A 63,578-nucleotide genomic window follows, 5' to 3' on the forward strand; every position below is an offset into this window, starting at 1 on the left:
TTACAGGACACCGGGAGGGACCTTACCTGCCTCTTCGGTGTCTGCTCCGTGCCGGGATCCCCTGCATGGCCGGCGCTCTCCTTCGTCGTCATCACGTCATCGCGCGGCGTGCGTAGCGTCGACGGAGAGCGAGGATACCCGGCAGCAGAGACGTTGTGGAGTGACGGGGACACCCTGGGGACGCGACAACAGTGATGGAGGGGGACATCCAGGGCAGCGGTGACGGGTCCGGAGCGGCGGGGACACGTGAGTATTATCTCCTATACCAGTGGTCTTCAACCTGCAAACCTCTTTCTGGCACCCCTGTGGTGGTGGGTACCGAGGTAATAATTAGGAGTTAGTGCTAGCTGATTTTGGGGTTAACGCTAAGCCCCGGGTTAGTAATGGATTCCGTCTATAAGACAGCTTCCACTACTAACCCTGAAAATTCAATTAAAAAAAACACGACACATTGAAAAAAAAAATGTATGGATGGGGGGAGCAGGGGTCATGATCTACTGCAATGGCCTAGGGGCCATAGCAGCAGGTCCCGGGACCGGAGGAGCGGTGGTCGGAGCACTGAAGATGACGTGTAGGTAACTTACCATGTGTGCATCCTCGTTGCTCCGCTCCTATGGGCGCACGCACAGGACGTCAGTGATATCCCTGCGTGCGCTACCTCCCTGCGTTTTTAAAGTTATTGCGGGGCCACAGAAAGGTAACTGGGACATCCTTGTGTCCCGATAAATTATTTCAGGACACAGGTATGTCCTGCTGAATGTGAGGGGGGGGGGAGGGGGAATTACAGGATTTATCTGCGTATAACACACACTGGCATATAACACGTACCCTCATTTTAACAGGAAAATTTGAGGGGAAAAAATAAATGTAAAATAAATGACTATAGCTCTGAACTAAATGCCTCATCATCCCCCCAACTTTGATTCCCCTTGATCCTCAGTTTGCCCCCCCTCCTTCCTCCCCCTTTTATCAGCCCCTGTGCCCCGTCTACTTTCCCGTGTTTTCCCCTGCTCACCATTCTCCCCCCCTCCTGCTCATCATCCCCCCCTGCTCATCATTCTCCCCCCTGCTCATCATTCTCCCCCTGCTCATCATTACCCCCCGCTCATCATTACCCCCCCTGCTCATCATCCCCCCCCTGCTCATCATCCCCCCTGCTCATCATTAACCCCCCTGCTCATCATTAACCCCCTGCTCATCATTAACCCCCCCTCTGCTCATCATTAACCCCCCCCTCTGCTCACCCCTCCCCTCTGCTCATCATTAACCCCCCCTCTGCTCATCATTAACCCCCCCCTCTGTTCATCATTAACCCCCCCTCTGCTCTTCATTAACCCCCCCCTCTGCTCTTCATTAACCCCCCCTCTGCTCATCATTAACCCCCCCTCTGCTCATCATTACCCCCCCTGCTCATCATTAACCCCTCCTGCTCTTCATTAACCCCCCATCATTGCTCCCCCCCTCTTCCTCCTTTTTCAGTTTTTCATTTCCTTACCTGGCCTCGCTCGGCAGGCTCAGGTTATGCGTCGGGTCTTGTGGGCTGTGAGAGTGACGTCTCCTGCGGCTCCTCTGCACAGCGTCAGGGACATCACTCGTCATTTCCTGCAGCGCTGGGGTGTAATGAAGAAAACTGTGCCCTGCAGGAAATGAGTGATGCCCCCGACGCTGTGCAGAGGAGCCGCAGGAGACGTCACTCTCACAGCCCACATGACCCGACACATCACCTGAGCCTGCCGAGTGCGGCCAGGTAAGGAAATATGAAATATAGAAAAAGCAGGAGGAGTCCGGGGCGGGCCCACAGGAGCCTCCGCTGGTCACTGTTTTAAAGTGGCCGTGGCCGGGCTATCGGGGGGCCCCGATCCGCTACTGAGCAGCCCGCAGGGATGTCTTGAATGTGACGGGCACGGGATCCGGAGCAGGTGCTCCATGAGCACCAATGATGATGCGGCCCTGATTAGGTGACCTCATTTGGGATAGACCCTACACTATGGGCCTCATTTCCTAAGAGTTTCGGGTTTTTACTAGTGGGAAAAGTTGTTTCAGACATACAGGATTCCTCTCTATTTACTATTGGGAAAAGTCGGGAACATTTTCTGACCAGCTTTTTCTAGGTCGATATTTCCAGCCATTTACCCAGCCATTTACAGCCATTTTCTGTGAATTCCATAGTAAATCGGTCGGGTTGTGAAACCACGCACCTTTTTGGGCGGGCTGCCACGCCATTTTTGACAGACCACGCCCCTTTTCGGGTTTGTCGGATTTTTCAGGCGCACACTGTCGCACACTGGCGCAGACATGTCTTAGACAAAATAACCAGTTAAAAACTGGTCGGTTTCAGCTTAGTAAATGAGGCCCAATATATATGTACCTCTCTTTGCTAGCACTAAGCCAAAAAATTCTGGTCATTTAAGATCCAGCTATTCCCTACTTAAAAACACTTAGTGTAATGGGTGGAGTGCACGAACCAACATGGAGGCAGCCACTCCCTCCACATATGTAACATGAAAAGCACAAATTGGTCAGCATATCCTAGACCAATTTAAGCTTTTTATGCTAAATATGTTGAGAGAGTGGCTGCCTCAATCTTGGTTTGTGCACTCCATCAATTCCACTAAGTGTTTTTAAGTAGGGAATAGCTGGATCTTACATACCCAGAAATTGTAGGCTTAGTGCTAGCCAAGGGAGGTATATATATATATATATATATATATATATATATATTCATCCCCTATGTATATAAGAATGTTGTATGTGTCTTGTATGTTTGTATCTTTAAGAAATGTTAACATGTGATCACCAGTTGTCATGTGATTGTTACCCAGGAGGTATCAGTGACCAGGTGACTTAAGGGTGACCAATGGAACCCTACCAGAGTCTCCCCCATAAAAGCCATGGGAGGAGCCTCTTCTCTCTCTTAGTTCCTGAGTCTTTGCTGAGGTGCAGTTGAGCCTAAGAGTGTGTCTGGAGTCATAGGAGGCCTCAAGTCAAGTCTGCAGCCACAAGCACAAGTCTACAAGTAAGCTAAAGTCACAGCTTAGTCTGTCTCCAGTCAAGTCAAGGCAGTAACTGTCATCTATTGCCAAGTCAACGTGGCCTGCACTAAATTGTCCAAAACCACTGTAAGTCTCAACAAGCCCTTAAGGTCTCTGAAGTCACTGGTCACCCCCGTGGGCCTGGCTACACTGTATAGAGTGTGCCATCTGTCACTCAGTAAAGCTACCATTGTCCGTAACTTGGCGTCAGAGATATTATTGCCCCCTTGCCTAGCCCAGGATCCAGCAGTACACCTTCAGGTGGTATTGAGGATAAATCACGCCCTGGTGTCATGAATACAAGAGGCCCCTAGGGTAATTCCATCTGCACTGCATCACACCCAATACCACAGTAGTTTTCCAGAAAATGCCAGAAAAAAACTCTTTACTAATAAGTTTTCCCTTCTCTAAGCTCTCCCCTCTACAGTCCAGGTAGCCAGGTATCAGGGACCAACCAGGGGACAGGGAGAGTGAGCCCTAAACTGAGGTCACAAACCAGAAACATAACAGGAACATAGAACTCTATAGTATAAAGTTCAGAGGACACAGATCAGAGAGTTAATACAGAGGACACTATGTCAGCAGACATGAACAAAGGACACTATAGATAAGCGGTCATGAACAGAACTCCAAAGATCTGAATAAAGAACTAATAAACATATAGAGATCAAAACACCAGACAGGAAAACAAATAAGTCTGAACATACTCCAGAAACAAAACAGGAATAAGCTGAATCCCCCAAAAAATCTCCGGTAGACACAGGAACAACAATACCCCACGGACAGGTAAACGGGATCTATTGCTAAACAGAAATATTCATAATCCCACATAAAACCTCCAGTAGACACGAAATCCCCATGGACAGGTAACAGTGATGCTTAGATACAAAGGATATATTTATAGAACACTGTTCACACTGAACACAAGACAGGAATAGCAATCCCTCCGAACACCTCCAGTAGACACGAAGTCCCCATGGAGCAGTAACAGGGATCTAACATAGGACATTGTTCACACTGGACACACAAACTGGACACTCCACTCCACTAATAAAGTAGCAGTTAATAATAAATCCAAATAGACTATTGCCCAGCGGCACACTCACCAGTGTGGACAGGATGCCAGCCCAGTAGGAAAACAGAAATATAAAATACAGAACTTCATAAGAATGGATACAAGAGAAAACACAGTGTGAACAGACTCATAGCAAAAAGGATATACAAATCCTAAAACCAACTATACAAACACAGATTAAAATTCACTATAAGCATGCCACCTAACCATGGCTAAAACCAGAAAATACAAAGTGCATGCTAAGACATATATAGTAGATTAAAAGCTCAAATAAAGAGTGTGTCACCAAGAGGTCCCAGCAGCATGTCCAGCATGTTAGCAAGTCAGGATGTAATGAAGTCAATCACCAGCCCAGAGGCTAGACTGGGATGACTTTAAATAGACACATCCTAGGAGCTATTGGCTGAAAAAGCCAGAAGCTTTTAACTATTCACTGACCAAGGAAGACTGTTCACACACAACCAAACCAATAGCTGTGTGTGAACACAGGCCAATACAGACATGACACCAGGCTCATCTTTCCATCTGCTACACTGCTGCCTTCCCCCTAAGTTCAGTATACAATTTACACTTCTCACTCTCACCCAAAATGCTCTCCACAGTGCTGCACCTTCCTTCATCTCCTCCCTCTTCTCTGTCTACCACCCAAAGGCTCAGTTTTCACGAATTTTTTCTTTTTCAAAAACACCAATAAAAACGCCCATTCTGCCGCATGGTGTTTTTTTAAATTTATTTTTTTGAAAAAATGCTGTGGCCAGATGCTATCTGCAAGTCAATAGGGAACTGCAAAATGCCATATCCACCTGGTGTTTTTCAGTTTGGCATTTTTTAAAAAATCCTTTTGGCGTTTTTCATCTATTTTTTTAGTTTTTCAAAAACAACCTCTTGTTGAGATGTTTTTTTTCAGGAAAATCTTGGCATTTTCCTCCCATAGAAGTCTATGGTAGTGAAAAAACACCATGACAAACACCATGTGGGTTTTAAATTTGTTGTTTTTGCATGCGGTTTTCATTCTTTTTTTGGACTTTAGCGATCCAAAAAAGGGATAAAGATACCTTTTTTTAAATTAAAATTTCAGAGGGTACCATTAAAAAAAAAAAAAAGATACAGAAGTGATGGAATTGTTTTTTATTTATGTGAAACTTATATTTTTTTATAACTACATTTTTATACATTTTTCAACAGGGATCAATATATGTGGGCAAGCAGGGAACAAAAATTTTGCCGACAATAAAAATTTAGACAGGGGCCATTTAAATGTAAAAATAATATATTTTTTAAAATTAATTTTGTTAAACTTTTTATTAGTAATGTATTTTAATGATGTGTTTAATAAAGTGTGTGTGTTTTTAACTTTTTCAATTTTTTTCTTTATTTTTTACATTTGTACTACTACTACTACTCCCAGCATGGAAAAGACTACTCCATGCTGGGAGTAGTAGTACCATACTACTAGTACTAATAGACAGATCGCCTCGGGTGTCACTTCTGACACCCGTTGCGATACTCCTATATAATGTACATAATGCATAATGTATATAATGCAAGGCCGCATTTCTCTGCTATCCTGTACTATGTTGTGCAATGTGAAGTTCTTCTCATCACAGATTCATGTTTCCTGCAGAGAGCTGTGATTGGTCAGATGGTTCCAGCCGATCACAACTCTCTGTGGGAAATATGAATAATAGGTATATATGCCATATACTTCACTACAGAACATAGTGCAGTGGTAGCAGAGAAGAGCGGCCGCCCGCATCTATACATTATACAGGACTATCACAGCGGGTGTCAGGAGTGACACCCACTGTGATATGTCCTTAACTCCAGGTACTACTGCTCCCAACATGGAGCACACTATGCTCCATGCTGGGAGCTGTAGTACCTGCATTAAAAGACAGAAGTGACACCCGTTGTGATCTGTCTACTAATGCAGGTACTACAGCTCCTAGCATGGAGCAGAGTGTGCTCCATGTGGGGAGCAGTAGTACCTGTAGTTAAGGACAGATCACAGCGGGTGTTACTCCTGAAACCCAATTCGATCATCTTATCTTACTCCTGAAACCCAATGAGATCATCTTATCTATTGATCTTATCAGAGATGCGAGCGCAGGAGAAAGACGCTCCGCATCTCTGCACTATATGCTGGCCAGTGATGTAAATATAAATTGTATTCACATCACTGGCCGGCCAGAGTACAGTGCAGAGATGCGAGTGCATGAGAAAGCCGCTCCGCATCTCTGTAAAAGATAGGATGATTGCATCGGGTGTCAGAAGTGACACCTGGGGCGATCTGTGTATTAGTACAGGTACTACTGCTCCCATCATGGAACAGTCTGTTCCAAGCTGGGAGTATAGTACTACCGAATTTTTTTTTTTAAAGAGAGAAAATAAAGTGAAACACACACACACACTATTAAACACATTATTAAAATGCATTATTAATAGAAATTAAAAAAATGTATTATGAAAAATACATAATTTTAACATTTAAATGGCCCCTTTCTACATTTTTATTATTGTCGGCTACATTTTCAGGTCCCTGTCTGCCCACATAAATTGGTCCCTGTTTAAAGGGGTACTCCGGTGAAAACCTTTTTTCTTTTAAATCAACTGGTGGCAGAAAGTTAAACATATTTGTAAGTTACTTCTATTAAAAAATCTTAATCCTTCCTGTACTTATTAGCTGTTGAATATTACAGAGGAAATTCTTTTCTTTTTGGAATGTTCTCTGATGACATCACGAGCACAGTTCTCTCTGCTGACGTAATTATAATAATAATAACGCTTTCTTCAATGTTGTCCTTAGTGGGATTTGAACCCAAGTCCCCAGTCATCAGTGTTCCAAAAAGAAAGGAATTTCCTCTGTAGCATTCAGCAGCTAATAAGTACTGGAAGGATTAAGATTTTTTAATAGAAGTAATTTACAAATATGTTTAACTTTCTGCCACCAGTTGATTGAAAAGAAAAAAGGTTTTCACCGGAGTACCCCTTTAACCCCTTAACGACGCAGGACGTATATTTACGTCCTGCGCCGGCTCCCGCGATATGAAGTGGGATCGCGCCGCGATCCCACATCATATCGCGTCGGTCCCGGCGCTAATCAACGCTCGGGACCCGCGGCTAATACCGCCGCTTCTAAAGTGAAACTGAAAGTGACCCGGCTGCTCAGTCGGGCTGTTCGGGACCGCCGCGGTGAAATCGCGGCGTCCCGAACAGCTGACCGGACACCGGGAGGGCCCTTACCTGCCTCCCCGGTGTCCGATCGGCGAATGACTGCTTCGTGCCTGAGATCCAGGCAGGAGCAGTCATGCGCTGATAACACTGATCACAGGCGTGTTAATACACGCCTGTGATCTGTGTAAGAAATCAGTGTGTGCAGTGTTATAGGTCCCTATGGGACCTATAACACTGCAAAGAAAAAGTTAAAAAAAAGTGTTAATAAAGGTCATTTAACCCCTTCCCTAATAAAAGTTTGAATCACCCCCCTTTTCCCATAAAAAAAATAAAACAGTGTAAAAAAAATAAATAAATAAACATATGTGGTATCGCCGCGTGCGTAAATGTCCGAACTATAAAAATATATCATTAATTAAGCTGTACGGTCAATGGCGTACGCGCAAAAAAATTCCAAAGTCCAAAAAAGCGTATTTTGGTCACTTTTTATACCATTAAAAAATGAATAAAAAGTGATCAAAAAGTCCGATCAAAACAAAAATCCGATAAAAACTTCAGATCACGGCGCAAAAAATGAGTCCTCATACCGCCCCGTACGTGGAAAAATAAAAAGTTATAGGGGTCAGAAGATGACATTTTTAAACGTATAAATTTTCCTGCATGTAGTTATGATTTTTTCCAGAAGTGCGACAAAATCAAACCTATATAAGTAGGGTATCATTTTAACCGTATGGACCTACAGAATAATGATAAGGTGTAATTTTTACCGAAATATGCACTGCGTAGAAACGGAAGCCCCCAAAAGTTACAAAATGGCATTTTTTTTCGATTTTGTCGCACAATGATTTTTTTTCCGTTTCGCCGTGCATTTTTGGGTAAAATGACTAATGTCACTGCAAAGTAGAATTGGCGATGCAAAAAATAAGCCATAATATGGATTTTTAGGTGGAAAATTTAAAGGGTTATGATTTTTAAAAGGTAAGGAGGAAAAAACGAAAGTGCAAAAACGGAAAAACCCTGATTCCTTAAGGGGTTAAAAATGTATAAATTTTTTGTTATAAACACAAAAAATTTCATTAAATACTTATTTTTCCATCCCTACTGCATCCTTTTTTTTGGTACCCAACAATTTTTGAAAAAAAAACAAAAAATGTCAAAGGGGCAAAAAATGCAATTTCCACTCAAAGGCAAAAAAGCCTGAAAAAAACACAAAAACGCAGGGAAAATCTGTGACAGTTTTTCTTGCGTTTAAAAAAAATAAAAATAAAAAATAAAAAAGGCCATAAAAAGAAACTTTATGGAAACCTAGCCTAACTGTGCATAAATGAAGTGACATTCCACTTCTCCAAACAGCTCAGCGCTTAAAGGGGTACTCCACCCCTAGACATCTTATTCCGGGCATCCCGCCGTTGGGGACCCCTGTGATCTCGGCTACAGCACCCTGCTGTCATCTCTGCCAGAGCAAACTCACTCTGTGTGTAATGACAGGCGATACAGGGGCCAGAGCATCGTGATGCCACGGCTCCACCCCCTCGTGACCTCCTATCACCCGTCATTACGCACAGAGTGAGTTAACTCTGTGCAGTGATTACAGCGGGGCACCGCAGCTTAGATCATGGGGGTTCCCAGTGGTGGGACTCCTGCGATCAGACATCTTATCCCCTATCCTTTGGATAGGGGATAAGATGTCTAGGGGCGGAATACCCCTTTAAGCACCCACTGAGCTTAATGGAGATTTTGGATCCCTCCCCTGCATGGCCTAAGAGATCCACAGTGCAGCGCTGCACAAGAGCCTGTAGTATGAAGGAGCTGGAGAAAGAGGCAGATAGATTTTTATTTATGCTATAAGAGGATGCCTTCTAGTGGGGCTACAAAAACATTAAACTTCAGGAAAGCCAATTTTCATCAACTAAGGAAAGACCTTAGTGACATAGATTGAGACACAAGCTAAATTGGACATTTTATTTGCATCCTGATTAGATCTGGTGAATGATACATACCTTACAATAAACATGAAAGAAATAGTAAATAAACAATGTAGTTAGCCAAAACAGTTATGAGGGTGAAAAATGATATGCGAAAAGCATTTAGACTACTTAAAGGGTTGTCCAGGAATAGAAAAACAAAGCTAATTTCTTTCAAAAACAGCTCCACATCTGTCCCCAGGTTGTGTGTGGTATTGCAACTTGATTCACTTCAATGGAACTGAGTTGCAGAACCACACCCAACCTGCAGACAGATGAGGAGTGTTTTTTTTGAAAGAAATTAGTTCTGTTTTTCTATTGCTAGATAACCCCTTTAAGCAAGAAGGTAGTGGGGTGACATTAAAAGAAGAATAAGCCCTGTAAAATAAAATAAAAATTTGCAAAAAATTACAACAGAGAGAAGAGTGTCATTGAAAGAAAAAAACATCCAAAAAATATTCTTCACCTACAAAAATAATAAGAAACTTAAAATTGATAATATTGGCCCCCTATAAAATAATCTGGGGGTAATGGTGGAGGAGGATGAGAAAAAGGCCAATCTACTAAATGCCGCCATCGCTACTTTATTTACACTGGAAAATCCTATGTCAGATGACATGAGAAGGGATAATGTAAATTCTCCAGCAATTCCCATTTGTTTAACGTAACAAAATGCAGTGCTCCTTATTAATATTAAAACACACAAATCACAGGGCCCAGATGACATCCATACCAGGGTTTTGCAGGAATTAAGCTAGGCAGACCCTTATTCCTTGGTGTAATGGTGGAGGAGGATGAGGAGAAGTTCAATTTACTTGATGCCTTCTACTCTACAGTGTTTATACAGGAAAATCCTATGCCAGATGACATGAGAAGGGATAATGTAAATTCTCCAGCAAATCTCACCTGTTTAACTTAACAAAAAAATACAGTGCTCCTTATTAACATTAAAATACACAAATCACATGCTCAAGTGACATCTATCCCAGAATTTTACAGAAATTAAGCTATACCGACCCTTAATCCTTATATTCAAAAATGTTATAATGAAAGGGATTTTTCCACAGGACTGTCACTTAGCAAATGTAGTGCCAATATTAAAAAAAAAGGTGTAAAAGGGATCCTGGAAACATCTGTTTTGAGTAAACGTTTTTGAGATATGTTATTCTCGAGTATCTTTATGGAAATAACCTTCTAACACAGCACCAACATGGTTTATGCAGGATCGGTCCTGTCAGACTAATCTGATCAGCTATTATGAGGAAGTCAGTTACAAATTTGACCAGGGGAAAGTTGTAGATGTTGTACATTTGAAACTGTGCCACACAAATGTTAGTATGTAAAAAGAGGATGCTGGGACTATGGAAGAATATATAAATGAGTTAGCAAATGGCTAGTAATGAGTAATAGGAAGCAGAGGGCAGGTATCAATTGAACTTACTCTGGTTGGGTTATTACAAGTGGGGTACCACAGGGGGCATTATTGGGTCTATTTCTTTTCATTATGTTTATTAAAGGGGTACTCCGGTGAAAAACTTTTTTTTTTTTTTTTAAATCAACTGGTGCCAGAAAGTTAAACAGATTTATAAATTACTTCTATTAAAAAATCTTAATCCTTCATGTACTTATTAGCTGCTGAATACTACAATGGAAATTATTTTCCGTTTGAAACACAGAGCTGTCTGCTGACATCATGAGCACAGTGCTCTTTGCTGACATCTCTGTCCATTTTAGGTACTGTCCAATACTAGGAGAAAATCCCTATAGCAAACATATGCTGCCCTGGACACTTCCTAAAATGGACAGAGATTTCAGCAGAGAGTACTGTGCTCATGATGTCAGCAGATAGCTCTGTGTTTCAAAAAGAAAAGAATTCCTGCGTAGTATTCAGCAGCTAATAAGTACAGGAAGGATTAAGATTTTTTAATAGAAGTAATTTACAAATCTGTTCAACTTTCTGGCACCAGTTGATTAAAAAAAAAAAAAAAGTTTTTCACCGGAGTACCCCTTCAATTACCTTGTAGAGGGATTACAGAGGAGAATTTCAATATTTGCAGATGACACTAAACTGGGTAAAGTTATCACCACAGAGGAGAATAATATAATATTACAGAGCGATCTGGGGAAGATTGATAATTGGACACAGACATGGCAAATTAAGTTTATATGCATAAATGTAAGGTTATGCACTTGGGCTGTAATAACAAACTGTACAATCATGTGCTTAATAATAAAACATTAGGTAAAACTACTACCGAAAAAGACTTGGGGGTACTGGTAAGCTCAGAGGCTGCTTATACACTGCAATAAATCATCCAAACTACTCTTCTATGTCACGAAAGACGTGTGAGACTACTGATTTTAAGGCAAGACAAGACGCTTCGTATTATGCTTAAAACTTCTTTTACTGAAACTCAGCAGCAAATAGATATTGTATGTAATCAAGAAAAAATGTAACATATAAGGTGTATATGAACGTGCAACCTAGCATGTAACCTAGTATGATGTCCCATAGTCTTAGCCAATCAGGTAGCATCAGAGATGATATACCGTATATCCCGGCGTATAAGACGACTTTTTAACCCCGAATTTTCTTCTGGATAGTCGGGGGTCGTCTTATACGCCGGGTATTGAGGCCGGGGGTAGGAAAACTTCTGATCTGCCCAGGCCGGCTCCTGTGTGTGGCTGCAGGCGGGGGCCGGCCAGAGCAAGTAAAAACTAATACTGTATACTAACAACCAGGGGGCCTCCAGCTGTTGTGGCTGTCCAGGCATGCTGGGAGTTGTAGTTTTACAACAGCTAGAGGCCCCCTGGTTTTTAGTATACAGTATTAGTTTTTACCTGCTCTGGCCGGCCCCCACCTGCAGCCACACACGGGAGCCGGCCCGGGCATATAATCATAGGTATCCCTATGCCGGACATCCCTGTGTCCTGAAAAATCTTTTCGGGACATACGGATGTCCGCCGGTCACTTACCATTCCCCGGCGGCGCGTGTCCTCCTGCGATCCTCCTTCGGTCCTCCTGCGATCCGGTCCTCCGTCTCTATGGTTGTACACACGGGACGTCAGTAAGGTCACGTGCCTACAACCATAGAGGCAGAGGAGCGCAGGACCAGGAGGACCGCAGGAGGACGCGCGCCGACCGGGGCCTGGTGAGTGACTGGCCGTGCTATCTTAGGTGATCCAGTCACCGCTCCCCGGTCCCGGCACCTACTGCTATGGTCCATAGGCCATAGCAGTAGATGGTGACCCGGGCCGGAGGATCGGTGATCGGAACACTGTGGGGGCAGACCAATACAGACATACAGCCTGCAGCCATACACTGTATATGGCTGGAAGCTGTATGTCTGTTGGGGGGAGCTGCCAATCTAATGTGGAGGGAGCTGCCTACTATTGTGGGGGAACTGCCTACAAATGTGGGGGGAGCTGCCTACAAATGTGGGGGGAGCTGCCTACTATTGTGGGGGGGAGCTGCCTACAAATGTGGGGGGAGCTGCCTACTATTGTGGGGGAACTGCCTACTATTGTGGGGGAAATGCTGACCTAATGTGGGGGAATTGCCTACAAATGTGGGGGGAGCTGCCTACTATTGTGGGTGAACTGCTGACCTAATGTGGAGGGAGCTGCCTACAAATGTGGGGGGGAGCTGCCTACAAATGTGGGGGAGCTGCCTACTATTGTGGGGGAACTGCTACTAATGTGGGGGAGCTGCCTACTAATGTGTGGTAACTGCTGACCTAATGTGGGGTAACTCCCGACCTATTGTGGGGGAGCTGCCTACTATTGTGGGGGAACTGCCGACCTAATGTGTGGGAAATGCCAACTTAATGTGGGGGGAACTATACTGCCAACCTAATGTGGGGGGAACTATAATGCCTACCTAATGTTGGGGGAACTATACTGCCAACCTAATGTGGGGGAACATGATGCCTACCTAATGTGGGGGGAACTATACTGCCTACCTAATGTGGGGGAACATGATGCCTACCTAATGTGGGGGGAACTACAAGGTACCGTACATCGCGGTAGGAGGGGTAGTCTTATATGGCGAGTATATCCCAAACTCTATATTTTAACTATAAAAGTTGAGGGTCGTCTTATACGCCAAGTCGTCTTATATGTCGGCATATACGGTAGGTAACCGACTCCCAGGTATCATCCTTCTTTGCTGCTCAGCAGTGTGTCAAGATAAGTTCATTATTTCTCTCATAATTTCCTCATAAAAATATTTCATTTATTTTAGTTAATTAATACATTTTTCTCTCATTCTTTTAATAAACCTTTTCCCTAATAAAGAATTTTCTCTCCTTTTCGCTATACTTCTCTTATATATTCGTTATCTCTTATTTCGCTTATCTGTATTTATACAGGTTTATTTACTTTTATAGTTTCTTTAATTATTTAATTATATTTAATTATTCCTCTCAATAGGTTTATACTGTCATTTCATTTCTTTTGCGGTGAATTATCTTTCTCCTTGCTGTATTCAATATACTGTATATTTCCCCATTATTATACATTTATTCCTATTATCCTCTTGTCTTAATCTTCCTTATATTCTCCATCTCTGCCCGTTCTCTCTGCTTCATTCCGGCATTGTTTTCATTCCTCTTTACCTTATTTTTCTTTGGACGCGTCTGTGTATTTCACTACACACTGTTACAATATCCTTTCATTGTATATGGTTCCTTGTTTCAATTTATCACAAAATCCTTTCACAATAAGCTTTTCTTATCCTCTACTACCACCCGGTGGTCAATATTAATATATACATTTAATTCATTTATTTTACAAAAATAAATACTTTATTAATAATAATATATTTTTATGTTTCTACCATTTTATTTATTAATATTTTCCCCCGCAATTAATATTTAGTTAATTAATTATTCTTTACAGTATTAAATTCATATATTTACATATTACTATTATTTTATTTAGCTTAACTATTTACAACAGCATACATTTGTTCCATCTCTATACTATTCTATCTATCTTATCAAAAATGTCTGAGGACAATAGAACAAATATTACAGAAAATGTCTCCCAAGATAATTTACAGTCTAGAGTGGATGCTTCAGTATCCAGATCCATATATTCTGCGGTACAATCCGCAGTTTCTGCATTACAAATCTCTATTGAAAAATCTGTTAATATGGCAATAGCTCGCTCTAACCCGGCGGCTACTGGACCCTTAGCTCCCCTCACTCCATCAGACCAATTTTGGTCTCCCAACTTGCTAAGGGACTTAAGGGGCCAGGTAAGGCAAAATCCAAGAGGCGCCATACATCTGACAGCCCATACTCCTCTAAAAGTGGTAAGCATACCTCAGGAGTATGCCAAGATACTTCTCAATCTCATATTGTGGAGCCTAGACAGATCTCCGCAAGTAGTGGCTCTCATAGACCACAAAATTCACCCTTAGCCCGTGAGGAAGCTCAACCAATTAGGTCTAAGAAATCTAGCTTCAGAGCCAAACCTGACTCCTACCGAGTTTCCTCCTCTGATGAGTCGGCTGACTCATTAAAGATGTGGATGAAATCCTTTATATCTCGGAGGAAAGTGATTCAGATCATGATGACCCTGGCAGTCAGGAAGACACTATGTTGACTGAATCTGGAAATACCTATTTTAACCCAGCCTTAATATGCCACCCACGATCTGGGGAATGGCTTCCAAATTCAAAGGTAGCTGAATTTCACTCTATTTGGGCTAACAAGCCTCTGGACCGCCCATCACGCAGTAAGTTGAAGGCAGAATGCCCCCGTCCCACGCTGCCAAATAATGCTTCTGAATCTTGCACTCCTGAATTGGACCAACTCATTTCAAAATTCCTTTTCAAATCTGGGAAGAATCCAAAAAAGGGTGTGGATAGAAGTTTTAAGTCCTGTCAGGACAAATTAATGGACCTAATTGGTCCACTTACAAAAATATTAGATCTAGCCGAAGAGGCCTCCACTTCGAACACCCCAGTGGACAGTGAAACCCTCAAAGGCTGGGCTCAAAGAGCAATATGCAATTTTGGGAATGCTAACTTTTCCCTCTCCAACGAGTGAAAACGCTCGATATTGATGAAAAATGTCCCTCAGCTGACCAATTTGGCCACTGTAGAGCCCTCCAATCCCACCAAGGGAATGTTATTTGGGGAAGATTTCATTAAAGAATTAAACAAATATGTCAGCCTGTTTTCCTCCGTAAACAAGGCCTAAGTCTCCATGAAAAAAGTTTTCTCACAACGAGTTTTTGGTAAGGCCGGAAGAGGACGGAGCCGCTTTACCGGACGATCTGCCCAAAGTAAATACCATAAAGGCTCCTATCCCCAACCATCCACACAATTTGCAGGGTCCTGCTCTATTCCCCCTCCCTTTTTCCCATACAGGAGCAGACCATGGCGAGCGCGAGGTCAAAGAGGCTACCCCCATTCCAGACCTCAAACAGGTAAGTCTAAGGGTGGGTCCACACTACGTTTTGTCCCATACGGGAGCGCATACGGCAGGGGGGAGCTAAAACCTCGCTCTCCCGTATGTGACCGTATGCGCTCCCGTATGTCATTCATTTCAATGATCCGACCGGAGTGAAACGTTCGTTCCGGTCGGCTCATTTTTGCGCCGTATGCGCTTTTACAACCGGACCTAAAACTGTGGTCAACCACGGTTTTAGGTCCGGTTGTAAAAGCGCATACGGCGCAAAAATGAGCCGACCGGACCGAACGTTTCACTCCGGTCGGCTCATTGAAATGAATGACATACGGGAGCGCATACGGTCACATACGGGAGCGCGAGGTTTTAGCTCCCCCCTGCCGTATGCGCTCCCGTATGGGACAAAACGTAGTGTGGACCCAGCCTAACTCGGTTTTCTTCCCAAGACATTCCATTAGGGGGAAGACTCCTGTATTTTTCCCACAATTGGAAGTACCAAACAAGCAATTATTCTGGTTCCTCTCCAATCACTAGGTTTTATCAGCAATTTATTTCTAGTGAAAAAGAAAGACGGCGGTCACAGACCAGTGATCAATTTGAAACTTTTGAACAAAGTAATTTATCGCCACTTCAAAATGGAGGGGATACACTTACTAAGAGACATTCTATTGAAACACGATTGGTTAATAAAAATAGATCTGAAGGATGCATATCTAACAGTCCCAATTCATCCTTCATCTCAAATTTTCCTTCAATTTCTTTGGAAAGATCAAAAATGGCAATTCACTTTACCCCCCTTCGGTCTCTCACTAGCCCCTTGGTGTTTTACAAAACTACTGAAACCAGTAGTTGCCTCTCTCAGAAGTCGCAAGGTTCGTCTTATCATTTACCTCGACAATTTTCTCCTTATGGCCCAATCAAAAGAGTAACTTTTGCTCCACATGAATTGGACATTGTCTATTCTGACACATCTAGGTTTTCTCATAAATTTCAAGAAATCAGTTCTAGTTCCAACTCAGGATCTAAAATTTTTAGGTTCCATGACCAACACTCAGTTGACCACTTTAAGCCTTCCCCCAAGAAAACTGAAAACCATTCGGAAAGAAATCCAAAAAGTTCTCCGCAAAGAATATCTTTGAGGACGATCTCTCGGATTGTAGGGCTCTTATCAGCCTCCATTCAAGCCATTTTCCCAGCTTCTCTTCATTACAGAGCTCTCCAACGCTTGAAGATTCGACACCTAAGAGAAGGTCTCGGTAATTCCGACAAAATTCCCCTATCTTTCAAGGCCAAAGAAGAACTTCTTTGGTGGCTCGCTCATATAGAATCCTGGAACGGGAAAGCGATCTTCCATCCAAATCCAGCCAATATTATAGAGTCGGATGCGAGTCTTTACGGATGGGGAGCTCACTGCGGTTCCCTCTCTACTGGGGGGGAAATGGTCCCCATCAGAATCCCAACTACACATAATTTGTCTGAAATTACTAGCGCCTTAAAAAGTTTTGCAAAAAAATCTTCCCATTGTTGTATCTTCCTGCGCATGGACAACATTTCCTCTGTCCAATACATCAATCATTTAGGTACGACATTCAAAATTCTTGCAGATTTTGTCAAAGATTTTGGTATTTCTGTCTGGACAGGAATGTCGTCCTGAAGGCGGAATATCTTCCGGGAATTTCAAATTCAGTGGCGGATTGGTACTCTCGCTACCTTACGGATTCCAGCGATTGGAATCTTCATCCTCAGATTTTTCAGTCAATCAATTCTTTATGGGGTCCCCTTCATCTAGATCTTTTTGCTTCCCGCCTCAACACTCAATTACCTCTGTTTTTCATTTGGCGTCCAGACCCAGAAGCTTTGGGTGTGGACACCTTCCTACACTTTTGGCCCCAGAAGACACTATAAGCATTTCCTTATAATATCATTCCTCGGGTTCTGTTCCAAACTTCGATTCAGAAATCCACTCTGGTTCTCATCACTCCGTTGTGGCAAACTCAATCATGGTTTCCCAAGTTTTACATCTCCTCATAGACCTTCCTCATCTTCTTCCTTCCACGCAGAATCTCCTCCTAGATCCTCAAAGGAATTACCATCCTCTGATACTTTCGTGCCAACTACCTCTGGTCGCTTGGCTGATCTCAGGTCGCCAAGAACGGACCTCCAATTTTCAAAATCAACTCAGGACATCCTTTCCGCTGCATGTGCCCCGGGTACCAGATCAGCTTAAAGATCAGCCTGGGGACTTTGATCTCATTGGTGCGATCAATGACATTTGGATCCCTTACGAGCACCTATAGCTCACATCTTAAATTTCTTGTTAGCTTCTTTTGATGCTGGTAAAGCCAACAGAAGCATTAACCTTTCTCGTTCAGCAATTTCCTCTAAACACCTTCCTATAGATGCCATCCCTGTTGGTAGACATGCTTTAGTCTGTCAACAACTTAAATGTAATCGTTTTCGCAGACCCCCTTTACCTAAATTCACTTCCACACATAGGTGTGCGCAGCCTATTGCATTAGGGTGTGCACCCTAAAGCACAAACTCACGCCGCGCGCGTGCATATATATATACGCACACATACACACATTAGGTGCAGTATAGTTCCCCCACATTAGGTGCAGTATAAGTCCCACCACATTAGGTGCAATATAGTCCCCCACATTAGGTGCAGTACAGTTCCCCCACATTAGGTGCAGTACAGTTCCCCACATTAGGTTGGCAGTATAGTTCCCACATTAGGTGCAGTATAGTTCCCCCACATTAGGTGCAGTATAATTCCCCACATTAGGTGCAGTATAGTTCCCCCACATTAGGTGCAATATAGTCCCCCACATTAGGTTGGCAGTATAGTTCCCACATTAGGTGCAGTATAGTTCCCCCACATTAGGTGCAGTATAATTCCCCACATTAGGTGCAGTATAGTTCCCCCACATTAGGTGCAATATAGTCCCCCACATTAGGTTTGCAGTATAGTTCCCCCACATTAGGTGCAGTATAATTCCCCACATTAGGTGCAGTATAGTTCCCCCACATTAGGTGCAGTATAATTCCCCACATTAGGTGCAGTATAATTCCCCGACATTAGGTGCAATATAGTCCCCCACATTAGGTGCAGTACAGTTCCCCCACATTAGGTTGGCAGTATAGTTCCCACATTAGGTGCAGTACAGTTCCCCCACATTAGGTGCAGTATAATTCCCCACATTAGGTACATTACAGTTCCCTACAAAAGCAAAATAGACATGGAGGCCACCAGCATCTGGGGTTGCTACCTTCCTAATGGCAGGAAGAGGGGGTTAATTTGAGGGTACAACCTTCTCACTGGGGGGAAGAGGATACTAATTTGAGGGTACTACCTTCTTACTGGGGGGGGGGGGTTAATCTGGGGGTACTACCATCCTACTGGGGGGAGGGGGTTAATCTGGGGGTACTACCTGCCTACTCGGGGCCCCAGATTAACCCCCTCCCCCCCGGTAGGCCGATAGTACCCAAGATTAACCCCCTCCCTCCAGCAGGCAGGTAGTACCCCCAGATTAACACTCTCCCCTCAGCAGGCAGGTAGTAACCCCCAGATTAACCGACTCCCTCCAGCAGGCAGGTAGTACCCCCAGATTAACCCCCCCCAGTAGGATGGTAGTACCACCCAGTTTAACCCCCTCTCCCCCCCTGTAGGAATGCAGTACCCCACAGATTAACCCTATCCCCCCACCCTGTTAGAAGGTAGTATCCCCCTGATGAACCCCCTCCCCCTGTAGGAAGATATTACGGTGCCCCAGATTAACCCCCTCCCTCCAGACCCAGTAGGCAGGTTGAAATAACATTCGCTCACTCAGCGCGGTAATCCTGCGAGCCGCGTATCGTCACGTGACACGTCACGTCATGCTCTGGGGTTGGCGTCCTTGAATACAGCGTGACGTTCTGATGGTCATGTGACGGCAGTGACGCACGGATATACAAATCCCGGACCAACTGAAGGTGAGCCAGAGCGGAGCGGGGTGGGGCACAAAAAGGAGCAGGAGGCAGCGCTGTGCGGTGCGCCTGACGGACAGGCGCACCGCACAGCGCGCGGGGGGGGGGGGGGGGTCTGGGCTGGTGAAGGACGGTCGGGCACAGATGGGGGGTGCTGCGGAGCGTCTAGGTGTCACCCCATTAGGTTGGTGTCACCCGGTGCAACGCCACTGGATTAGGGTGTGTCTGGGCACACCCGGCACACCCCGTGCGCACGTCCTATGCTTCCACATAGAATGTTACCTGGGAAGATAATGATTCTTTACCATTGAAGCTTCTTTCCTACAAACTTAGTACACTTTTGCGCCTTATTTTGGTTAAAAGGGTCTCAGATGTCAAATCACTGGACATTTCTCACAGACAATTTACACCTCAAGGTGTTGTTTTTTTCTATCCATCGACGTACAAAATGAACCTTCATTCCATTTTACCCTTCCTTTCCTCACTATGAGAAACTTTGTGTTGTCCGTTGTGTTCGATCTTATGAATCCAGAACTGAACCTCTTAGGACGCCCTCTTCTTCTCAGTTATTAATCTCCATTTGCAAACCACATGCTCCCGTATCCTCACCCACTCTTGCCAGATGGGTTAAACAAACTTTGCATCTAGCTGGTATTGACATCTCTAAATGCACTGCTCATTCCACTAGAAGTGCAGTTTCAACCAAACTTTTTCAATCTGGTGCTCCCCTTTCTGAATTACTGAAAGCAGCCAATTGGTCTCCCGATTCTACTTTCAAAACCTTTTATTTTAGACCAGAATCTCATGTTTCATGTTATTATTATAATTTAATATTAATAATTGATTTATATATATTTTAGATCCTATATTCTTATGATTAGCTTTAAACTAGCATAATACGAAGCGTCTTGTTTTGCCTTAAAATTGGAAATTTTCCTATCCTAGGTGATGGAAAATTTGGATTTTTATTAAAGTATTAAAGGGCTTATCCAGGAAAAAAAATTTTTTTTTTATATATATCAACTGGCTCCAGAAAGTTAAACAGATTTGTAAATTACTTCTATTAAAAAATCTTAATCCTTTCAGTACTTATGAGCTTCTGAAGTTAAGGTTGTTTTTTTCTGTCTAAATGCTCTCTGATGACACATGTCTCGGGAACAGCCCAGTTTAGAAGAAAATCCCCATAGCAAACCTCTTCTAAACTGGGCGGTTCCCGAAACACGTGTCATCAGAGAGAACTTAGACAGAAAAGAACAACCTTAACTTCAGAAGCTCATAAGAACTGAAAGGATTAAGATTTTTTAATAGAAGTAATTTACAAATCTGTTTAACTTTCTGGTGACAGTTGATACATATAAAAAGTTTTTTCCTGGAAAACTCCTTTAAAGACAAGACGCGAGTATTATCCGTCCCTGAACCAATCCCTATAATCTATTTCTCTCTCTATTTGTTCAACAGCTCCACAGTGACTTCCATTCATCCTTCAGAGCCAGTATTGATAGGACTTCATGGATATTATTTTTCTTCATCCTCCATCAACGTTTCGTCTTCATTTGTTGAATTCCTGTTGACTTTCTCATTTGATGATGCGTAGCAAAGAAGAAGGATGATACCTGGGAGTCGGTTACCTATATCACCTGTGATGCTACCTGATTGGCTAAGACTATGGGACATCATACTAGGTTACATCCTAGGTTGCACTTTCATATACACCTTATATGTAAAAAAATTTCTTGATTACATACAATATCTATTTGCTGAATTCAAAAATAGACGTGTGTATCACTAGCGCTGGACTTATTTAATTCTGGCAGCCAGTTGGTCGCTAAGAGGGTCCTGGCAAGTCCCCTAAGGTACAAATAGACAACAACAGTAAGTATTTGCGACTCGGCGCACAGAAAGAAATATAAAGATGGTATGAGACAACTTACTGAACAAATGATGATCAGTTTTGTCCTGATCAGTTTATAGCACTTTTAAGTAAGTGACAAATCATCCTCGTATATATATTGAATATATGAGTCACCACCTGCACGAATGAAGTATTTTGCATATTAGTCTATTTATTTATAATTTATTTGCTATTTTCAGTGGAATCCCTTACCAACTTTGAATACTCCCCTATCAACTCCCACACCCAGGACAAAACTGATCATCATTTGTTCAGTAAGTTGTCTCATACCATCCTTATATTTCTTTCTGTGCGCCGAGTCGCAAATACTTACTGTTAATATCTATTTGCTGCTGAGTTTCAGTAAAAGAAGTTTTAAGCATAATACTCGCACCTTGTCTTTAATAAAATGCTAATTTTCCTTCACGTAGGATAGTAATTGCCTTGTCTACCTCCTACATATTTCACCACTTTCTCAAGGAGAAAAATTGAGAGCAATGACTATCATGGCGGGGCTCCCTTTTATATGTTTGTACTCTGACTCTGATGTCATAATTTGGCCCCACCAATTATCACACCCTTCATACTGGTGACCTACAGTCTTCCTCCTTACTAACTGAGGCTGGGTTCACACTACGTTTTCTCCCATACGGGAGCGCATACTGCAGGGGGGAGCTAAAACCTCGTGCTCCCGTATGCCTTCGTATGCACTCCCGTATGTCATTCATTTCAATGAGCCGGCCAGAGTGAAACGTTCGGTGCGGTCGGCTCATTTTTGCGCCGTATGTGCTTTTACAACCGGACCTAAAACTGTGGTCAACCACGGTTTGAGGTCCGGTCGTAAAAGCGCATATGGTGCAAAAATGAGCCGACCGGACCGAACGTTTCACTCCGACCGGCTCATTGAAATGAATGACATACGGGAGTGCATACGAAGGCATACGGGAGCGCGAGGTTTTAGCTCCCCCCTGCCGTAAGCGCTCCGTATGAGAGAAAACGTAGTGTGAACCCACCCTTAGGCAGATCCGACATTCCAATCAACATGTTGGTCACTTACCGACTTGAATATGCCATAAAAGTGAAATGTTGGAAAATCATTTTAAAGGGGTACTCTGGTCCTAAGACATCTTAGATGTCTGACCACGGGGGTCCCGCCGCTGGGGAACCCCGCAATCTTGCATTCGGCACCCACCTCTTTGAGCTGAATGCCGTCTCGCCCCCTCCCATAGACTTGCATAGCGGGGGCAGGGTGTGACATCACAAGGGGGCGGAGTCGTGACGTCACAATACTCCGGCCCCGTGGTCAGCACTACGCAGTCTGTAAGCCGGCAGCGCGGCGTGCAGCTCAAAGGTGGGTGCCGAATGCAAGATTGTGGGGGTCCCCAGCGGCGGGACCACCGCGGTCAGACATCTTATCCCCTATCCTTTGGATAGGGGATAAGATGTCTTAGGGCCGGAGTACCCCTTTAAGAATTCCATTTGTTTTGCAATCAACCAAGCTTAACAAATAATGCCTCCATCCTTATCAATATGATGTGAGACAGCAAACATAAGTCCAGGAAAGAAATCAAACAAACACTTTTATCTATCTCTGTCCTAAAGTGATCACAACAGCTGTGATAGTTTTTACAAATTTATGATCGGTAAATAGAAAATAGTGGGAAGGTAATATGTATAGTATAACCAAGGATTTATACCCATGAAATTGTCGGGTAAATGTTTCTTACAATGTTGATAGAAATTGTATAAATTCATCTTACTATTAATTTGTTATTTAGAGAGACACACACAAACTTCTGTGAAGCATACATATTGGTACAGAACTGACTTAAAGGAGATCGAGAGCAAAAATTTACTTATCCCTTATCCACAGGAATTAATGGAGAGCGTGCCGTCTGGTAGCGTGCTAACTCTGGTTAATGCTTTATCCTGTGTATCTATATATTTTTATAAAAATATGCAGCAAAATATGGTATGTGACACTACCCTTAAGTGGAATACATTGGTTTTACAGCTGAGCATACCTTCATTTTATTTCCCTAGTCATTTCCTGCACTGAGCCTTTTTGTTAATATGTAAATTAGGCTAAAAAGCCCAGGCAATTTCAGGCCATGTCCTTGTCATCTAGTGGAATGGGGTATGTGTGGTGAGGGTGTTGGAAGGGCAGATGTTGTAAACCCTTAGGGCATGTGGTATTCACCTTTTGTGTTCGTGACACCAGGGCATGGTTATCCTCTACACCACCCAAGGTATGGCCGCTGGTTCCTGGGCCAGGCGCAGAACAAATAATCACTACAATGCAAGGTTACGAGACAATGGCACTTTACTGAGGCAGCAGCTGTTAAAGTCTTTCCAGCTCAGTTCAGGCCCAAGGAGATGCTCAGTGAACTTTAGGAGGCTTGTTGGCTCGCTGGGACTTGTAGTAGACTTGGACTGACTTGTGCAACCCACACTGACTTCAGTAAATGACACTTGACTATCTTGATTAGACTTCTCCCCTGTATTTGTGCTTATCAGGGATTGACTTCACCCTGCAGGGGTTACTGGTGGTTGATGCATGGCTGCATGACTAGGACTTGGTCTCACTCAGGAACACCAGACAACTCTCAGGTCTTCACTTGACGGTACCTCAGCAGAGAACTAATCTGAGAACTGAACTCACTAGCTCCTCCCAGATATATATGGCATGTTGGTAACCTATGAATCCCATAGGTTACCAACATGTCACCTGTTCACTTGTACCTTCCTTGGTTACAGAGGTCTTGACAACAATATTTAAAGGCACAAGTACTGCAAAAGATTAACCAGCATATAACATAAAACATTTTAACACTTTAGAGTCTGTAGGAGGGATGTGGACCCAGGGGAACACTGAAAGGGAATCCGCCACAAAGGACGGGTCAGACAGGTGTATAGGAGGACAACTCCTGTACTGGGCCACCACATATGTAAGTGTGTACAGAGGGAGTGAATAAGAAAACACTGGCTAGATTTACCTAGGCTATAAGGTTGCTCGGGAATTTCAACAAAAAAAAACTTGAAAGGACTATGAAGATAAAAAAAAAGAACTATAAAGATAAACAAAAGTATGCTTTCAATTAATCCTTATCTAGCCATGTGCTTAAACCCATGTTTTCCTGCAGACAGGTCTATTTTAAAAGTAATTAATTAGCTGCAATTCTCATTCAAAACTGTTGATAATGTTAGATAGCTGTTAGGGCAAGAATAGTACATTGTATATTTCATATATCTGTCTGTGCTTTCATAACATAGAAAGATCCTTTTATTCTCAAGTGTCAAAAAGCCGTTTCCAAGCCCCTGAAGTTGCTCATTGTCCCCCATCCTATACCTGGACCTGCTTAATTGACAGCCATTTGGAAGCTAAGACCCATTTCCAAATCTCACACCTGCCCAAGATTTGTATGCAAAGTTCAGGAACAAGATTTGGGCCTCACATTTAAAGATAACTATTTTTGATCAAAATGAGAGGAATGGGCACCATTACTTTCAATGACCCAGACATGACCAGTGAGTGAGTATGTTTGGGTCTTAAAAATAATGGAGTCTGTGCCTCTCCGTTCACATTTTTCTGAAGTATCTATGACATGGAAGGCACAATGTGAGATGTAAATACAATTTTTTTTTGTAATACATATTGTTACGCCGAGCGCTCCGGGTCCCTGCTCCTCCCCGGAGCGCTCACGGCGTCTCTCTCCCTGCAGCGCCCCGGTCAGACCCGCTGACCGGGAGCGCTGCACTGACATTGCCGGCGGGGTTGCGATTCGCATAGCGGGACGCGCCCGCTCGCGAATCGCACCCCAAGTCACTTACCCATCCCGGTCCCCGGCTGTCATGTGCTGGCGCGCGCGGCTCCGCTCTCTAGGGCGCGCGCGCGCCAGCTCTCTGAGACTTAAAGGGCCAGTGCACCAATGATTGGTGCCTGGCCCAATTAGCTTAATTAGCTTCCACCTGCTCCCTGGCTATAATACCTCACTTCCCCTGCACTCCCTTGCTGGATCTTGTTGCCTTGTGCCAGTGAAAGCGTTTAGTGTTGTCCAAGCCTGTGTTACCTGATCTCCTGCTATCCATATTGACTACGAACCTTGCCGCCTGCCCCGACCTTCTGCTACGTCTGACCTTGCCTCTGCCTAGTCCTTCTGTCCCACGCCTTCTCAGCAGTCAGCGAGGTTGAGCCGTTGCTAGTGGATACGACCTGGTTGCTACCGCCGCAGCAAGACCATCCCGCTTTGCGGCGGGCTCTGGTGAACACCAGTAGCCACTTAGAACTAGTGTTGCTCGCGAATATTCGCAATACGAATTTTATTCGCGAATATCGCATATTCGCGAATTCGCGAATATAGCACTATATATTCGTAATTACGAATATTCTTTTTTTTTTTTTTTTTCCACAGTAAACATCACAGTGATCATCCCTGCTTACAGCTTGTGTGGTGTAAAGAAGGCTCTAATACTACTGTGTGAGACTGGTGTGCGAATTTTCGCATATGTGAAAATTTGAATATGTTAATTTTCGCATATGCGATTTTTTGCGTGGTAGGTTTTCGTATATACAAATTTTCGCATATGTTAATTTTCGCATCCGCGAATATTTGCATATGCGAAAATAAACCGCGAATATTCGCGAATATATGACGGATATTCGTCCATATATTCGCGAATATTCGCGAATTCGAATATGGCCTATGCCGCTCAACACTACTTAGAACCGGTCCACCGGCACGGTCCACGCCAATCCCTCGCTGACACAGTGGATCCACAACCTGTAAGCCGAATCGTGACAGTAGATCCGGCCATGGATCCCGCTGAGGTGCCGCTGCCAAGTCTCGCTGACCTTACCACGGTGGTCGCTCAGCAATCGCAGCAAATTGCCCAACAAGGACAGCAGCTGTCGCAGTTGACCGCCACGTTACAGCAACTTCTGCCTCTGCTACAGCAGCAACCATCTCCTCCGCCAGCTCCTGCACCTCCTCCGCAGCGAGTGGCCGCTCCTAGCCTCCGCTTGTCTCTGCCGGACAAATTTGATGGGGACTCTAGACTCTGGCGTGGATTTTTGTCTCAATGTTCCCTGCATATGGAGATGTTGTCGGACCTGTTTCCTACAGAACGGTCTAAGGTGGCGTTCGTAGTGAGCCTTCTTTCAGGAAAGGCCTTGTCTTGGGCCACACCGCTCTGGGACCGCAATGATCCTGCCACAGTCCAGTCCTTCTTCGCTGAAGTCCGTAGTGTCTTCGAGGAACCAGCCCGAGTTTCTTCTGCCGAGACTGCCCTGCTGTACCTGGTCCAGGGTAATTCTTCAGTAGGCGAGTACGCCATCCAATTTCGTACTCTCGCTTCCGAATTATCTTGGAATAACGAGGCTCTCTGCGCGACCTTTAAAAAAGGCCTATCCAGTAACATCAAGGATGTGCTGGCCGGACGAGAGATTCCTGCCAACCTGCAAGAACTTATCCATTTGGCCACCCGCATTGACATGCGTTTTTCTGAGAGACATCAGGAGCTCCGCCAGGAAAAAGACTTAGATCTCTGGGCACCTCTCCCACAGTATCCTTTGCAATCTACGCCTGGGCCTCCCGCCGAGGAGGCCATGCAAGTGGATCGGTCTCGCCTGACCCAGGAAGAGAGGAATCGCCGTAGGGAAGAAAATCTTTGTCTGTACTGTGCCAGTACCGAGCATTTCTTGGTGGATTGCCCTATTCGTCCTCCACGTCTAGGAAACGCACGCACGCACCCAGCTCACGTGGGTGTGGCGTCTCTTGGTTCGAAGTCTGCTTCTCCACGTCTCACGGTGCCCGTGCGGATTTCTCCTTCTGCCAACTCCTCCCTCTCAGCCGTGGCCTGCTTGGACTCTGGTGCCTCTGGGAATTTTATTTTGGATTATTTGGTGAATAAATTCTGCATCCCGGTGACCCGTCTCGTCAAGCCGCTCTACATTTCCGCGGTCAACGGAGTTAGATTGGATTGCACCGTGCGTTACCGCACAAAACCCCTCTTAATGTGCATTGGACCCCATCACGAAATGATTGAATTTTTCGTCCTTCCCAACTGCACCTCTGAGGTCCTCCTCGGTCTGCCATGGCTCCAGCCTCATTCTCCCACCCTTGACTGGACCACCGGGGAGATCAAGAACTGGGACTCTGCTTGCCACAAGAAATGCCTCTCCCCCCCTCCCAGTCCCGTCAGGCAAGCCTCAGTGCCTCCTCCTACACCTGGTCCCCCCAAGGCTTATCTGGACTGTGCCTTGCCTCCTTATGGCCCCCGTCCTGGTGACACCCTGCCCCGTGCCAAGCTTCACTCTCTGCCCTCCCTCCCCATTCCCACTCCTGCTGTACTGCCTGCCTTTGAGGAAACCCTACATTCACTCCCGGTGTCCTCGTCCCAGGTAAAGCAGTTGCCGGACAAAAAAAGGGGGAGACCTAAGGGGGGGGGGTACTGTTACGCCGAGCGCTCCGGGTCCCTGCTCCTCCCCGGAGCGCTCATGGCGTCTCTCTCCCTGCAGCGCCCCGGTCAGACCCGCTGACCGGGAGCACTGCACTGACATTGCCGGCGGGGTTGCGATTCGCATAGCGGGACGCGCCCGCTCGCGAATCGCACCCCAAGTCACTTACCCGTCCCGGTCCCCGGCTGTCATGTGCTGGCGCGCGTGGCTCCGTTCTCTAGGGCGCGCGCGCGCCAGCTCTCTGAGACTTAAAGGGCCAGTGCACCAATGATTGGTGCCTGGCCCAATTAGCTTAATTAGCTTCCACCTGCTCCCTGGCTATATCACATCACTTCCCCTGCACTCCCTTGCCGGATCTTGTTGCCTTGTGCCAGTGAAAGCGTTTAGTGTTGTCCAAGCCTGTGTTACCTGATCTCCTGCTATCCATATTGACTACGAATCTTGCCGCCTGCCCCGACCTTCTGCTACGTCTGACCTTGCCTCTGCCTAGTCCTTCTGTCCCACGCCTTCTCAGCAGTCAGCGAGGTTGAGCCGTTGCTAGTGGATACGACCTGGTTGCTACCGCCGCAGCAAGACCATCCCGCTTTGCGGCGGGCTCTGGTGAACACCAGTAGCCACTTAGAACCGGTCCACCGGCACGGTCCACGCCAATCCCTCGCTGACACAGTGGATCCACAACCTGTAAGCCGAATCGTGACACATATCTATTTCCCTATGTTTCTATGCATGGGTGAAATATAGCATAATAATTTAAAATACATTTATTAAATATCTCATAAAATGTTGTTAATGGTGAAAATGGGATAGGCATCATAAACCTAGATCCCCATGTGAATAATTAACATAGATCACCATTCAAATAAGTGTAAAAGTACAGATGTCTGAACAACAGCATTATCTAGCATGTGTGGCATGGCTAATGCCAAGACATTATTAATAGCTTTTGATATTAAAAGTCCTTGGTTACAACTCTGAGCAATATAAATGACCACAATCTCCTACAACTAGTTCTGTTTGTCCAAATAGTCTTAGAAATGAATATCTTGATAGTTTTCACTATTTTATTCGCGGCTGCATGCAGCCAAAAGACCTTTGTTGGGTAAGTACACCTTTTTCTGTCAGTAAAGTCTTATTGTCTCAGATGTAATTAATATTACGTTTAACCCCTTAAAGACTCAGGGTTTTTCACTTTTTGCATTTTTATTTTTTCCTCCTTACCTTTTAAAAATCATAACCCTTTCAATTTACCACCTAAAAATCCATATTATGGCTTATTTTTTTGTGTCACCAATTCTACTTTGCAGTGACATTAGTCATTTTACCCAAAAATCCACGGCGAAACGGAAAAAAAGTCATTGTGCGACAAAATCGAAGAAAAAACACCATTTTGTAACTCTTGGGGGCTTCGGTTTCTACGCAGTGCATATTTCGGTAAAAATGACACCTTATCATTATTTTGTAGGTCCATACGGTAAAAATGATACCCTACTTATATAGGTTTGATTTTGTCACACTTCTGGAAAAAATCATAACTACATGCAGGAAAATGTATACGTTTAAAAATGTCCTCTTCTGACCCCTATAACTTTTTATTTTTCCACGTACAGGGCGGTATGAGGGCTCATTTTTTGTGCCGTGATATGAAGGTTTTATCAGTACCATTTATCGGTGACCAAAAATAGGCTTTTTTGGACTTTGGATTTTTTTTACGTGTACACCATTGATCGTGCGGTTTAATTAGCGATATATTTTTATAGTTCGGACATTTACGCACGCAGCGATACCACATATGTTTATTTTTATTTACACTGTTTTATTTTTTTTATTGGGAAAAGGGGGATGATTCAAATTTTTATTAGGGAAGGGGTTAAATGATCTTTATGAACACTTTTTTTTTACTTTTTTTTTTGCAATGTTATAGGTCCCATAGGGGCCTATAACATTACATACACTGATCTTTTACACAGATCACTGGCATGTATTAAGACGCCTGTGATCAGTGTTATCGGTACTTGACTGCTCCTGCCTGGCTCTCAGGCACGGAGCAGTCATTCGCCAATCGGACACCGAGGAGGCAGGTAGGGTCCCTCCCGGTGTCCTGTAAGCTGTTCTGGACACCACGATTTCACTGCGGCAGTCCAGAACAGCCCGAATGATCAGCCAGGATAGTTTAACCTTCGCTTCAGACGTGGCGGTCAGCTTTGATCGCTGTGTCTAAAAGGTCAATACAGGGTATCATCGCGAGTGGTGATGTCCTGTATTAGCCGCGGGTCCCGGCCGTTGATGGCCGCCGGGACCGACCCGATATGACGCAGGGTCACCGCGTGACCCCGCAGCATATCGCGGGAGCCGGCGCAGGACGTAAATATTCATCCTTTGTCGTTAAGGAGTTAAATAGAATCATATTCCTTTAAAATCTCATTAGATAGATACATTTACATATGAAATATCAGATGTCAGTACTCTAGATATAGCTGGTAAAGCTTCACTCCCCTACTCATTGCAGGACACAGGCTCCATAGACTATAATGGATCTGGTCTAGTGGAATGAGCCAGAGTGAGCTCCAAACGGGGAAGGGAAGCGTGCTGCCATGTGCTTCATTCGGCTAAATCTAGAAATCGTAGAGATTTCAGCGTTGAGACCCAAAACTTTTGACAAGTGACAGTAACGCTTAAATATGAGATTTAAAATTTGTCACTGTATCATTTAGCCATTCAAAGGATAGAAATATTTCCAGCCCAAACAGTTCTCACATGAATTACTATTACTAGTATTTTGATGCTTTCAAGGCCCAATGCACACAGCAGAAATACTGTATGTGTCTTTATGGAGACAAACAAACATAGTCTGGGCAGTGCCTACTGGGGGAACAGCTTCTTACTCGGAGGTTATAGAAATTTGTAATATGCTTGCACTGAGAATTTTTTGAATGAAATAATCATATATTATTTTTCCCCCTAATAAGCATTTTACAGTTTTGTAAATTATGACTTTTTGATTTACTTATATTTTTTACTTCGAACTGAGCAGATATATTTAAAGAGTACCTGTCACCAAACAATGTAACCTAAACTAACTCAGGCTATGTTCCCCAACTACTTCTATCCCCCCTCCTGCCCTGCCCCTCCTGCCATTAAAAAGCTCTGTATCCTACCTTACTTCTTTCTTGCTCACATAGTGTGAGCTCCAGGCAAGAGGAAGTGGGCGTTCCCCAGCAGGTGCAACGTCACTGAAGCCTGCTGAGGGGTGGCAGGCTGCTCTGGGGTCTCCTGCTTGTTTAGCACTTCACGTGCTTTCAGAGAAGAGGAGCGCTGAGGCCGAGACCGAGGACCAATAAAATATAGAGGTTGCCATAATTTAAAATATAAAAAAAATTGCCCCAGTATGCCCAGCAATAAAAATAATCCCCAAGTAAGGCATCTCCAGCTGTTTCAAAACTAAAACTGTCCGGGCATGCTGGTAGTTGTAGCTTTGCAACAACTGGAGGCACCCTGGTTAGGACAGTGTTTCAAAGGCTCAGTGCAGGCTTCCTCTTGGCTCCATCACCTAGTGGCCGTTTTTAAATAACTATAAAAACATATACCAGTTGGAAATTTCAACAGCAAGTGATCTGCAAAGTGTGTTATAATTACATAAGGAACATTATATAAAAAGTTTTATTTGGTGACAGGTACTCTTTAATAAAAATGAGTATTTACAGTATTATAAATATCTAGATGGGCTACAATTATTATTTGGCAGTGAAAATGTTTTCATGGTCAGATCTCTTCATAATTATACTGACAGCTATATTACTTACAAACCAAATATATAGAGGGAATTTATCATTGGTTTTACCCATATTTAAGTGGTAAAGTGTTGTAATATTTTGAACAATGGGTAAAAAAAAATTGCAAAATGTTTGTGCAAATCATTTAGTCTCCTACAAGAAATCAACTTGCATGTAGTGTGGCATGGTTGGCTTTTTGCAGTGGTCGGAGATTTATCAACTGCGACATTTTTAAATTGCCAGAAAACACACAAATTTTTGCAGCCTGGACCACGCGTAAAAAACTTGTCTACATCTAAGGCTGCTTTCCCACTTTATAATTTTTCTGTTTTAAAGACCCGTTATAATGTTCCGTAATGGAAACCCTTAAAACCGTCCGTTGAACGGCCGTTACAAAATCCCATAGTCAAGTCTATGAGATTTTGTGATTAGCCGTTACCGTATATACTCGAGTATAAGCCGAGTTTTTCAGCATGATTTTTCGTGCTGAAAACACCCCCCTCGGCTTATACTCGAGTGAACTCTCCACTCGCAGTGGTCTTCAACCTGCCGACCTCCAGAGGTTTCAAAACTACAACTCCCAGCAAGCCCGGGCAGCCATCGGCTGTCCGGGCTTGCTGGGAGTTGTAGTTTTGAAACCTCCGGAGGTCCGCAGGTTGAAGACCACTGCGGCCTTCAACATCATCCAGCCCCCTCTCACCCCCTTTAGTTCTGTACAGTACTCGCCTCCGCTCGGCGCTGGTCCGGTGCTGCAGGACTGTCCGGAGAGAAGGTCGTCCGGTGGGATAGTGGTTCCGGGCTGCTATCTTCACCGGGGAGGCCTCTTCTAAGCGCTTTGGGCCCGGCCCCAGAATAGTCACGTTGCCTTGACAATGACGCAGAGGTACGTTCATTGCCAACGTACTTCTGCGTCATCGTCAAGGCAACGCCTCTATTCTGGGCCCGAAGCGCGGAGAAGAGGCGCCCCCAGTGAAGATAGCAGCCCGGAACCACTATCCCACCGGACGACCTCCTCACCGGACAGTTCTGCAGCACCGGACCAGCGCCGAGCGGAGGCGAGTTCTGTACAGAACTAAAGGGGGTGAGAGGGGGGGTGCTGGATGATGTCGAAGGCCGTTTAACGGCTGTTTAACGGACGGTTTTAAGGGTTTCCTTAAAGGAACATTATAACGGTCTTTAAAACAGAGAAATTATATAGTGTGAAAGCAGCTTAAGCTAGTTTGCTATTTATGAAGAATGTGCACCCCTCTGATAAATGTGGAGAAAGCACACATGATGCACACCCAGGCAAACGGGGAGAAAAGAACTTGATTTACACAGACAATGATACATTTGTAAATCTCCCCATACTACTTATTCAAATGATGTATTGGGCTCACATTTTCCTCAGTCAGCTTACAGTGATGATACCAGTCTTTGTAAGCACGTAATAATCAGAATGGGAAGAGACTGTTGCCTGATTTCTTTTGACTGACGACTATTGTACATGAAGAGCAATGACATACATTTAGTAGTTATGCCATCTTTCTCCATTTTTTGTGATGCAGTATTATTTGCTTAATTTCAAATGATTATTTTATTTTAATTATAAAGTGGTATACTAGATCAGTGATTCTCATACTGTAAGGGGGCCCTCTAGTTGTAGGTGAGACACAGCTGGGTAGAAGTTTCACAAAAGTACCCATAAGCTTCACAGTTCTTTCTTTGGCGGCAACAATCCCTGGTTAGATTTTTTTATTTTTTTTACTTATTTTGTGGTTAGCAACATTTTTTGCTTACATTATTGTTATACAGAGTTTAAGAGACAAAATAAAGGTAGAATGAGCCACATTTTACATTTTGCATTGAGTTCCACCACAGATGGGGAGGCCCATGCACCCACTTTGTCTGTCTGGTGAGGTACAGGCATTACTTTGGTCTGTTGATCACAGCTGATGTTATGGTACTAGTATATGCTAGGCATGTCATTATCCAACATTTAATCTGTGTTATGTTTAATCTATGACATGCAGAAAAGTCACACAGTACTAAAGAGACTTTTATTTCCTGTGTATACAGAGATCAGGTTCTACGTGCTCATGCCAAAGACAATACACAGTTGGCTATATTGAAAGAATTAGAAGCCATGAAACATCTACAGGTAACCACTTCTACATTATACACCAACTATATAGAACTAATATTTATCCCGTCAATGGCTTCCAGCTGCATGTTCACCCTGCAGGAAATGCCCCTTCAGCCAATCACTGGCTATAGTGGGTCATCACAGAACTCAATCACTAGCTGAGTGGGCATTTCCTGCAGGGTCAACACATTAGAAATGGCGATGAGCAGTTGTGAGAAGCCATCAGAACAGTAGATGTGGGAAATTTAGGCACATGAGTGTTTAAACGTTTTTTTATTCTTAAAGCACCTCGAGTCCATTATAAAAAAAATTACATCTCCAGAATACTCCATTAAGGCAGATCTCTTCAGTAAATACTATCCTATGTAAACGGAGTGTGTTACTGAAATAGGTAGTCTATGTGGCTACTAGAGGAAAATAATACAGAGGACTCATAGTTATTAATCTGCATATTTTTGTGTCATTTGGTCTTATAGAAGGGCAGATCTAGTTTGCTCTTACATAGGACAGCATATTACTTCCAGTTACAGGGGAAATCAGCATTAAAAAAAATATATTTTAGTGTGAAAATGCCGCCAAATTACCTTATGGGGGCACAATATGTAAAATAAAAATGCATAACTGTATTTAAAAGTGAAATATAGAGAAATTTAAGAATAAATAAATATAAGGAAAAAATTCCAAACTCCACCCATAGCCCCTCCCTTATGCATATTATACTTGTATATATATATATATATATATATATATATATATATATATATACTTGTAGACATATAACATTTACAAGTATCACCACATTGTTACGCCGAGCGCTCCGGGTCCCTGCTCCTCCCCGGAGCGCTCACGGCGTCTCTCTCCCTGCAGCGCCCCGGTCAGACCCGCTGACCGGGAGCGCTGCACTGACATTGCCGGCGGGGATGCGATTCGCACAGCGGGACGCGCCCGCTCGCGAATCGCATCCCAAGTCACTTACCCGTCCCGGTCCCTGGCTGTCATGTGCTGGCGCGCGCGGCTCCGCTCTCTAGGGCGCGCGCGCGCCAGCTCTCTGAGACTTAAAGGGCCAGTGCACCAATGATTGGTGCCTGGCCCAATTAGCTTAATTAGCTTCCACCTGCTCCCTGGCTATATCTACTCACTTCCCCTGCACTCCCTTGCCGGATCTTGTTGCCTTGTGCCAGTGAAAGCGTTTAGTGTTGTCCAAGCCTGTGTTACCTGAACTCCTGCTATCCATCTTGACTACGAACCTTGCCGCCTGCCCCGACCTTCTGCTACGTCTGACCTTGCCTCTGCCTAGTCCTTCTGTCCCACGCCTTCTCAGCAGTCAGCGAGGTTGAGCCGTTGCTAGTGGATACGACCTGGTTGCTACTGCCGCAGCAAGACCATCCCGCTTTGCGGCGGGCTCTGGTGAACACCAGTAGCCTCTTAGAACCGGTCCACCAGCACGGTCCACGCCAATCCCTCGCTGACACAGTGGATCCACAACCTGTAAGCCGAATCGTGACACACATGGTCCATTCCACAGATAGACCACCACAGTTATCCATGTACATTTCATAAGGTAATTATTAAAATAACAAAGAACATATGTATAAAAACATATTTACAAAACCTTACAGAAAGTTCAATAGTGCAACGGGTTTTGGGTGTCCTTTGTTTAATGCCCCTTCTCCTTCAGATGTCTTTATCTACTTAAATTCAATGTTCTTACAAAAAGAATGCAGTATTTTACATCCTCAGCTGGATTTATCAGAAGTGACGTACAGCACACCACATCCACACCTACATCAACAGTAATTTGTGTCAAATCGGGCCTCTGTGGAATGCACCCAACGTTCCACTTGGAAGGTAATGATGGGGCACATCCCATCAAGTGATGGGTATAAACCACATGACTCCCTAAATTATTCATAGAAGTGAGTTTTATCAACCAAGTCCAGCCTATATGGGTGGGACTAGTAAACAGTGCCCATTTGCCTCTTGACGACGCTGCTTCGGTAGTGAAACATGTTGAGGGGGGCAATTTAGGTTTTAACACAGACGCCATTGTCCTGCTATCAGAAGAATACAGGTGTTTCTGCAGGCATCTTGTATTACACAAAGTTATGCATATTATTAGACTGGTTGGTCAAGTCAATTATTATAATCAGGACAATATGGCTGATGGTGACTTTTAAACAAGCTTAATGTGCGGAATTATAATAATAATAATAATAATAATAATAAAGATTGCACTTTTATAACACTTGAATAGGGTATATGGGGGGTTCTGGGGGGGTTACCAATGGGTAGCCTATAAGTAAGTGGTTTAATATGCCACCATCCATTTACCAGTCTCCATTAGAGGTTTTTTGTTGATATTGGGAACCAAGTTAGTAGAGTAGGGATATTAGGAAATAATGACATGAATATATTTGATTATATTCTATGCAAAAACAGTGGGGATCAAAAGTTTGGGCACCCCAGGTAAAAATTTGTATTAATGTGCATAAAGAAAAGGAAAGATGGAAAAATCTGCAAAAGGCATCAAATTACAGATTAGACATTCTTATAATATGTCAACAAAAGTTAGATTTTGTTTCCATCATTTACAATTTCAAAATAACAGAAAACAAAAAAATGGCATCTGCAAAAGTTTGGGCACCCTGCAAACCCTGCAGAATTTATAGCATGCACTGTCCCCTTTGCAAAGCTGAGACCTGCCAGTGTCATAGATTATTCTCAGTCATCATCTGGGAAGACCAGGTGAAGTCAATCTCAAAGGTTTTAAATGCCCAGACTCATCTGACCTTGCCCCAACAATCAGCACCATGGGTTCTTCTAAGCAGTTGTCTAGAAATCAGAAATTGAAAATAGTTGACGCTCACAAAGCTGGAGAAGGCTATAAGAAGATAGAAAAACGTTTTCAGATGTCAATATCCTCTGTTCGGAATGTAATTAAGAAATGGCAGTTATCAGGAACAGTGGAAGTTAAAGCAAGATCTGGAAGACCAAGAAAAATATCAGACAGAACAGCTCGCAGGATTGTGAGAAAAACAATTCAAAACCCACGCTTGACTGCACAATCCCTCCAGAAAGATCTGGCAGACACTGGAGTTGTGGTAAACTATTCCACTGTAAAGAGATACTTGTACAAATATGGTCTTCATGGAAGAGTCATCAGAAGAAAACCTCTTCTACGTCCTTACCACAAAAATCAGCGTTTGAACTTTGCAAATTAACATATAGACAAGACTGATGCATTTTGGAAACAAGTTCTGTGGACCGATGAGGTTAAAATTGAACTTTTTGGCCAGAATGAGCAAAGGTATGTTTGGAGAAGAAGGGGAACAGAATTTAATGAAAAGAACGTCTGTCCAACTGTTAAACATGGGGGGGGGGGATCAATCATGCTTTGGGGTCGGATTGCAATAAAATTTCAGCAAATTTTGGATGCTAACTTGATGCCATCTGTGAAAAAGCTGAAGTTAAAGAGAGGATGGCTTCTACAAATGGATAATGATCCTAAACACACCTCAAAATCCACAGGGGGGATTACATCAAGAGGCGTAAACTGAAGGTTTTGCCATAGCCTTCACAATCACCTGACCTCAACATAATTGAAAATCTATGGATAGACCTTAAAAGAGCAGTGCGTGATAGACAGCTCAAAGAAATCTCAAAGAACTGGAAGACTTTTGTGAGGAAGAATGGGCAAAGACACCTCAAACAAGAATTGAAAAACTCTTGGCTGGCTACAAAAAGCGTTTACAAGCTGTGATACTTGCCAAAGGGGGCAGTACAAGATATTAATTCTGCAGGGTGCCCAGGGTGCCATTTTTTTTGTTTTCTGTTATTTTGAAAGTGTAAATGATGGAAATAAAATCTAACTTTTGTTGACATATTATAAGAATGTCTAATCTGTAATTTGATGCCTTTTGGAGATTTTGCCATCTTTCCTTGGCTTCTTTATGCACATTAATACAAATTTTTACCTGGGGTGCCCAAACTTTTGATCCCCACATAAATAGATGCAATATAAATACATTTATTTGTAATAATGAACTAGGCGGTGTAGTCCCAGGGCCCTTGTGACTCACCACCAATACATACAACAGATTTGTAATAAAATAGAATAATAAAAAACAGTAAAAATATATAAGATGCTGCTTATAAATAAAAATACCGGCCCTTGAACAATAATTGCCTTTTGTGTGATATAGCTTTAACAGTACTTTTTAGGGCATGCTGGGATTTGTAGTCTCTGTGAATAAAGTCTTTGGCAAATGTGCGTGTGTAGCATATACCCGCTTATTATGATCGTTGGTGGTATAGTAGATAATAAATGTAGTAGTGACTGTTAGTGGCAGTGTTTATAGGGCATGCTGGGATTTATAGTATCCGTAAGTATGATTGTTGGTGGTATAGTGGATGACAACAATAAATTGTATCAGATAGTACCCGTTGTATACCACTGGCAGGCTCCTCTGTTAGTCGCCAGACAAATTAAGAGATAATCTGAAAGTAAAAAACAAACAAGGTAGATCTTACCCGCTGTGTGTTTTTGGCTGGCAAGCCTTGGGAGTCCTCTCACCGCAATATGTCTGTCCTATGGGGATCCGCTAGTTCGCGTGTGCAGCACTAGCTGGTAGCAGGTAAAAGGAGATCTAGGAGATAGAAGTGAATCGCGGTCCCTAATTGTCCTTAGTAGGGACTCATTAGGGTTATAAGTTGGACTTGATGGACTCTGGTCTTTTTTCAAATTTATGAACTATATTACTATGTTACTGCGCCGCTTCCTGGAGATTAGCAATCTGCGTTGCTTCGTTGGTGTGGATGGATAGGATCAAGGACTGTGCTGCTCCAATAGGTATGATGGTGAGTGATAGGCGATGAGCCAGGTGGGACATTGTGTAAACCTGGCGGGATGTTGATAATTTACACACCAGATGTAGAAAGGCAGTTAGAACTGAAATAGTAATGTCAGTAGAAGGCAGTAATAAAAGTTTAAAATCAATGAATTAACTGGACGCATTTCAGGATAGACATCCTTCAGACATCTTCAGCAGCTTATGTTCGATAATAGCTAGTAATGGTAAGGCTTCTTTCACACTACAAAATTCTCAGTTTTTAAACATCCGTATGAAGTTCCGTCTGAAAACCAGCTGAAAACGGCAGTAACAAAATCCTATACGTCCGTTAGAAAATCCCATTATAGTCTACGGGATTTTCTAATAGCCGTTTGAATCCGTTATAGTCCGTTATTGATAACGGACGTTATTTTGTGACCGAAGATAGTTCGGAAGAAAATAGTTAATGAACTATTTTCTTCCGAACTATCTTCCGTCACAAAATAACGCCCGTTATCAATAACGGACTATAATGGATTCAAACAGCTATTAGAAAATCCCGTAGACTATAATGGGATTTTCTAACGGACGTATAGGATTTTGTTACTGCTGTTTTCAGCTGGTTTTCAGACGGAACTTCATACGGATGTTTAAAAACTGAGAATTTTGTAGTGTGAAAGAAGCTTAATGTTACTTTTTGCATAGAATTTATAGACCTGAGAATGGATGTGATTGGTTATACCATTCTCATGGCAGGTGTATGGCAATAGGTGTACTGAACTTGGTTACGTTAAGGATTGGAGTTCCTAGACAAATTGTAACAAAACAGGGACATAGAAATAGGTATTGGATGGAAATATCTTTTACATAGGTAATGTATGATGTATTAGTCATTAGTTAATAGGCGTATATTTGTTAATAAAAAACAGTAAGTAAAATATGTATAACAAATAATGGGTAAAAGTAATGAGTAAAAAAAATAGATGAATTTATGTAAGACAATGAATAATAAAGTATATAGGTTCAGGGAAAAAAAGGGAAGAAGGGGAAAAAAATCTGCCATGGTGTGCAGAGAGACAAATAGCAAATTATAATGAAAAATAAGAATGAGAATTTTTCACAAAAATTTAAATATATGAAAAATAAAAATAAGGATAATAAAGTAAGAATACAAATAACAATAAATCTAAAAATAAAAACAAAAATAAAATGAAAGTAAAAATAAAAAAATAATAGAATTTTTTTATTTATTATTGATATTTTTTATTTTTACTTTCATTTTTATATATATATATATATTTTTTTATTATTTCCTAATATCGCTACTTTACTAACTTGGTTCCCAATATCACACACCTTCCTATATATCCACAATTTTCACATATTAGAGTCTCCGATTAGAGTCTCTTCCTTATGTTATTTTAATTTACAAATCTGTTAAACTTTCTGGGACCAGTTGATTTAAATAAAAAAGTTCCACCGGAGTACCTCTTTAAATAACTAAACAAAAATTGCTTTATAGTTTTCAAATCTTCATGTACTCTTAAATCAGAAAATGTCTCTGTTCAGGAAGGGGGTTACGAGCCTAGTCTGGATGTGGTTAAAGAATATATGTGTAACAGCATTTATTAGTTGTAAAAATATATCACAAGTGTAAAAAAAAATTCCTCCTGGTAACACAAAACCCATTTATATTTTCCCTTATATGATCCACAAAACTATACTGTAGGTTTGATGACATAAACATAAGAGCTTTCTTTTCATTCAGGTTGATTTCTGGCGCGGTCCTTCAAGGCCTAATCTACCTGTGGACATGCGAGTTCCTAATGACATTTTACAGCAAGTGAAGGTGTATCTGGAATCTAACAACATTGATTATTCCATCATGATAGAGGATGTTCAGGTGACAGTAAAATGTAGAGAGTTATACTATTTATATTGGTGGCTACCCTGCGGCCATTTTTGTGCAGGAAAGGAGAATAAAACTGTAGCTCTTAAGCAGTGCCTGGCTCCTTGCCATATTATTTCCTTTGTATGATGAACATTAATCTTTATACACAAACAGCAGCTTAAAAATGCAGCAATGGTGAGCAATCCAAAAGTGTTAATCTGAAACATGGCAACATTTACTGTAGCTTAAGTTTTAGTGTTATTTTGATTATTCATTGATACATCCCTAAATTGTGTCTGTGCTAAATGCTTAGCAGATGCAGATACTCTTACTTAGATATTGGTTGACAGGACATCTAAATATGCAAAGAAATGTTCTATAAAGTATATATTGGTTGTTAAGGGGAGGGAACAAATGGCAGAGATAGGGGTTTGATCATTAAAATGTATATAGGGGTTTATTTCAAAGTAAATATTAGCTGCGTCTTGAGTCTCCTCTGCATCACTTGTATTTATTTTCTACTTCTTAGGAATTGCTGGACCAGGAGCATCAGGAAATACAATCTGCAAAGTTCCGGGAGAGGAGTACTAATAGCTTTAGTTATTCCACCTATCACACAATAGAAGAGGTTAATACACATCATTCTTATAAGTTCTAAAGCTTGAAAAATTTCACCTTAGACATTTGTGTTTAGTTGTATAAAGCTTTCTGTGAAAAACACACAATGTGATTGCATTGTGGTTTGCCATATGCAGTAAATACTTCTAAATTGCAGCTGTTAACCTGTTTTTCTTTAATACTTGCCAGTTTTAGCAATCGTGTCCTAATTATTAAATAGCAAAAACTGGCATTTATTAGAAAAACGAAACAAAAAAAAACCAACAAACTAATAGGTTATCAGCAGTATTTATTCCATACGGCCATTTACAACCACTCTGTAAGGCTGGGTTCATATATGCGAACTCAGCCTAGATCTCTATGCAACAAGTTGTCATCAGTTGTATGGCATCCAGAGTCCATTCTTTCTGGACAGCGGACAGGGGAAAGCAGCAAGCTGCGTTCCCCTGTCCAGTGCAATCCGGTGTGTCCAACCATCTGGCGTCAAAATTGAGACGCTGGATGATTGTAAACTGTCCCATTCAAGTGAATGGAATCAGTTCTAGCATCAGTTTCCCTCCGGTGCACGTGAGCATTTGGTAAAATTTTAAAACAACGAAATGTTTGCAACCTAAAAATAAAAATCTCCGAGATTTATTGATTTTTTTTCTACATCTTTGGTTTATTTGGTTAACATGCTGAGATTGTAGAAATGAGCATGCATAACTTTTATTAATAAAAAATGACAGCTAGTATTACATGGGGAAAAGATGGCCATGATGATTGATTATTCATGGGCCGGCACCCAAAAATATTCATAAAGCAATCTGTCAATTTCTGTACTCTTCACCTGCAGATAAAAGACTGCCGTGTGAACCAATCCTTATGATATTTATCTGGTAAACATATCATTGTTGATATACAGCCAGCTATACTTTGTTTATGGCCCGCTGAGGTTTATGGGGCAAGAAGAAGCTCTACCTTCTTAGCTAAAGTCAAAGTATAGAAATGGGCTCTAGTAGTGACACCTTCGTCAATTCCATGCATGTGAACATGGAACACAATTTTTAGCAACTCTGTTGTGTACCAATCTTAAGAACTGTCATTTTTCTAATAAATTTTCAGCTGACACAGTTTTAATTAAAAAGATACTCACAAAGCAGATAAATCTGTCTGAGGTTAACAGCATATAGTGAAAACTATAAATAAATACTACATTGGTTAGTAAATTCTATGTGAGAGTGAAATGTGAATTCAAACGGAAGAAAAAAATATAGGGAAGAAGCCTTAGACCTGTTACTTGACATCTTATTGTGTTGAGAGAACTAAAAATGAAACTAAACGCAAAGGTGGACATAGCATTTAAATACAATTAAATGGTTTTGAACTTTAAATAGTAATATTTTTGTACATTTGCTTTAATCTATTTCCTTTTTTTTTTTCAGATTTACAGCTGGATAGATAGTTTAGTGATGGAGTTCCCAAAACTGGTCAGCAAGATTGATATAGGCCAGAGTTATGAAGGTCGTCCAATATATGCTTTAAAGGTAAAGATTAGAGCGAGGAATTGCCAGTATATTTATGCACCATTGTGACTGGTTGACAAAAGTTCATCACTGCTTCCAAAATGGCTGCCTACAGTGGAATTTCTTGTCTCTAGTTTTGGAAATTTGGCATCACTAATGGCTACTATTTACAGTAAACATATTGTAGACTCAGAAAAGAGAAACATTATTATTTTTATTTTTCGGAAGATACAGTCATGGCCGTAAATGTTGGCACCCCTAAAATTGTTTCTAGAAAATGAAGTATTTCTCACAGAAAGGGATTGCAGTAACACATACTTTGCTATACACATGTTTATTCCCTTTGTGTTTATTGGAACTAAATCAAAATAAGGGAGGAAAAAAAGCAAATTGGACATAATATCACACCAAACTCCAAAAATGGTCTGGACAAAATTATTGACACCCTTAACTTAATATTTGTTTGCACACCCTTTATAAAAAATTACTGAAATCAGTTGCTTCCTATAACCATCAATAAGCGTCTTACACCTCTCAGCCGGAATGTTGGACCACTCTTCCTTTGCAAACTGGAAGGTCGCCTTTTCCCAACAGCAATTTTAAGATCTATCCACAGGTGTAAAATGGGATTTAAATCTGGCAACTTCAGAACTCCCCAGTGCTTTGTTTCCATCTATTTCTGGGTGCTTGTTGATGTATGTTTGGGGTCATTGTCCTGCTGGAAGACCCAAGATCTCGGACGCAAACACAGCTCTCTGACACTGGGCTGTACAGTGCGACCCAAAATCCGTTGGTAATCCTCAGATTTCATGATGTCTTGCACACATTCAAGGCACCCAGTGCCAGAGGCAGCAAAACAACCCCAAAACATCATTGAATCTCCACCATATTTCATTGTAGGTACTGTGTTCTTTTCTTTGTGGGCCTCATTCCACTTTCGGTGAACAGTGGAATGATGTGCTTTAGCAAAAAGCTCTAGCTTGGTCTCATCTGTCCACAAGATGTTTTCCCAGAAGGATTTTGGCTTACTCATGTTCATTTTGGCAAAATGTAGTCTTGCTTTTTTATGTCTCTGTGTCATCAGTGGGGTCCTTCTGGGTCTCCTGCCATAGCATTTAATTTCATTTAAATGTTGATGTACAGTTCGCCCTGACATTGATGCTCCCTGAGCCTGCAGGACAGCTTGAATATCTTTGGAACTTGTTTGGGGCTGCTTATCCACCATCCCGACTATCCTGCGTTGACACCGTTCACCAATTTTACTCTTCCGTCCATGCCCAGGGAGATTAGCTACAGTGCCATGGGTTGCAAACTTCTTGTGCACTGTGGACAAAGGCAAATCTAGATCTCTGGAGATGGACTTGTAACCTTGAGATTGTTGATAGTTTTTCACAATTTTGGTTCTCAAGTCCTCAGACAGTTCTCTTCTCCTCTTTCTGTTGTCCTTGCTTATTGTGGCACACACAGACACACAATGCAAAGACTAAGTGAACTTATCTCCTTTTTACCTGCTTTCAGGTGTCATTTTTTTTTATATTGCCCACACCTGTTACTTGACCCAGGTGAGTTTAAAGGAGCATCACATCCTTGAAACTATCTTATTTTTCCACAATTTTGAAAGGGTGCCAATAATTTTGTCCATTCCATTTTTGGAGTTTGGTGGGACGTTTGCTTTTTTTTCCTTCCTTTTTTGGTTTAGTTCCAATACAAACAAAGGGAATAAACATGTGTATAGCAAAACATGTGTTACTGCAATCCTTTTCTGTTAGAAATACTTCATTTTTTAGTACAATTTCAGGGGTGCCAACATTTGCCGCCATGACTGTATGTAGTTCATTAAAAAAAAAAAAAACACCTAAAAGAGGTTAATCCTGAGGCTGAAACTGCATATGACATATCTAGTCCTATTTTAAATTTGTCATAAATAGCAAATCTCTGTCACACATTTATTAATTGATCTTATCAGAGGTCAAGTCCTGGGAAAAAAAAGTGCAGGAACTCACCCAAGATTTCCACTCAAGGGCTGGCCCTGCAGAACTCCTGCTATTGGGAACTGTGTTCCTGCTCTAGACATAGTGCAGGAACTCCGCTCCCTCGCGTTCCTACAGGACTTGAGCCCTGGATCTTATCTAACTTATTAGATCATTTACATAAAAATATAAGATAAATCTAATCAGACAAAGCTGATAGTTGTTTACGGTAGTCTAACAGTGGGGGGACCTGTTTGAGTAGAAATAATTTCTATTTTTCACATGCACGATCATCCAGAAGAGGTGTATAGCGCATGCACCCATTTTGCATGCTTAGGGTGCATGTTTTGGGTTGATGGGCACATGACAGACTGTTGTGTGGGGGAGGGGGCACTAATCTGATTGGTGGAGGGTCATATAAAATGTGACACTATCTAGCGGAAGCTTTCTGACTAAGCAAGATATAATGTGTATTGGGGCGCAAAGTCTTGATTGATATTGGTTTATGAATATATGGGACATTTGCTATTGGACTGTTTCTTACATCGTAACCTTCTTATTATTTTTAAATTTGTGCGCTCTGAATATATTATAAAGTACTTGGTTTCCATTTCAAGGAACCCTCTTCAATGCATCTGCACTATTGTTTATTTTTTGTTTAGCTATTAATGTTTAGGGACTTAATAAAGCTAATCTTTATTATCCTAGATTTGTCCTGTGTATCTTTTAATGGCCTGCAACAGTAAAATAAGATTTGAATACATTTTCACATATCTTTACACATTTTTTTCAAATGTGCTCTAGTTCAGTACAGGTGGAAACAAACCAGCCATATGGATCGACACTGGAATTCATTCTCGTGAGTGGATTACCCAGGCCACCGGTGTTTGGACAGCTAAAAAGGTTGTGATCAAGGACTATTATGTTTAATAATGCAAATTTACAGTAATTAATCTACATCACAAGTATTTTTTTTTAACTTTTTGAACATATTATTACAAACTGTATCAGCTATATTTGTGCATATTCCTGTTGTATTCATAGATTGCAAGCAGCTATGGTGTCGACTCATCACTCACCGATATTCTGAACAACATGGACATATTTCTGGAGATTGTTACCAACCCTGATGGTTATGCATACACCCACAGTACGGTAAGATTGCTAATGGTAAACTACGGTAGGTTTATACTGAGACATTGGCCCAAATTCATCAATCTACCTGAAAACGACACAATCAACCAATCACAGCTCAGCTGATATTTTACCACAGCTTCTTAAGATATGAAAGTTGAGCTGTGATTGGTTGTTATGGGCAAAACCAGACAGTTTTGGTTTCAGGCAGATTGATACATCTGGGTTTTTGTGTTGTTGTCACAGTGCTGTAGGACCGCCTAACTTTGTAGCTATACACAGAGTGGAAACAGATAGCTGGCACAGCATGACATGCAATGCAAAATCCACAGGAAAGCCACGTGACTACAGGAATAGCAGGGGGGTGTCCTATGTACAATAGAGAGAGCAATTGTAAAGTCAATAGTTAAAAGAGGCAGCATATACTTGAAACAATCTTGACGCTTTATTTAAGTCATCAAAGTACAAAAAGTGCAGGACAGTGCAATTCAACACCATTGTTTCAAGTATTTGGGTGAGTTCCATTCTCCGTCTTTTTAGTATCAACTTTGTAACTACCTCTCTCATACAGTAGTAAATAACAGTGAAAAGGCAACCCGATGCAGTATAAGAGGAATCTGCTAACAGCTGCTAACATCTTTGGATAGCTGTTAGGGTATGTTCACACGAGTGGATTTTTTTTGCGGGTTTTGCATTGAAGTCAGTCCCTACTGACTTCAATGGGACTTGCGGTGGATTTTCCACAGTGTAAATTCCGCCGTGGAAAATCTGCTGCGGACAGCCGAGAAGAGCCCGCCCACTTTCAAATACGCAGCTGAAAACCCGCAAAAAAAAATCCGCTCATGTGAATGTACCCTTAGGGTATAAAAGCAAACTGCACCTTTCCTGTAGCTGAAGTAGTTGCCAAACTCCCGTTATATTTCTCTGCCAAGTGTCAAGGAGGCAGAGTCAAGCTGCTCAATTACCGCAGACTGGTATGACCTTACCACTCAATCCCTCCTTGATTGCTGTTTACAGGTCTACACATCAGTCAAGGAGGTGCTGGGAGGTTATGGGTAGTGAGGAGGTGTAACAGGCTGTGATAGTTGATCAGCTCCATCTTCTTGACACCTGGCTGAGAAATATAAAGGTGATTTTATCCGTTTGATAACCACCGTCAACTGCAGGAAAGGTGCAGTTTGCTTTTTATACCATAACAGCTATTCAATTGTGTCTACAGCTGCACCACTCTTCCTCTGGACAGGTTTTGATTAATCTCCCTCTATTTCGTCTGTATGTACAAAAACAACTAAAAAACAGAGCACTTCTGCATGCTTTCTCCAAAGGAATGACCTAAGTTTACACTCGATAAACCACTTATTGGTTGTGATTGTGGTGGTGTCAGTAGTAGAGGAAGGAAGAACAATGCTTGTAAGATATAGTATTTAACCAAAATGGGAATGTATATGGAGGTGCTCTTGAGTCACTGAGCCGTTGTAGATGTATGTTCTAATACAACAATAAAAGTGTTATTTTGTAATGATCGAGCTCCAGATTTTACCTGGAGATGGGGAAGTGGTCAGCTAGATAATTCAGACCACTGAGGTCTGATAGAAAGGCTAACTGACATTTGAGAGAAGAGGAGCAAATCCTCCCCTCTCAAGTAAATGTAAAAGGAACCTCTGTGAACAGTGGGGTAAAGGTGATTACAACTACCTGTCAGGGGTAAATCAAGTAAAAACCTGCTAAAGCCAGTATAATATGTAGTAATACTTTATTAGTAAGTTATATGTCTTGGTGTGATATTTTTATTAAAAAATTATTTTATGATATTGAAATACCCATGTAAAGTTTTAATTTTGCAGGAATTGTAAATTTTCTTTTATTTTCTTTCATTAATGATTTACTGTATGGTAACTATAGAATCGCATGTGGAGAAAGACCAGGTCAATCAATGTGGGCTCTTCTTGTATTGGTGTGGACCCCAACAGGAATTGGAATGCAGGTTTTGGAGGTACAAAACATGATTATATGGTTCATATTTCTAACCCAGTAAAACTCAAAAAAGTGCAATGCGAAACACGTGTTGGGGTCTATACACTTTGGACTGTATGGTATTTTTATTTTGTTAATTTATTTTCCCTTCTGTATTTACTTTAATCTTGGTCCCTGTTTTTAATGTACTTATCATATGTAACCTACATTAAAGGTACGTTCACACATACAGGATACTGCGCAGGATTTGGAACTGCCGATTAGAAGCTGTTCTCTGTCATTTAATTTACCTTGAAATCTGCAGCAGAAAATCCTGCGCATCAAATTTTTAAATTTCAATTTTTTTTTACAGGGAGCACCTCTATATACATACATTTCTGAGTTACATACCATGCACATCATGCTGCATTTTGTGAATGTTCTACTTTTTCATTGCTTTTAATAGGGTTTTAAATACTTGTATGACTATAATAAAGTACAGTATACCTCTTTTTACATTTATTTGGTTCTGTGCTTAAAGTTTTGGGGGTTTATAGTAAAAATAGAGCTGTTCTTTCTGGCATCTGAGTCACACAAGGAACTTCCCGCTACGCCAATCAGAAAACCCCTGCTGCTACTAATTGGCTCACCAGGAATGTGCAAAAAATACAGCAGGAAGTGCAGCATTGTGAGAGACCAACACGGACTAAGTGGGCACAATGGGGGTTTGGTGGGGAGGGGGGGGGGAGGTTTAAATAAAGTTTTTAAGGACAGTTACATAGAACAACATTTTTCCTGGAATAATACTTTAAAAACAGAATTTCCCATGATTAAGTATGACATTTTCTTGTTAGATCCTGCAAAAAATAACAGTTTTGTTTTAGTTGGAATTACAATGGAGAACACATTATATTAGACATTGTAAGAGAGAATCTAAAGAATATCAGGGGCACCATATCATTCTTATTCTAACTGAAAAATTGTTTTAAGTGTGCGGTAATCTGCCCTTAGACACGTTATTCCCCTATCCAAAGGATAGAGGATAACATGTCTCATCGTGGGGGGTCCAGCCACTGGGACCCCCCGCAATCTCCATGCCGGTGCTGCGGCGGTATGGTCACGGAAGCCTAGGAAGCCTAGGATCACGCCACGTCTCCTCCATTCACGTCTATTGGAGGGGGCATGATTGGCTAGTACACAGCCGTCACGCCTCCTCCCATCGACATGAATGGAGGGGCGTGGCAGCTGTGATCGCCAGTCATCTGGCACGGAGCAGAGTTTGCTCCATGCACAGGATGACTGGGGTGCCCCGGCAGAGATCGCATGGGGTCCCAGCAGCCGTACCCCCACGATCAGACATGTTATCCCCTATCCTTTATATAAGGGATAACATGTCTAGCGGCAGAGTACCCATTTAAACCCTTTAGCAGCTTCTGTGTGCTAACAACTCTAGCTTTAAACAAGGCTATTTTTTTAATCATACGGTTTCTTTAAATTATTTAATAATTCCTTAAATGGTCACTGTCATTAAAATTATTTGTTTTGCCTATGATACAGTACATAAAATAAATAAGATTTGTAATTTACTCCCTGTAACTTTCATGGCTTTATAAATCTTGCCACTACGGCTCTCCCTTCTGGTCCAGACCGCATTCTGTTGCTCAAAACCACAGACCTTGGTCTCCTGGCAGGAGACCTAACTCAGGAAGTGCTGTCTGGCCATAGGCAGTGAATAGCACTTACTCTCCCTGTTTCATACACAAGCAGAGAGTAAGTCCTATTCACTGCCTGTGGCCAGACAGCACTTCCTGAGTTTGGCCTCCTGCCAGTCCAGCAGGAGACCAAAGTCTGGGCTTTTGAGCAGACGGAATGTGGTCTGCACCGCGGTGCATACACATAACAGAAGATTGCTAGCTTATTCCACAAAGTGTCAGAAGGAAGAAATGGTGCACTCACCAGATGCCGGGTGGTTAAGATGACAAGGTAGTGGAGGAAAAGAGCTATTTTCTCTTTTTCTCCCACTACCTTGTCGTTTTTTTGCCGCCCAGAATACAATTTAATACAATGCAGCTTTTATTTCATTTCAAGAAAAAAGCTGTCGTGCTGTACAGATGAGGATACATTGTTTTCTGGGCGGCTAAGATGACAAGGTAGTGGGAGAAAAGAGAAAATAGCTCTTTTCCCCCACTACTTTGTCATCTTAGCCACCCGGCATACAATGTATCCTTGTCTGTACAGCACGACAGCTTTTTTCTTGGAATGAAATTAAAGCTGCAGGATCATCTGGTGAGTGCACAGTTTCTTTCTTCTGACATTTTGTGAAATAAATAAAGTCCTTACCTTATATTTCCCTTTACTTTTGAATCCACTTCTATCTTTGGCTCAAAAAATGTAAAGACATACTGCCACAAAAACTGCAAACATCACACCATAAAGAACCCCCCCCCAACAGACTATGCCACCCCCTCCCCAAGGGTGGTTGTCTGTATTTTTATAGTTGTTACTTAGTTTTACTTAGGCTGCATTCACACCACGATTTGAGTTCGGACATGTACGGGCCTATTAACTATTATGGTGCTGCGGACCCGATCATAGTCTGCTAGTGACTACGATCTGGTCATTTTCTCAGCATGTCAGATTTTTGACACGGACTGAAAATCGTGGTCTGCCAGATCATACAGATCAGAGAAAATGACCAGATCGTAGTCACTAGCAGACTATGATCGGGTCCGCAGCACCATAATAGTTAATGGACCTGTACATGCCCGTGCACAGATACAATTTCAGCCGATTTGAGCTTCTAAAATCGTTTCTGTGCAGCGGACATTCAAATCATTGTGTGACTGCAGCCTTAGTTGATTAGTGTTCTCTGATAAATACTCCTATTTGTGGTGCTGAAGGACCATCCAGACCAACCAATTTGTCCAATAAAGTAGACAACATTTTTTTCCATAAATTTTGCAGTTTTTAAAGGAGATATCTCATCCTGCAGATAAGGGATAAGGGGATAAGCGTATAGGGGATACGTTTTTCAGAATTTTGGAGGATGAGACTTCGCCTTTAAAGGGGTACTCCGGTGGAAAACTTTTTTTTTTTTATCAACTGGTGCCAGAAAGGTAAACAGATTTGTAAATTACTTCTATTAAAAAAATCTTAATCCTTCCAGTACTTATAGGCTGCTGAATACTACAGAGGAAATTATTTTCTTTTTGGAACACAGAGCTCTCTGCTAACATCACGAGCACAGTGCTCTCTGTCCATTTTGTCTGTCCAGAGCAGCATATGTTTGCTATAGGGATTTTCTCCTACTCTGGACAGTTCTTAAAATGGACAGATGTCAGCAGAGAACACTGTGCTCGTGATTCAGCAGAGAGCTCTGTGTTCCAAAAAGAAAATAATTTCCTCTTTAGTATTCAGCAGCTAATAAGTACTGGAAGGATTAAGATTTTTTAATAGAAGTAATTTACAAATCTGTTTAACTTTCTGGCACCAGTTGTTTAAAAAAATAAATAAATAAATTTTTCCACCGGAGTACCCCTTTAAGAATTTGGACCACCGGAAGCCATCTAAGTGGTGATTAGTCACAATGTAGTAGATGTTTCCACACCCACTTTGTCTTGATTGACATCCCACTTAACATATAAAGCCAGTTGTAGTTAGTTGTACCAAGCAGGGCATAAACTCCTATTGAGCTTTGGAAACCTCAAAGAACATAGGCCCAGATTTATGAAACTGTGTGAGAGAAAATGTGGAGGGATTTTCACACAACAACCAATCACAGCTCAGCTAACGAGCTGAGGTAAAGTGAAAGCTGAGCTGTGATTAACTGCTGTGGGGAAATCACTCTACTTTTTCTCTCACACAGTTTGATAAATCTGGGCCATAGTGAGCAACTTTTTCTTATGGAGTAATTTAGTGATGATTTTTAGAGGACTGTGACACATTTCCATTTATGGTTTTGCAGGCCCTGGTTCCAGCAGTAATCCATGTGATGAGACATACCATGGACCACATCCTCATTCTGAGCCTGAAGTTTACTCTGTTGTGGATTTCATTTTGGCTCATGGCAATGTGAAGGCTATGCTAACTATACACAGCTACTCGCAGATGCTGCTCTTTCCATATGGCTACACAAATAATCTCGCACCAGACCACGAAGAGTTGGTAAGAATTAGCAACAAATTGGGTTTGACAATATTTTAAAAATTATGGTTTACGTGCAGTAAGATGTATCACTAATTTACTGTCTGTGGAATGCCTCTGAAAGTAATTCTCCATAAGGTCACATGACCATGCTCCGGGTGTTCATCTCCTGTTTGTGGAGGGAATTTCTCAGGAGGGGTTGTATTTATGCTGGGCGTAAAATTGTGTAGTGTCTATGAGCAGCAGAGCAATTTGTTAGTAGTAGAGCTGTATTGTGTGTTAAAGGGGTACTCCATTGGAATTTTTTTTTTTTACTTCTATTAAAAAAATCTTAATCCTTACAGTACTTTTCAGGCTGCTGTATGCTCCACAGGAAGTTGAGTTGTTCTTTTCAGTCTGACCACAGTGCTCTCTGCTGACATCTCTGTCCATGCCAGGAACTGTCTAGCGCAGGAGAGGTTTGCTATGGGGATTTGCTCCTACTCTGGACAATTTCTGTTATGGACAGATGTGTCAGCAGAGAGCACTGTGGTCAAACAGAAAGGAAATTCAAAAAGAAAAGAACTTCCTGTAGAGCATACAGCAGCTAATAAGTACTATAAGGATTAAGATTTTTTTAATGGAAGTAAATTACAAATCTGTTTAACTTTCTGGAACCAGTTGATTTAAAAAGAAAAACCACCAGAGTACCCTTTAAGACAGTGTGTGATTACAGCACTACCACATACTTTCTAACTGAAGGGAAGGCCGCTTTTTAAAAAAGGCCATGTGTCTAGAGAAGAGGAATCCTGGGAATTGTAGTCCTTAACATTGTTAAACCCACCTACAGCAAGCCCTGGCAGTATCAAAACAAAGATACAGCACAGAGATGGATAAGATGATGAATTTGCTTAGAAAACTCCTTTAATGAGTGCAACAATGCCAGGTTTAACTCAAGGCAAGAGTAGTATAATATTTTTTCCCAAATTTTTGTCTATTGCTAAACAAAACTAATGGGAATAACACAGTAAAAACACTGCCGCCATTCATGTAAGCAATAGGCTTAGTCCTCTTCCGTCTTTCTTTATTATTTTTCCTGGTTATCTAAAGAACAGACCCTAAGAAGAAAACTTTTCTTTTCCTGTACAATTCCAATAATTAATTCAAGTCTTATCCCCTTCCATGTTAATTGATGAGGGCAAAAAGGGGTGTGCAGATATACAGCGGGTAAAATAAGTATTGAACATGTCACCATTTTTCTCACTAAATATATTTTAAAAGATGCCATTAATATTAAATTTTCAGCAGATGTTCGTAAAAGACCGAGTAATCCATACATACAAAGAAAAAATAAAATAAGCCTAGAAATTATGTGTAATAATGTGACATGACACAGGAAACAAGTATTGAACATGCTTACTGATATTTATTTAATAATGGCTTCAAGGCGCCTCCTGTATGGGGAAACTAGTCACATGCTTCACTCTGGTGTGGTTTTGGCCCATTCTTCCACACAGTTTTCAAGTCTTTAAGGTTCCATGTACCTTCTCTGTGAATCATGATCTTTGAATCTTTCCATAGATTGTGATTGGGATTTGAGTCATGTGGCTAGGGCCAGGGGTGTCAAACACCCGGCCCGCGGGCCGAATCCGGCCCGCCAGACCTCGTCATGTGGCCCGCCGACAGCCTTCACCTTTAATAAAAAAAAAAAGAAAGCCGCCTCTTCAGTGCATGCGCGGCGATCCTTCCTTCGGTCCTCCTGGTCCTCCGCCTCTATGGTTGTACGTCAGTGATGTCCCGTGCGTACAACCATAGAGACGCGGGAGTAACAGGAGGACGGCAGGATCATCGCAGGAGGACGCGCACAGGCCTTGGTAAGTGACCGGCGGCGTATTATCTTCTTCAGCATTCCGGTCACCACTCGACCGGTCCTGGCACCTACTGCTATGGTCCATAGGCCATAGCAGTAGATGTGACCCCAGGCCGGAGGAGCGGTGACCGGATCACAGTGGGGGCAGTACACAGACATACAGCCTCCAGCCATACACTGTATATGGCTGGAGGCTGTATGTCTGTGGGGAGGGAGGGAGGGAGGGGGGGGGGTGCTGCCAACCTAATGTGGGGGGAACTATACTGCCAACTAATGTGGGGGAACATGCTGCCTACCTAATGTGGGGGGAACTATACTGCCTACCTAATGTGGGGGAACATGCTGCCAACTAATGTGGGGGAACATGCTGCCTACCTAATGTGGGGGGAACTATACTGCCAACTAAGGTGGGGGAACATGCTGCCAACTAATGTGGGGGAACATGCTGCCTACCTATTGTGGGGGGAACTATACTGCCAACTAATGTGGGGGAACATGCTGCCAACTAATGTGGGGGAACATGCTGCATACCTAATGTGAGGGGAACTATACTGCCAACCTAATGTGGGGGAACATGCTGCCAACTAATGTGGGGGAATATGCTGCCTACCTAATGTGGGGGGAACTATATTGCCAACCTAATGTGGGGGAAACTATACTGCCAACCTAATGTGGGGGGAACTATACTGCCAACCTAATGTGGGGGGAACTATACTGCCAACCTAATGTGGGGGGAACTATACTGCCAACCTAATGTGGGGGGAACTATACTGCCAACCTAATGTGGGGGGAACTATACTGCCAACCTAATGTGGGGGGAACTATACTGCCAACCTAATGTGGGGGGAACTATACTGCCAACTAATGTGGGGGAACTATACTGCCAACCTAATGTGGGGGGAACTATACTGCCTACCTAATGTGGGGGGAACTATACTGCCTACCTAATGTGGGGGGAACTATACTGCCAACCTAATGTGGGGGGAACTATACTGCCAACCTAATGTGGGGGAACATGCTGCCAACTAATGTTGGGGAACATGCTGCCTACTAATGTGGGGGAACATTCTGCCTACCTAATGTGGGGGGAACTACAAGGTACTGTACATTGCGATAGGAGGGGTAGTCTTATATGGCAACTATATCCCAAACTCTACATTTTAACTGTAAAAGTTGGGGGTTGTCTTATACACCCAGTCGTCTTATATGCCGGCATATACGGTATGTGGGGGGGGGGGGGGGGGGAGGGGTCCTACAGATACAACCGGCCCTTTGAGGGTGACCAAACTGCTGATGCGGCCCCGATGAATTTCAGTTTGACACCCCTGGGCTAGGCCTTTCTAGCAGCTTTATTTTCCTTGAAACCATTTGAGAGTTTCCTTGGCTGTGTGTTTGGGATCAATCTCTTGCTGAAATGTCTGCCTTCGCTTAATCTTCATTATCCTAGTACAGGGGTCTGCAACCTTTAAGACAAAAAGAGCCACTTGGACCCGTTTACGAAGGAAAAAAAAACTGGGAGCCGCAAAACCATTGCAACATTTAAAACAAATATAACACTGCATATATTGTTTCTTACCTTACTGCTATATATACAGGATCGTGCAGTCAGCTGTCAATCTGAAGAAAAAAAGGACTTTCACTTAACAATGTTTAGGCCCAGGCATGGGGTGGGCTTTTTTTATTTAGGCCCAGGCCTGGGGTGGGCTTTTTTATTTAGGTCCAGGCCGGGGGTGGGCTTTTTTATTTAGGCCTAGGTCAGGGGTGGGCTTTTTTATTTAGGCCCAGGCCTGGGGTGTGCTTTTTTATTTAGGCCCAGGCCTGGGGTGGGCTTTTTTTCGTTAGCCCCAGGCCTGGGGTGGGCTTTTTTATTTAGGCCCAGGCCAGGGGTAGACTTTTTTATTTAGGCCCAGGCCTGGGGCTAACTAAAAAAGCCCACCCCAGGCCTGGGCCTAAATAAAAAAGCACACCCCAGGCCTGGGCCCAAATAAAAAAGCCCACCCCGGCCTGGACCTAAATAAAAAAGCCCACCCAGGCCTGGGCCTAAATAAAAAAAGCCTGGGGTGGGCTTTTTAATTAAGGCTCAGGCCTGGGGTGGGCTTTTTTAGTAAGGCCCAGGCCTGGGGTGGGCTTTTTTTGTTAGGCCCTAACTAAAAAAGCCCACCCCAGGCCTGGGCCTAATTGAAGAAGCCCACTCCAGGCCTGGGCCTAACTGTTAGGCCCAGGCCTGGGGTGGGCTTTTTTAGTTAGGCCCAGGCCTGGGGTGGGCATTTTAGTTAGGCTCAGGCCTGGGGTGGGCTTTTTTAGTTAGGCCCAGGCCTGGGGTGGGCTTTTTTAGTTAGGCCCAGGCCTGGGGTGGGCTTTTTTAGTTAGGCCCAGGCCTGGGGTGGGCTTTTTTTTGTTAGGCCCTAACTAAAAAAGCCCACCCCAGGCCTGGGCGTAACTAAAAAAGCCCACCCCAGGCCTGGGCCTAACTGTTAGGCCCAGGCCTGGGGTGGGCTTTTTTTGTTAGGCCCAGGCCTGGGGTGGGCTTTTTTAGTTAGGCCCAGGCCTGGGGTGGGCTTTTTTAGTTAGGCCCAGGCCTGAGGTGGGCTTTTTTTAGTTAGGCCCAGGCCTGGGGTGGGCTTTTTTTGTTAGGCCCTAACTAAAAAAGCCCACCCCAGGCCTGGGCCTAACTAAAAAAGCCCACCCCAGGCCTGGGCCTAACTAAAAAAGCCCACCCCAGGCCTGGGCCTAACTGTTAGGCCCAGGCCTGGGGTGGGCTTTTTTTGTTAGGCCCAGGCCTGAGGTGGGCTTTTTTAGTTAGGCCCAGGCCTGGGGTGGGCTTTTTTAGTTAGGCCCAGGCCTGGGGTGGGCTTTTTTAGTTAGGCCCTAACTAAAAAAGCCCACCCCAGGCCTGGGCCTAACTAAAAAAAGCCCACCCCAGGCCTGGGCCTAACTGTTAGGCCCAGGCCTGGGGGTGGGCTTTTTTAGTTAGGCCCAGGCCTGGGGTGGGCCTTTTTTAGGCCCAGGCCTGGGGTGGCCTTTTTTTTAGGCCCAGGCCTGGGGTGGGCTTTTTTTTAGGCCCAGGCCTGGGGTGGGCTTTTTTTTAGGCCCAGGCCTGGGGTGGGCTTTTTTTTAGGCCCAGGCCTGGGGTGGGCTTTTTTTTAGGCCCAGGCCTGGGTTGGGCTTTTTTTTAGGCCCAGGCCTGGGGTGGGCTTTTTTTAGGCCCAGGCCTGGGGTGGGCTTTTTTTAGGCCCAGGCCTGGGGTAGGCTGGGGAGAGGGGGGTTAATGCTGCCACGGGGTGAGGGGTTATCCAACCGTTAACGCTGCCGCTGCCATGGGATGAGCCTGGTGAGGGGTTAAGTTACCCCTCACCACATGGCAGCGGTAGGCCTCTCACCCCGCGGCAGCGATAACGCTGCCGCTGCCATGGGGTGAGGGGTTAAGTTACCCCTCACCCCATGGCAGCGGTAGCGTTAACCCCTCACCCCGCGGCAGCATTAACGCTGCCGCGGGGTGAGGGGTTAAGCAAGTGAGTAATGGTACTCACCAGTTCCTTGCGAGGTGTCTTCCTCTCCCGGCGGCGCTCCTCGACTGAGCGCGCAGGCCGGCGACGTCACTGTCATGTGACGTTACATTGTCACATGACAGTGAGGATCCGCGCGGCCCCGGAAGAAGAGACTCCGCTCCGATGGCACCAGGGCAGGTGAGTAAAAGTAAAGGAAAGGGTGACCGGGACCGGGACAGAATTGCGGAGCCGCAGCAAAGGCTTAAAAGAGCCGCATGCGGCTCCGGAGCCGCGGGTTGCCGACCCCTGTCCTAGTAGGTGGCAGCAGATTTTTTGTCAAGAATATCTTGGTAAATTTGCCCATTCATCCTTACTTTAATTATTTGAAGTTTTATGTTCACCATGATGTTCACACCTCCAAACCTCACTGTTGGTATGGTGTTTTTAGGGTGATGGGTAGTATAATTTCTTCTCCAAACACAGAGTTTGTTATGGCATCCAAACAGTTCAGTTCTGCTGTTATCTCCAGGTATTTCACTGGCCTTTCCAAATGTTATGCAGCAAACTTTAAAAAAGCCTCAACATGCTTTTTATTGAGCAATGGAGTATTGTGTGGTGAGCATGCATGCAGGCCATGGAGCCTGCAAGGAGCACCTGGTGGAGGAAAATTCATGGTGAAATCATTATCTTCCAACTTTGGTATTAGGGCCCTTACAGTGCTAATATAGAACATTCTGTAGCAACACCTTGGCAATGAGACCTTTTTGTAGGCCATCAGTCGTGACTAAATCAGCTGAAATTAATTTGCACTGACAAGGGGCTACTATTACTGATAGATCCCAGCTGATGTCCTGGCTTTCCATGCCTTTTTGTACCTCATTTTCTTAATGCGTTTGATACCTTTTTTCCGGTGTCATTTCAAATATATACAAATGAATTTCTTAATTTTTGGTTCCTTTGTATGTATGAATTACTTGGGTTATATCTGGTGAAAAATACATGTCAATAGCACCTTTGGAAATATATTTATTAAGAAAAATGTCAATATTTATTTCACCCGCTGTAAATGCATTGGAGCCCTAACCAAAAAGTTCCCTATAGGAAAGTGTATATGTAATCAAATAAAACATTATCTAAATAGCTCTTCTACTGTAACTATATTTTAGTCAAAAATGTCAAAGTTTTGTGTTTGAAAATTGCTTCAGAAAAAAAGTCCCAGATTTATCAATCAATATGAGAACAAAAATTTGCTCATGTCCATTCAACAAGAAAAGTGGAGCCTGGCACTAGTATATACTGGTAAATAGATGTCACAATGTCTTATACTAAGACTGCGCTAGGAGGTAATGTGCCTGCTGTGGGTGGTGCTCACACAATGCGGTACAGTCCATAAAGTGCAAATGAGAAGAAGGAAAAAACGGGAGCAACTCACACGAGACCCAAGAGGTTAACAAGGTATATTCTTTATTCCATAAAGTGCCAGTGCATATGTAGACCACGGGAGGCAGGTTTTACAGTGGGGGAGCAGCAGACAGTGACGGGCCACGGTCCGTATCGTGCTATCAAAGCACTTTGTCAGGCCCAGGGGCCTGACGAAGTGCTTTGATAGCACGATACGGACCGTGGCCCGGTGCTGTCTACTGCTCCCCCACTGTAACACCTGCCTCCCGTGGTCTACATATGCACTGGCACTTTATGGAATAAAGAATATACCTTGTTAACCTCTTGGGTCTCGGGTGAGTTGCTCCCATTTTTTCCTTCTTCTCATTTGCACAAAAATTTGCTCATAACAACCAATCACAGCTCAACTTTAATTCTATCAATGCAAATGAAGAAAGGAAAGTTGAGCTGTGATTGATTGTTATGAACAAATCAGACTGTTTTTTATTTTTTAATAAATCTGGGCCTAAACGTGTGGCTCAGACTTGTCTATACATAAATCATAACTGACAAAGCAGGAAATATGAGGATTTGGGATTTTGAACTTGATGATACTTTAACCTAACAGCTTCATTATGTTCTTAGATGGAACTGGCCGAACGAACAGCAACTGCTTTGGCTTCTTTGCATGGAACGCGATATACTTATGGAACCACTATTGCCACCATTTGTAAGTAGCACAAAGGAGGAATAATTGTCTTATTTACAGTATGAAATGCTGAGAGATACATCCGCAGCATAAATTTCTCTCCTGTTCTGACAGTTTTTGCATAAACTCCGTGTTTGCACAAAAAATTTGCACAAACTCCGACCCTGCAGGAAAAAACAAATCGCCCAAAACTGAAGCTTGCGCAAACATTTTTGCCACAATTTGGCCACTCGGCACTGGTGTAGTAAATGATAAATTGCTATCTAAGTATATTAAGAAGTTGCATAACTGTTTATTATCCAGTAATTAAACTTTATTAGCTGTTTTATGGTGAATTCATAGATTGCTAGGTCACACGCAATAGCTTAGTCAACAGATATATGTTAGCTATAACTTGAGTTATAATCTTCAAGAATGTGGCTTGGTGTGTCAGAAGCTGTGTGAAACTAACAGAATATTCTATGTGTTTTTGTCCATATAATAACATGGCCTTGTGACTATCTTAAAAACTAAATAAGGAAAGCATTAGGCTAAGAATCAGAATTGAAAGTGAAGAACCAAGTATAGAATTAACCCTTACATACACATTAACATAAGTCTAATTTGTCCATGTGACACAACCATCCTATTTTAAATTCATGCATTTATTTTAGACCGAGCGGATGGCACAACAACCGACTGGGCCTATAATAACGGCGTCAAGTATTCCTATACTTTTGAATTAAGAGACACGGGAAAATACGGCTTCATCCTTCCTGCTGAGCAGATCATACCTACAGCAGAAGAGACTTGGCTGGCACTCATGACAGTTATGGAACATGTCAAGGATCACCCATATTAAGTCTTTAAGTGTCTCTGAAAAATAAAGAACTGAACAAAGTTACATAAAAAATAAATATGTTTTCCATGTTTCATTGTGCACTTTATCATTTTCTTATTCGTCGAGTTTCCAAGGAATTGGTTAGTTTATTGAAAAGAACATTACATAGCTGTCTATATGTCTTTTTTTTTCTAAAAATCTTCCATATTACCAGAGTTTTCTTTTGTAAAATCTAAGAAAAAGAAATGATACTTCAGTACTCTGGCAGCAGAAGAGTATACATTTTATTTAATTAAATGGGCTGCTCGAATCTTGGGCAACACGAAATAGTGACAAGCCTTCTGATGACAGTGAATCATATTTTATTCTAAAACAATACACAGTTTCAAAGATAAGCATAGCTTTAAAAAACAACCACACTGGCTAGCTTTCTTCCAGTTTCTTTCCACCTGGCTTCTCCCTACTATCTATACGAGGAAGAGCTTTTAAGGCACAAGAAGCCAGAGAGGAGCCCCTATCAGGTACATCTTCCTGAGCCATAACTTTGATCACTTTGTTTTTTCTGAAACTTTGCAGGTATCTGTTACTATTTCATTCTGCCCTTCATAAAACCGTTGAGAGGTTTCTTTCAAGAAATACTCTTGTCTGGAGTAAAAACACAACAAAACGTGTACTCACCTGCCCCTGTGCTGTGCCGCCACCATTCCAACTGTACCTGGCCCTGCTACACAGCACATCCTGGTCTCCGCACACATGGAAATGCCCACTCAGCCACCCTGTGCCCAGTGATTGGTTATGTGTGTACTTCCTTTTGTCGAGACCATGAACAAAAAATGCTGTGTAGTAAGAGTGGGCACTGTAGAAATGTTTTGTAGTGTTTATTTTTTACCCAGAGTGAGAATATTTAATAGTAAAAAGTTCATTTGACAAGCTTTTTGCCAGACTTTCCTAAGGATAGTCCTTCAATGTTTGATAGGTGAGGGTTTGACCTCTGGAAAACCTGGTTATGAGTAGAATGAAGGAGCTGCAGCACCATTACCACTTTATTATTTAGATTGGTACAGCAGCTTGTATGTATGGGTGGAATTAATAAAATGCACATAAAAATGCTATAGTATCTTGCAAAAAGTTGGCTTGCAGTTCTACAGTAAAATACACAGTGGTGTCACAGTACAGGGCAAATGTACACAGATATGTAACAGTTGTAGATTAATGCAAAAAGTGATACAATGGCACAGGCATCAGGTACACAGTGACAGCACAGTATTGGGCCAATGGCAATAGTTATGTCATAGTACATAAATCTACTTAAGAGATGTAAATAGTTTGCATAGTACAAAGTAATGTGCCAGTACAAAATAATTCACAAAATAAATCTACAGCTCATGAATAATGCAAATAATGATTATACAGTTCAGTGTTAAAGAAAACTGTGGCCACCCATGATTTACTATTGTACGCCCGACCTGCTTCTGTTGGCTTGTGTGCCAAAATGTGGCACAGTGCGCAACAAATTGTGTATGCACTAGATTTTTTGGCGCACAGCATCACAATAAGCTAACAAACCGACAGATCTGAAAAAGGGGCATGGTTGGCCGGAGAAGGGACATGCTCTCATAACCCCACCTATTTACTATTAAATTCAGAGCTTTCCCGGTCTGTAAATCTGTGAATCCCCATAGTTCAGATAGCATGGAATCATGCAAGTATAAAACAACATTCCACACTAATAACAACCCAACACGATTAGTAAATCAGTGCCTTTGATTTCACAGTAGTAGGACACACCATGATTTCACAGTGGTAAAATGATGTCACAGTAGAGGGATAATGCACATAGTAATGTCACAGTACAAGAATAATGACACAGCACGATGCTACAAGAAAATTGCAGCATGCTGACAGAACTCTGAGGAACTCAGATAGTGCCAATTGGTTTAATAAAGGGGGGGGGGGGAGTACCCTTGTAATGACAAACATTACAAGGGTAATGGAGTGGTGCTCGCTTCATGCACTGCAGGTCCCAGCTGCTATCAGCAGCCAGGGACTAGCCGATAATGGTGGACATCAGCAATCGCACTGATGTCCACCATTGACCCCTCAGATGCCATGATCTGATCTGATCATCCAAGATGGCGGACAGAGGTCCCCTCACCTGCCTCTGCCTTCCAGCAGACCAGAGAAGTAGATCACCGATAGTACTGATCAGTGCTATGCCTATGCATAGCACTGAACAGTATTAGCAATCTAAAGATTGCTATAGATAATCCCCTATGGAGACATAAAAACTGAAATGTTAAAAAAGTTTTTTTTTAAATGTGAAAAAGCTGCTCCCCCATTAAAAATGTAAATCGACTTTTTTTCCATTTTATAAAAAAAAAAGCGTAAAATAAAATAATAAACATATTTGGTATCTGCGCATGCATTCGTTTCCGAACTATCACAATATAATGTTAATAATCTCGTAGGTGAACGGCGTGAATGTAAAAAAAATATATATATATAAAAAGTCTGCTTTTTGGCCACATCATATCCCAGAAAAATGTAATAATAAAGTGATCAAAAAGTCATATACGCAAAGAGAGGACAGAATAGGGCAATTTAAAACCTTCTATTTTTGTTTAAAAAGTTAAACTTTTTTAAAATAGTACAATAATAATAAAGCATGTAAACATGGGTATCATATTATTCATATTGACCCACATAATAATGAAGAGAGGGGTCTCAACTGCCGAAACAGCTCTCCAATAGGTCGAGACCCCTGTGGACCTAGAATTCCACTAGGTTAAATATTACATTATTTTTCTTACCTGTTAGATGTCTGTAGCGACTGAATCCACCGTTTCCGCGCAATGGGAGACGCGGTCGCGCCGCTGATGTCGTCACTCCCCCTGAACCAATGAGAACTCGTTCTCGTGTGGAGAGGGGAGGAGTGGGGGCTCAGTGTGGGGAGATCGCGTCTCTCCGGCATGATGCGTGAACGAGGAGGACTAAGCCGCAGACGTAATCACAGGTAAGTTCTACCTATAGGTTGAACTAATTTGGATGGTGAGGTGAAGTAATTACTGGAGGAAGGTGTTCACAGATATAAGGAGCAGACTGCCATTCTGAAAGCAGAACCAGACGATGCGCTTGTAGCGCGAAACACGTGTTGTTCTTTCACCTGCCTTTTGAAGATGTAACCCCCGTTCACTGCACAAAATAAAGCAAGACTGCTCAGGATCGGTGAATGCGATCTCTTTCTTTAAAAAAATCTTAAATGGGTACTCCGCCCCTAGACATCTTATCCCCTATCCAAAGGATAGGGGATAAGATGTCAGATCGCCACGGACCCACTGCTGGGGACCCCTGGGATCGCCGCTGTGGCACCTCGCTATCATTACTGATGTCATGGCTCCGCCCCTCGTGATGCA

At 42.7% G+C, this 63,578-nt stretch overlaps 1 protein-coding gene across 2 annotated transcripts; it reads left to right on the forward strand.

Moving 5' to 3' along the window:
- The first annotated feature begins 23,643 nt into the window (after positions 1–23,643).
- Positions 23,644–60,248, forward strand: LOC130366958 (carboxypeptidase A1-like). 2 transcript variants are annotated; one of them, XM_056569332.1, is made up of 11 exons: positions 23,644–23,661; positions 33,810–33,891; positions 40,474–40,608; positions 41,126–41,224; positions 42,639–42,740; positions 45,494–45,592; positions 45,734–45,844; positions 47,726–47,816; positions 51,741–51,940; positions 59,282–59,366; positions 59,999–60,248. In XM_056569332.1, the coding sequence occupies exons 1-11, from the start codon at positions 23,657–23,659 to the stop codon at positions 60,184–60,186; spliced, it is 1,197 nt and encodes a 398-aa protein (XP_056425307.1). In that variant the 5' UTR covers positions 23,644–23,656; the 3' UTR covers positions 60,187–60,248. The 2 variants fall into 2 exon arrangements, with proteins under 2 accessions (XP_056425307.1, XP_056425308.1); XM_056569333.1 differs by lacking the exons at positions 23,644–23,661; positions 33,810–33,891 and adding an exon at positions 38,933–38,950.
- The last annotated feature ends 3,330 nt before the right edge of the window (positions 60,249–63,578 follow it).

The sequence above is a fragment of the Hyla sarda genome, chromosome 4, assembly GCF_029499605.1.
Source record: "Hyla sarda isolate aHylSar1 chromosome 4, aHylSar1.hap1, whole genome shotgun sequence".
In the NCBI taxonomy this organism is placed as follows: domain Eukaryota; kingdom Metazoa; phylum Chordata; class Amphibia; order Anura; family Hylidae; genus Hyla; species Hyla sarda.

Excerpts from the sequence above, each read along its gene's own strand:
- LOC130366958 (XM_056569332.1), top strand. Across the intron at positions 33,892-40,473 it reads AAGCCATGAAACATCTACAG|GTTGATTTCTGGCGCGGTCC; the intron begins GTAACCACTTCT and ends CTTTTCATTCAG. Across the intron at positions 41,225-42,638 it reads CCTATCACACAATAGAAGAG|ATTTACAGCTGGATAGATAG; the intron begins GTTAATACACAT and ends TTTTTTTTTCAG.